Source organism: Castanea sativa, chromosome 5 (genome assembly GCF_040712315.1).
Source record: "Castanea sativa cultivar Marrone di Chiusa Pesio chromosome 5, ASM4071231v1".
Classification (NCBI taxonomy): Eukaryota; Viridiplantae; Streptophyta; class Magnoliopsida; order Fagales; family Fagaceae; genus Castanea; species Castanea sativa.
The window spans coordinates 45,952,600-46,024,688 of NC_134017.1; the positions used below are offsets into that span (position 1 = coordinate 45,952,600).

At 35.9% G+C, this 72,089-nt stretch overlaps 2 protein-coding genes across 3 annotated transcripts; one reads left to right on the top strand and one right to left on the bottom strand.

The window, feature by feature from the left end:
• Positions 1 to 15,061: 15,061 nt before the first annotated feature.
• Positions 15,062 to 17,620, bottom strand: LOC142637332 (zinc finger BED domain-containing protein RICESLEEPER 2-like). The gene is made up of 3 exons (XM_075811604.1): positions 15,645 to 17,620; positions 15,433 to 15,541; positions 15,062 to 15,322 (listed from the first exon to the last, which is right to left on the bottom strand). Exons 1-2 carry the CDS (start codon positions 17,536 to 17,538, stop codon positions 15,444 to 15,446), a joined length of 1,992 nt encoding a protein of 663 aa, XP_075667719.1. The 5' UTR covers positions 17,539 to 17,620; the 3' UTR covers positions 15,062 to 15,322; positions 15,433 to 15,443.
• Positions 17,621 to 32,739: 15,119 nt separating this feature from the next.
• On the top strand, positions 32,740 to 59,255 carry LOC142636678 (putative inactive dual specificity protein phosphatase-like At4g18593). 2 transcript variants are annotated; one of them, XM_075810959.1, is made up of 4 exons: positions 32,740 to 32,782; positions 53,370 to 53,445; positions 58,426 to 58,771; positions 58,859 to 59,255. In XM_075810959.1, exons 3-4 carry the CDS (start codon positions 58,462 to 58,464, stop codon positions 59,011 to 59,013), a joined length of 465 nt encoding a protein of 154 aa, XP_075667074.1. In that variant the 5' UTR covers positions 32,740 to 32,782; positions 53,370 to 53,445; positions 58,426 to 58,461; the 3' UTR covers positions 59,014 to 59,255. The 2 variants fall into 2 exon arrangements, with proteins under 2 accessions (XP_075667074.1, XP_075667073.1); XM_075810958.1 differs by having other exon boundaries at positions 32,740 to 32,778; positions 53,371 to 53,445.
• Positions 59,256 to 72,089: the final 12,834 nt, after the last annotated feature.

The window sequence follows — 72,089 nt, forward strand, 5'->3', positions numbered from 1 at the left end:
ATTTTCACTTTTACCCTCCTTTCTAAATGAAATTCTTATTTACTTAGAACACATTTGGTACACTGAATGTGGATTACAACAAAAATCATAATCTTTATAACTAGAAATAAAATATTTTGTAATGGAATAGCTAAACCTATTAATTCGTTTGGTAGATTCTCAAAAAAATAAAAATAAAAACAGTAGTTTGGTTGTAAGTTGTAATATTGTAATAAATCTCAAGATGTATTTTAGGAAATATCTCACTTATACAATTATACTTCCAAGAAAATAATATATTTTAAATTTGAGAGAGATGAGTTATTTTTTTTATGATTTTTTATTTCCATAATTGTTACATGGATATGGAAAGTTTGTTTATTTGAAAATATATTAATATTAAAAATTATTACAGCTGCTAAAGAATAGATATTACAACTCTTTTAGAGAGGGATACTTATTCCTCATTTTAAATAATAGTTATTCATAAGGAATGATCATTCCTTGCAACAAAATCATAACCAAACGATTGAATAGCTAAACCATAGGAATAAATATTATATTACAGTGTTTATTACACCCACTAGTTGGTAACCTGTTATACCAAGTTACTTTTTTTCTCATATTTGACGGTTCCATTCTCCTATTACGCAGTTCCAACATCACATGTGACAATTCTTTTCTCACATTTGATGCTTTCATCCTCACATTGTGCAGTTCCAACCTCACATTGTGCAATTTTAACATCACATGTGACAGTTCTTTTCTCACATTTAGTGGTTCCCTTACTTTGTTCTCACATTTGACGGTTTCATCATCATATTGTGCATTCCAACATTACATGTAACAGTTCTTTTATCACATTTGGTGGTTCCCTTAACTTTTTCTCACATTTGATAGTTTCATTCTCACATTGTGTAGTTCCAACATCACATGTGACAGTTCTTTTCTCATATTTGGTGGTTCCATTACTTTTTTCTCTTATTTGACTATTACATCATCACATTATACAGTTTCAACATCACATTTGACAATTTTTTTTGTCACATTTAGTGGTTCCCTTATTTTTTTTATCACATTTGATGGTTTCATTATCACATTGTGCAATTCTAATATCATATTTGACAATTCTTTTGTCACATATAGTGGTTCCTTCTTCTTCTTTGTTTCCAAATTTGATTGTTCCATTGTCACAAACATCGGATCTGACTTTACCTTTGTCACATGTGACAGTTCTTTTGTCACATGTGACAGTTCTTTTGTCACATATAGTGGTTTCCTTACTTTTTTCCCACATTTGACAGTTCCATCTTCACATTGTGTAGTTCCAATCCTCACATTATGTAGTTCCAACATTACATGTGACATTTCTTTTGTCACATTCGATGGTTCTTTTACTTTTTTCTCACATTTAACGGTTTCATCCTTACATTGTGCAGTTCCAACATCACATGTGATAGTTCTTTTGTCACATTCGATGGTTCTCTTTTTTTTTTTCTCACGTTTGACGGTTTCATTTTTCACGTTGTGCAGTTCCAACATCACATGTGATAATTCTTTTGTCACATTCAGTGGTTCCCTCACTTTTTTCTTACATTTGACGGTTCTATTCTCACATTGTACAGTTCTAACATCACATCACATGTGTCGATTCTTTTGTCACATTCGGTGGTTCCTTTATTTTTTTTCTCTCATTTGATGGTTTCATCCCCACATTGTGCAGGTCCAACCACACATGTGACAGTTTTTTTTCTCACATTTGGTAGTTCCCTTACTTTTTTTTCACATTTGACAATTCTATTTCACATTGTGCAGTTCCATATCACATTTGACAGTTCTTTTATCACATTTAGTGGTTCCTTTATTTGTTTCTTAAATTCGATGGTTCTATTATCACATTATGCAGTTCTAATATCACATTTGACAGTTCTTCTATCACATATAGTGGTTCCTTTATTTTTTCCTCAAATTTTATGGTTCCATTGCCACATTAAGCAATGCCAACATCACATCTGACTCTACTATTGTCACATTCAGTGGTACCCTATTTTTTATTCTCAAATTTGACAATTTCATTATTACATTAGGCAGTACCAACATCACTTTTTACCATACTTTTGTCACATTTGATGGTACCCTTTTTTTTTTTTCTTACAATTGACAGTTCAATCGTCATAGTGGCAATACCAATATCATATCTAACCATAATTATTTGGGCCCACCACTGAAGTCGCTTTTTTACTTACTAATAACCGCTCATCACAATAGTAATTTTCTTAAGTTATTAAAAAATTTAGATCTAAAATCTAAAACCAAAAAAAAAAAAAAAAAAACATCCCAAGAAATTAGCCTAACCACAATAATTACTTTTTTCACCAAAAAAATAAAAATAGCTAGAATTATCTTGGTTCCTTCCACAAATATTTGAATATACCAATTAACTTCCTACGTATCTCCCTTGGTATCTCCCATCACATTCAGGGGCATACCTCCTTATAAAATAACATAGTTGAGATCACTTTCTTGATGCTTATATTTTTATTATTTATATATACTGTAGAATTGAAGATGTATAACCTTATGTGCTCTCTAATTGTTCTTATGCAACATCTGTAACTTAATCACAGTTATGTGTTTATTGTGGTGTCTAAAGTTGGAAATAGGGTGACTATATAATTAGCAAGTTATGTAAAAAATCCAATCCAAAGATTGTTGACAATTTTAAAATTTTCAATAAACACTTGAATTGAAACTACAGATCCAGTATGAAATAGTCATCAATCATGGCTACTACACCAGGTTTTATGTTTTTTTAGGCATTTTCATTAGATCCATGTGTGCGGAAGTGTCCCAAATGACTGTGTCCTACACAGGTATAACCATCCCAACTAAAGTGTCTATGCAATTTTTTTTCATAAAATTATTATTACATTTAGACTCATCTAAAACAAAAGAAACATCCCAAAAAAATTCCACAATAACAAAAATTACCAATAGAAAAGTTAAAAACAATTAAGCACAATTGACCAATTCTACCAAAAATGAACAACCCAGTCCTTTTAAAAAAAATTATCAAAATAATTTTGTCCTTAAGAGTTTAGCATTTCCACCATTAACTACTACAAGATTATTGTCTTTATGTTTGTGTACATCTTGAATGAGAAAATCCAGAACGAACTTCGCCCAATTCAAGTTTCTAATTTGTTCAACATTACGGCAAATTGTAGAGGGACATAGTAAAGTACCCATTATAAACAGCAAAAAATAACTCACAAATTCATTTCCGGATGATTCCATCTTGTTCAACTCATCCTCTAAGAGCTTAAGTGGTATATCCTCTTCCACATTTAATCCATATTGTTGGCACATATGATTTATCTCTGCTACACTCCCAACAATAGATATATCAACCCCATGTGATTTTATTCCTAAAATATATTCTACATCTTCAATGGAAATCGGTAATTTCTTACCACAATATCCAATGCACATGAATTTTGGTTAAAATGATCAGTTAACTATTTGCATAAATCTCTATCCAAATTTATAAACTATAAATCCAACATACTACCAAACCCTAACTCTTGAATGACAGATTTTTGTTTTAGATTCAATTTGTTAACCATTAACGAATGCGACCAAGGGTACACGAAGTATCTAATGAAACCTAAATTATAAAATGAACAAAAAAAGGTTTTATAATGAAATTTAATACATAGTGATGCATTCTAAAAGTTTCATAGGTAAATACTTACTTTATGTGGTTTGCAAGGAATATTATGTGTTAAATTTGCATAATTTACAAAATTCTCACGTGCTTCCCTCCTATACTCTAAGTTAGAGTCTTCATCAAGATTATTCCAGTTTTTTTGTAATCTCATTCTGAACCTGTAATTTTAGATTTTCATACTCAAGTATGATATCCATGAATATGTGAACTAAACAATAATAATTACCTAAAAAAATATAAGTATTATTCAAATTAGAGTTGTGCTTATCTTATTGACAATGCATTTAGCTTTCATCATTTCCACTTACTTTTTCCTAAAAATCCAAATTGAACAAAACTCACTTTCTTGAATATAACAATAGGAAAAATAAAACAAGTGAATATATAATGAATCGCATGAATCTTACTAATAAATTATAAATGATCCAAGTGGTCTTTTCGGGGGCCTAACTTGGAGAGCATCTTGCTTTTCAACAGCATTTTGCTCTTCAATGTTCTTCACTCTCCCCATACTCTTATCACAATATAGCATGAAATAAAAACAAGGTTAACACTAACATACATTAAAAAGTAAATATGTTTCACAGTTGAAAGATCTTACAAACATTTTTTTTCACTCTAAATGGTTGATAATTCTTAAATACATTTCACGGTTGACTTTGATAATTCATAAATTCATATATTCCAATCAATGAATTATTTACTATATAATATATATATATATATCTTGCATCAACAAAAGCCCAAATGGATGAATAGGGTCCCTAATAATGAGAGAAATGTAAAAAGTAGGCCAGATTATCAATAATCAAAAGAGAGAACAAGATACAATACAAGCAGCAATGCTGCAAACTCCTACACTCACATATCATTAGCTTAACCAAGATACAAACATCAAAAACTTCAACTATCTATTATACAACAATATCACATGTCCTACCATGCATCAAAATATAGATGTTGGTAACCTTGTGAGACCACTCAAAACTTTCTTTCTAGCCAACAATCTGTATCTCATATCATATGCAATAGACTTCAAAATATCAACTTCACACATAGCATCAATGTCCATCCATAAGTGGTGAAGTGTTCCAAATCAAGCTAGCCTGTATATTAGACTCTTTAAACCCCTTAGTTTTAGCTTGGTCGTAGCCCAATTTTACTTGTCATCACAGCTTGCCAATATGCCTCACAAACAAGCATCTCCGTAGCACCTCATGACATATCCTTTTAGTAAAGGAGAAACTGACTAAAATGGTCTCCCTTGCAACCCCATTTTACTAGCCTTTCTCTTGTTGTAACACTGTCCTTTATGGCCAGCTAGCTTATAGATGCATGCTTCGGAATACGACCTGTGAACCAAATTATCTTGCACACCAACTAACAGCTTGTTGGTTGGTTCTTTTTGTTTTTTAAAATCCCCTAATAAAGAAAAAGAAAAAAGAAATATGGATTGTGTAACAATGTTTTATGTTGATCTTTAGGTTGAATTGGATATGTAGGTTGTTGTCTTACCTAGAAGATATGGTCTTGTTATGTAAGTCTAAATTAATGTGGACCACTTTGATACACACAGTTGGGTCAAATAAGATATAAAAAGTAAAAGATAGTGGTGATGTGTTAAGGCTTACACAGGGCGTGACACATAATATTCTGTTTTAGGACTCATTTATGAATTCATGAATCTTGATGTCCTTCATTGAATGAATAAAATTTGATACCTAGAAATTGCAGAATTTTACCCCACTCTAGAATAACCAAATCAAAGAAAAATTAAAATACAAACCTAAATATAATTTTACCCGACTCTAGACATGATGACCCTGTTTCTAGATATAATAGCCTAAAGGGAAAAACTTAGATACAATGTAAAGATTTTTTTTTTTTAAGAAACCAGTCTGTGAGACAAACTGGTGCTTTTATTAAAACATACGAAAACTAATGAACATCAAACAAAGTAAGGGGGATAATGTCCCTAAGTAAGTCTTCAACCCAAACCTGAAGTTCTAGCCCAACCCGAGATTTCTTTGCCAAAGTATCAGCAACATTATTACAATTTCATTTCACATGGCAGTAGTGATCCAGGCAATCAACGGTGAACTGTCAAGCCCTTCAGTGTAAAAATTGATTTGTCAAATATGTAAGAACTGAAACTCAAACAAAACAATAATAGCATAAACCCACAAAGTTTAGAGAAATAATATAAACACATATCAACGTTAATCATATGTGAAGAGAGAATTTGAAGATTGTGGGTGGCACCACCGATTTAGAATAAAAGAGAAGAAGTGCCGCCGAGTTGTACTGGAAGAGATGAAGCCCCGCAGAGTTGGACTGGATATGAGTGCGCCGCCGATTTGAGGATGGATTGGAAAAGAAGAAGCTAAAGAGCGGCGACGAGGAGTTGGATTGGATGAGAAGGAGCGCCACTATCGACGCTGGGCTGCGAGTGGACAGTGAAACCACCGTCGGGCTTCGTTCGACCACCCACCATGGATACGCTCCCACGTGCGCAGGCATTGTTGAAGGCCCCTCTCTCTTGGTAATGGTCTTTGCGTGGTTCGCGAGAAGCTTCGGGAGCTCTCTCTCTCTTTCTCGGCGAAGGAGGGTAGATGTCTACCTTTGGTGGAGCGGCAAGAATCTTGGCCAAGTTTTAAACGAGTACCAAAGGTGAGTGAAGTTGCCACCAATTATTGGGTTTTTCTAAGGTGTGATTGATCACCTGTTTCTAGTTGATTTTATAACAAATCCTAGGCTAAGAAAAATGTCATTTTTCCTAATCTAATGTGGATGGCAAACAATCTTGATTCTTGAGTCCGAAAGTTTGCTTACTTATGGGGAAAGTGTTAGGCACCCCACAACGCCTGTCCAAGGACAGTCTTTTATTTTGATAAAACCTTAATTTTTAGAGATTGGAAGCAAAAACACGATTTTGGCATTGGCATTGGCTTTGCATGCATGGGGGCTTTGAGGTTTGGCTTTTGAATGGGTGTGGTCTCATTCTATGCTTTCCTAAGGCATTCAGCCAAGAAACAAATTTCCACGGCAAAAATCCAGCGACATGTCACCTTACTTTTGCGGTGAAAATTAGGCATCGCTTACCTTAGGTGACATGGACTATGACAATCACATCGGAAGGGACGAGTAGGTAAATATATACATACATCATGCACAATGCAAGCACACAGAGAAGGAAAGTAAATGCCTACATCCCTAGAGCATGGCCCAAAATATAGATGCAGGAAAGTATACAGGGGTCGCCATGCTCTAGAAATGAGGACAAATGGTACACGACATGATATACCTAATACAAACCATCTAAGAGAGAAAGGACAGAGGAAGCAAGGGGGGTTAGAAGAGTACATAACCAAATGGGATACGCTAAATTCCTAAACCTACTTAACACAGCCGCTTGGCTGTACATGCTTGCATTCGTGCACTTTTTGTTTGCGCCTAGGAGACCGCACCCTAGCTTTAAGTGTCCTCGCTCCATGTGTATACATGCAAAGGCAAAGACAAGAAACCAACAGATATGCAGTGGAAGGGAAAAATGCGCGTAGATAATGCTTAGAGGGTACAAAGCAAACAAGCAAGATAGATATGGCAAGCATAACATATGGCGGGAGACATGACAAGCAAGGGTAAACAGACAAGCAAGAAAGCAAGCAAGCAAGAAAGCAAACAAACAAATAAAAAAGAAGACAAACAAGTAAAAGCCACACAAAAGGCGGTGTCCATGGGGGACAAATGTAGGCTTGGATCTAATGTCCATAGCTTCATTGTGTAGCTTCATTGTGTTGAAGTATGGACAACACATTAACAAACAAGACTCATACATGGACATGTAAGCAAGCATGTGAAGATGCATAGAAAGCCAACAAGTGGCACAAACAAGCATAGTAAGCATATCATTACACGGAGTGAAAAAGGGGGAAGGTATGCACGAAGCAACCTGGCATCCAGAGATGCCTCCCAAATGGTTACACCCAAACAAGGCCTCATGGGCGTCTAATGTAACCACACAACCACAAAATCGCTAAGGGTGTCAAGCGTGGCAAAGCCTAGAACTAGAGAAGCTAACACAAGCACAAAGCATATAAGCAAGCAAGCATAAATATGCAAATGGGATGATCCAAACCCTTTAATATGGGCCAAGGTGTACGGATAAGGACCAAGACCATAAGGTCGAGATCGAATCCAAACCAATAGGCCAAAATGCAAGATAAAAGAGATAAAGCGACAAAAGAGCTACAATAGCACATGGCCTGACAAACATAGTCTAGGTGTGGGCACACAAACATGGCATGGAGCGCACAAGCACATGAAAGATGGCATAAAGCGTGTAGAGAACATAATCCAAGCACACAAGCATGTGAAAGCATAGATCAGCCTATAGGCATAGGAACATGCGTGTAAACATGTAGATCCTAGCACACAAGAATGGAAGAGCGTGAATCCAAGCATACAAGCATGTGAAGACAAGGATCTAACCCTGTAATACAGAAACATAGGCATAACACACATGGATCCAAGCAAGGCATGGCCAAAACATCATACAAGCATGTGAGCATGTAACCCTAACATCGACATAGAGCAAAAGATGAAAAAAGCAAGAGAAAGCATGGCATAAAACATAAAAACGTAGATAGAGACAACACTACAACAAAATGTATTTTCAATGAGAAAAAAATTCGTCGTGAATGGGCTCTTATCGGCAACGGTGGGCTCTCAACGGCGACAGTGGGCTCTCAACTGTGATGGTGGGCTCTCAACGGCGACGGTGGGTTGGGGTCTTTTGGGAGCTGCATCGGTTGGGGTCTTTTAGGAGCTATGTTTAGGAGCTGAAGATAAAAATGAAACAGGGGATGGGGTATTTATAGTGAAGTCTTTAGCGACGGATTGTTCCGTCGCTATTGCTTCATTTTCATCGCAAATGGTATTAGGATTTTAAGTTTTTAGCGACAAAGGTTAATTTCGTCACTAAAGAACCTAGATTTTAAAAGATTTTTAGAGATGAAATTCATATTTCGTCGCTATAGAGTACTTTTAGTGACGAAATTTAATTTCGTCGCTAAAACATATAAGTACAAAACTATTATTATTTTTAGTGACGAATATTTTTCGTCGCTAATTCTTCCTTACAGCGACGAAAATATTTTCGTCACTAATACTATCCACAGCAATACCTATAGTGATGAAATATTTCGTCACTAAAAATTTAAACTTTTAGTGAAGAAAAATTTCGTCACTATAGATTAATTAAGCTAGCGCCAAAGGTTCCCTCCGCTGGCGCCCATTTTTCAGATCACAATAACGACGAAATTTATTTTTCATCGCTAAATGTTATAATTTTTTTCATTATTAGCGACGAAATTCATATTTCGTCACTAAAGCTATATTTTTAGCAACGAAAAATATTTCCTCACTAATTTTCGTCACTAAAAGTACATTTTGTTGTAGTGCAACTAGCATGTGAATGAGCATAGAAACATGCAGATCTAGCCAAACAACACATCGAAAAGAAAGATCTAGGCACAAACACATAGCACAATGCATAAAGCACATAGATCGGAACCAATAACATGCGAGCAAATATAGAAATATGGATCTAAGCTAAGAATATGCTAGAAACAAGATAAAGCAAGAAACATGCTAGAAAAACCCATAAATCATGTTATTAAGGCAAAAAGAGCAAGAAACATGCTAGAAAAAGACTCATGCATGGACATGTAAGCAAGCATGTGAGAATGCATAGAAAGCCAACAAGTGGCACAAACAAGCATAGTAAGCATATCATTGCACGGAGCGAAAAAGGGGGAAGGTATGCACGAAGCAACCTGGCATCCAAAGATGCCTCCCAAATGGTTACACCCAAACAACGCCTCATGGGCGTCTGATGTAACCACACAACCACAAATGAGCATAAGGGTGTCAAGCGTGGAAAAGCCTAGAACTAAAGAGGCTAACACAAGCATAAAGCATATTAGCAAGCAAGCATAAATATGCCAATGGGATGATCCAAACCCTTTGATATGGGCCAAGATGTACAGATGAGGGCCAAGACGAGATCGAATCCAAACCAATAGGCCAAAACGCAAGATAAAAGAGATAAAGCGACAAAAGAGCTACAATAGCACATGACATGACAAACATAGACTAGGTGTAGGCACACAAACCTGGCATGGAGCGCACAAGCACATGAAAGATGGCATAAAGCATGTAGAGAACATAATCCAAGCACACAAGCATGTGAAAGCATAGATCAGCCTATAAGCATAGGAACATGCGTGTAAACATGTAGATCCTAGCACACAAGTATGGAAGAGCGTGAATTTAAGCATACAAGCATGTGAAGACAAGGATCTAACCCTATAATACGGAAACATAGGCATAACATATATGGATCCAAGCAAGGCATGGCCAAACCATCATACAAGCATGTGAGCATGTAACCCTAACATCGACATAGAGCAAAAGATGAAAAAAGCATGAGAAAACATGGCATAAAACATAAACACGTAGATAGAGACAACTAGCATGTGAATGAGCATAGAAACATGCAGATCTAGCCAAACAACACATCGAAAAGAAAGATCTAGGCACAAACACATAGCACAAAGCATAAAGCACATAGATCGGAACAAATAACATGCGAGCAAATATAGAAACATGGATCTAAGCTAAGAACATGCTAGAAACAAGATAAAGCAAGAAACATGCTAGAAAAACCCATAAATCATGTTATTAAGGCAAAAAGAGCAAGAAAAATGCTAGAAAAAAGATTTAGAAGGTTAAGGGTGTGGATGGTAGCTAAAAAGCTACATCCACACCCCTAAACCCCAAACCCTAGATGTAGTACCAAGGAAAAGAAGATTGGATGCAAAAACACTACCTTGTATTTTCGGGGAAGAAAGAAAAATCAAGAGCCTTTGTTGTGTTTTTGTGTGTTTGGAAGAGGGAAAAAACATGTAGAAAAACTAGGCAGAGAGCAAAACTCAGAAAAAATTATCCTCCCCCTGTTTGAAGGGCGCCTGGGGCTTTTTATAGCCCCGACATGAATTTCGAGGCAGCAGCTCGTGTAGGGCCACCACCTTGAAATGGCCATGGATGGGGTTAATCTTGACACCCTTGGAAAGATTTTGACTTCCTGTTTCCGAAAAGGTACGAAACTTCAAAATCCAACGGTCGAATCAAAAGTTATGACTCCTGGAAGTTAGTGGTGCATCGATCTATGCGTTATCCCAGCTTTCGTGATATCTCAACCATTCTAACTTTGATTTTGACCCATGAATAGTTGTTAGAATGAGAATTTGATAATCTTCACAATGGCATTAGTTTCAACCCGTTCTGACGGCCAGATCAAAATTAGGGTTTTTAGGCCCACCCGAGGTTAGACGTGGCAAAACGGGCAGGTCGGGTCGAGTTTGGGTCAGGTTAATCAGGTTTGCGGGTCAATTGGGTCGCGAGTCAAAACGGGTCATTTTTAAACGGGTCAATCAGGTCGCTAGTCGGGTTGAGTTGACCCGTATTTTTCAAACAAGTTTTTTTTTTTTTGAAATAGATGCAATCTGTCAATTGTTTATGAGTTCCTTAATTATGATTAGATTGTCACTGGTGATACTGTTACCACTTACCAATTACCACTAAACACTTGATATCCAAATTTGGTGCAACTCTTGTTCCAGCTTTTTAGAAGCTAATCTTGGTATAATTTTCAATCTGTTTAAAGTAGAAATGGAAAATGAAGGTGGCAAGTAAAGAGTGACAAACTATAATGGAGTACATAACATATTAAGTAAAGAAGAATAAGTAAATATTTTATAAGAATTACACCTCAATCTCAATCTACTCAATGTTGGCAGACGTGGTAAAACGGTCGGGTCGGGTCAATCGGGTCACGAGTCATTTTTAAATGGGTCAATCGGGTCGGGTCAGAAAATTTTGACCCGTTTTGCCATGTCTACCCGAGGTCAACTCCGGGTCAAACTTGGTCAAAGTTGCTAAAAGTCTCCGAGAAGCTCGAGTTTGATGTAAAACTATGAGAAATGTTGTTTTGTGGGGATTTCAACCTTATTTGACCTTCGGTCAACCTAGGGCTAACTAAGGGCATTTTGGTCATTTTGGCTGAACAAGGCACTTTGAGTGCTCCGGTGTCCAAACAGGCTGCGCCACGTCATTCTGGATATTCTCGCGGCCCCATGAAGAGAAAATAATATTTTTGGATTTTTCGGGGTCCGACACATAAATTGAGGGTGGACAAAATACGGAGCAAATGTGAGACAGAGTAAGAAGCAAACGAAACAAAGGTAGAGAAGCAAATAGGAGACAGAGGAGAAAAGCGTCGATGAATGTTATTATTTTTTGTTTATATATAAAACCTGTTTGACCGGTAACTAATATCCTTTAAAATTACATGAACGGTCAAGATCAAAACAATATTAAATTAATGGTTCAGATTTAGGTGGGTAGCATACCACCTTGTTTTGGGAGTTTGGTAGAATGACCCAAAATTAAAATGTGAATTTGTTAACGTCATACAAATTCATTAATACAAATATTAAACAAGCATATTTATAGCAAGAAATTTGAAATTAAAGACTAGAAAAATTAATTTTAAGATATATTTAATGAGTCAAGACATTTATTAAGCAATTATTTTTACTTTTTGACATTAAATTCACATAATTATGTGAATTTAATGAATAATAGACATTAAATTCACATAATTATTATATCTTTTGTTAATGAGTGCTGACAACAAAATGTGAAAATTTTGCAATGACCTCTCTAAAGGTTTACTGAAATTACATTTACCTCCCCATTATTTCCAATTGTACAAAAAACCTTTCTTACTCTTCAAGATAACTTACAATCCCTCTCGTGTTGCTTAACACTGTTAAAATACATTAATTGATTTGAAAAAATAATTAAGAAAATTTGTATATTTTCATTTTTTTTCCTCATTTCGTAAATAAAATTCTCATTTTCTTATCTATAATTGATGGGTTAGGAAGTATAAAGATAATTTCTTCTAATCAAAAGTCAATGATAAACAATTTTTTTTTTAAATGTCATGAAATCATTATTGCTAATATTCAAAATTGTCAATCAAAGAAATATAAGATTCCCTGCCATAACACTCCTCTCAAAAATATCATCAAAAACCTCTCGGTGGAGTACTATTTTTTTTCTACACAAAGAAATTGAGCCCAATTGGAGCTACCCATAGAACTGCAGGAAGCATCATTGGTCGTTAAGTTTCAACGATTTGCTTTCCATGCTTACAAAAACTACTGAAGGCCAAAGGTGGAAGGTATTTTGGAGGAAACTGCCTAAATTGTAATCTTTCATCATTGCCAATTATGAATCGCTAGGCATGATATAGTGAGGAAAAAACTCAATGCTATTGTTTGGCTGACGCCGAAGTCATTGGCTAAAAACATCAAAATTCTTCCTATTTTTTCTTGAGGAATCTTTTTTTTTTTTTATGGGCTATTTTGAATCTTGCAAGATTGATTTCTTGAATATTTCTTATTTTTGTTTGTTGAATCTGAATTAATTTTTTTTTTCTTTTCTTCTTTTTAACCAATTAATTATAGGAGAATGAGAATTTTATTTGAAAAGAATGGTAAAAGTGGAAATACACAAAATATGAAAGACAGAAGAGGTTTATATTGAAAAAAAATATGGAAGTTTGTGTACAATATGAAACGCAGAAGAGGTTAGTATATTTCAATAAAACTTAAAGGGGCACAATGCAAAATTTTAATTAAAAGTTAAGATGCATTTAATCTATACATTTTGCAAATTGAATTAAATTTGATATGTATACTACAACTTGGCAACATCTGGCTATAAAAGTAGAAGGAAATAGATACAAGTATAACCAAAAATCTTTGATAAGCACAAGAAACATGAAACAAGAGATAATATCCCATTTTTTTTGCTTTTTGCTAGTACTTCTCGTAGCCTTTGACCTAAGTAGTTCCATTACATTGATACCCTCTCGATTTAGAACTCACTATGTAAGAATCGTCAACAACTTCACTGACGAAACCATTGAGTACCACTGTAAATCTCAAAATGATGATTTAGGCCAAAGAATTCTTCAACCCAAAGAAGAGTGGGAATTTTCCTTCAAAATCAATTTTGCGGGCACAACACGTTTTTATTGCTACTTTTGGTACCAGAACTTCAATGCTTCTTTTGATGTATTTGATGCAGACGTGGATGAGGATTTAGATTGTGGTGGAGACCACTGCATTTGGACCGCACAAGAAGATGGATTCTACTTATTACAAATACAACGTAAAGAAAATGTAAAGAAGTATGATTGGACGGAAGAGAAATAAAGGCAATTAAAAGTTTACCCATCCAAATAAATAAAAATAAAGAATTTGATGAAGCAAAATTTATATGAATTTTGTGGCATACCTAAAGTGTTAGTCTCATGACATCAATATCGGCTCGTCTATTCTCTTTCTTTTTATTTACTTTCTTAAGAAATTTACCCTCTCCTTAAATGAGATGTACCTGTCCACGGGTCGGGCCGGTTCGGATTTGGGCCTGGACCGAACCCGACCCGTTTGAATCGGGTGGCAAAATCTTAGACCCGCATTCGACCGAAAAGTCGGGTCGGACTCGGTGTTTCGGGTCGCGGGTTGAGCGGGTCGAAGTTGTCGGTTAGGCGGGTTTGGGCCATTAATGGGCCCAGATTTTTTTTCCTTCAAATTTTTTAGCTCTTTTAGCCCAAATTAAGGAGTTTGTCAGTTTAAAAAATTATTTGGGTGTCATACTTTCTGAACAAACATTTAATACAAATTGGGCCTCTGTTTTCCTTATTTTTTTTTAAATGGGCCTTCAAACAAACTTAAATTAAGCTACTTCACTTATAATAAATATATTGGGCTTTCAGAACAATAACTTCCTGGAAAAAATATCTCACCACAACACAAAATAAACCTATTTTTACATCTGTTAAGCATGCATACAATGACCACGAAAACTAAACGCATCATATATTGTATAACCTGGTACCTGGTACCTGGACAAAGTGCACAACACCAGTAACACAAAATCCTATTTTCACCACATGTGACTTCTTAAACAGCCAGTCAGCCACATTGACAAACCAAAAATTAACACAACAAATAACCTGAACAAAATAGCAAAACAGTACACAAAACATGTGTATTTCCAAGTTCCAACAACCACACAACAAGTAGAATTTCCAACAACAAATAAGCCAACCATAGCAAGCATAATCCACAGATTTATATTGTAATACACACATCTAGGCTGAGAAGCAAATAGATTAACTAGGCGTAAATCATAAGAAGGCAGTAACCATGCTGGCTATAAAATGTTCCCAGCAATATAATTAATTACAACTATAAAATACCACAAGTATTTCCAAAAAAAAAAAAGCTTTCCCCAAGCATTAAATGACAAATACTCAAAGCTTATATAACTAATAGAAAAGAAAACCTAACTATATGATTCCTAGGATTTCTTTTCTATAAGTATTAAGACTAGTATTGTTAGAAAAGCAATTTACAAAAAAACTTCCAAAATGTTCCCAAAAGGCTGCCTCTACAAAAGAATTGATTCCACCTACAAAAGACAAGAAAATATTTAACAAGTTATACATTACTACCAAATAGAAGACCAAATATAAAGAGCAGCAAGTTTATAACAGTAAGAGGCCAAAGGCAGTAACATACCAAGTCAGTTATCAATCTTCAATACTAGTTAAGGGTCGTTTGCCTAAGCTAGAACCCAAGTTGGAGCTGGTACTTGCTGATGCACTTGATGATGATTGTTGATTTAAAACTAAAAAGAGAAAAGGAAACAAATACAACATATTAAATTTTGTTTGAACATGAGACATTCAATAATAATTAATAGACCAAGTTCCAGAATTTAAACATATTACCTAAATCGTGAAATTCCTCCTCTAATGCCTCAACCTCATCCTTTGATTGGCGATGAGAAATTGGTACTGTGGCTTGAAGCCAATTTTGTGCACATACAAGGTTTTGAACCATGAGAGGAGAGAGAGAACTTCGAAAAGGATCAACAATGCGACCTCCGGTGCTAAATGCTGACTCAGACGCAACAGTTGAAACTGGTACAGCCAGCACATCTTTCGCCACTTTGGACAACATTGGGTACCTACTCCAATTGTCCTTCCACCACCCTAGTACCTCAAAATTCACATCCCTTCTACCCTCACAATTTTCAGCCAAATACTTTTCAACCTCATTACTACAACCTACAGATTGTTCAGCTTCTAAGAAAAGCTCATATCGAGAGTGAACCATCACATATGGATCACTAGCATCACCTACCATTTGGGTCCTCTCACTTCCACTTGGTTCTTGCACATTTGGGGAATTAACAGAGCAGTAAAAAGTATACAACTTCATCAAAAGATCTTTCACCTTATCAACCATCACTTTCCCCACTTCATTCCCATAAATTTCAGAAAAAGAAAACTTCAAGAACCTCAATTTTTTCCGTGGATCAAGAATCACAGCCACATACAAAAGAGGATTAATTTTATCACCTTCCCCCCAATACTTCTCAAATTTAGTTTGCATGTTTGTGGCTGTGTTTTTCAAGAGGGTGTTTTGGGATTTAACTAACTGAGAAATACTTTCCTGAATAACAAAGATCTCGTCAAAAAAAGCATTTGAGGTAACATACAAAGAGCCAGAAAACTTCTTTGTTGCATTGTAAAAAATCCTCAAGAAAGTCACAAATGCCCTACAATTTTGGAAATCACTCATACAAGGAGATCCTAAACCACCACTATCTTCCTTGCTCCTAAAGTATGATGAATAACCATCATCTTCAAAGTCCATCCTAAGTAATACTTTCTCGAATTTTTCAGCAGTTTCTAACATAAGGTAAGTTGAGTTCCATCTAGTAGGTACATCTAGACAAAGAAGACTCTTGGACTCCATACCTAACCTCTCCATAAAATTCCTAAAAGTCTGATTTCTATTGGGTGAGGACTTAACATATCTCACAGCTTCCCGCACCCTAGCAACAGACGCATCAATTTCTTTTAAACCCTCACCAACAATGAGATTTAGGATGTGGGCACAACACCTCATGTGCATGAACTCATTTTCTAAAACTGTCTCATTCCAATCTTTTGTCACCCTTTGCAAAAATTTAATAGTGGTTAAATTAGAGCTAGCATTATCCACTGTCAAAGTGAATATGCCATCAATACCCCACTCACGCAAAGACATCTCAATTTTTCTACCTATAGTCTCCCCCTTATGATCTTCAACTTGACAAAAATTTAAAATTCTCTTATGTAACTTCCAAGCATCATCAATAAAGTGACATGTGAGACACATATAATTCAAATTTTGTATAGAAGTCCATGTGTCCGTAGTAAGACACACCCTACAATCCTTCAAGGATTTCCTTAGCTTCTCTCTCTCACAATTATAAATCCCAATCACATCTCTAGCCACAGTTTGACGAGATGGAATATCCTTTAGACGGAGCTTAGGTTGTAAGGTAGTTACATATTTCTTAAACCCATACCCCTCAACACACCTAAAAGGCAACTCATCAATTATAATCATTTCAGCTAATGCCTTTCTAGAAGCCTCAACAGAAAAAGTTGTTGACACAAGTTTGAACCCTTCATCTCCATCATTTTTGGGTTCAAAAGCTAAGGTTTTCTGCCCTTTATCTTCTCTATTAGGGTTCTTACGACAGATTGTCACATGAGCTAACAAATTACTAGTACCACAACTCTTACTATCAGCATGATATGATTTTTTACAATAATTACATACAGCCATAGTAACACCCTCATCTACCTTTACTTTTTCAAAATGATTCCAAGCTAAAGATTTTTTCCTACCATTACCAGTCTTACTCACTACTCTAGGTGGAATTGGGGGCAACTCACCATCAGTAGCTTGTACTTGCTGCGGCAACCTCTGGGTGGCGTAGCACCATCACTGGGTAGCGGTAGAACCATCAAGTTGGGTAGCGGTAGAACCGTCAGCTTGTGTAGAATCAAAGGGAGCATTAGTGGAGGAATCCATGACCTAAAAAAATCAAATATAGAAGTTAGCAAACAAGAACAACAAAGTAAGATATTCATCAACTCTAACAAAATCCCAACTTTTAACACAAAACACTAAGGGAAAAAAAATCATACCTTAACAAAACCAGGGGCGTTGGAGTTTTGAATTTGAAGCTTGAAAACCCCACTTGGCCAACTATCAATTTCTGAGTAAAATTAAAATAGGAACAGAATTAATCAAACAAATAAACAAAGAAAAAAAAAGTAAAAAAGTTTAGGATTTCAATTTTTTTTAGTAAGTGTTTCAAATTATAAAGCTTATTTGATTTTAACAGTATAAATTTTACTATATAATAAAAGCAAAAACATTGAACACATCCACAGTAGCTTAAGTTACATGCATCAACTCTAAGTCTCTTAACAAAAAAAAAAGAACAAAATCCCAACTTTGAGCACAAAAAAACAAAGGGAAACAGAAATCATACCTTAAAAAACCGTGGGTGTTAATTTCAAGTGACTCAGATGAAAACCTCACTTGTACAACTTTCAATTCCTGAATAAAATTTAAATAGGAACAAAGTTAATCAAACAAATGAACAAAAAACAAAAGTAAATAGTTAAGGTTTCAACTATTTCTAGTTAGGGTTTCAAATTAAAAAATTTTGGGGTTAATCTAAAGGTATAATTCTTAACCTTAACCAAGATTTTGAACGAAAGTCGAAAACAAAAAGGAAGGTGAATTGGTTGGGCATATGAAGCTTTTCTCCCAATCTGCTCTATCTTGGGCCTAATTGTCTTAGTAAAGGACATCATTAAGGACCCAAATTTGTGAATTACTTGATAGCTGTAACAAACAGAACATTTAAGCATGGAGGACTACTTATAGCAACACAAATGCATATCTATGCCAAAACAATGTGTTGAAGTATTTCCCATACATGAGTATCAGAAAACTAGCTGTCCCATTCAAACTAGCTTCAAAATAGGCATCTAAAATTAGACCCTGGTCATCAAATTTTTTTTTTTTTAATTTTTTTTTTTTCATTTGGATCAGTCATCATTTGCCTATATAGAGAAAGAACTGCAGTAGTCTTCCAACTCAGAACCCATCTCCTAAAGAAGCAAAAGGCACACATTCTCTGCAATCATCCCCCTTTTGTGATCATATAACAATCATGGTATGGCATGTTATACTAAACTCTGAGAGTCCATAAATATCATTCCAGAGAAGCCCATAACCAATATCTACCAAGCAGTGAATTAGCACACTTTCATTGGCCCCCCCAAAAAAAAAAAAATCTAATCATACCCTGGGTTCAACCTAGTAGATTTTCATAACATATATAATCAATGAGAGAATGAAAAAAAGAGAGATGAGAAAGGGAGAGCACATACCCTGGGTTCAACCCATATGATCGGTGGCTGAGAGAGGAGTGGCTGGCGGTGGTGGTGGCGGCGGCGGCGGCTAGTTGTGAAGAAGTTGTAGTGAGATGTTAGGGTTTCGACCTTGGAGTAAAAAGGGGCAAAGTGAGAACTGAGAGTTTGAGAGTTTGATCTGTTCATTGGTAAGAAGACTGAAAATAGGTTGCTTTTAAAGAGTGAAAAATGAAGACTGATGAAGCGATGAAGATTTGAGGTTTCGTATGAAATTGGTGAAGAGATTTGAGGATTTGGTGAAAAGATTTGAAGTTTTGAGGATTTGAGACTGAGATAGAGAGACAGAGAGAACGCCTGAGAGAGTGAGAGGGAGAGGAGAAATATGAGATTGAGATTAGAGAGAGTGAGGTCTGAGACTTTGAGCGACTTTGAGCTGACTGTTGAGGCTTTGGACTTGGTGAGTGATTAGGTGAAGACTGAAGAGTGAAGAGAGATTGTGGCCGTTGATGTTAATCTACTTATCATGATCAACTTGATTCGGTGAAGAAGTGTGAGAGAGAGCGAAGATTCCGTGTGACTGTGTCTGTGTGCCTGAAGCCGTTGCCTTGTTGGGATATGAGGTTATATCTTTTATCTCTAATTTTGACCGTTGATCACTTGATTATGATATCAGTTTGATTTCAACGGGTTGATTTCTAAATGCTAGGGCTGTAGAGTTTTAAGTGAGTGACATGATGTGTTAGGGACTTAGGGTGGTAGAGTTTAATCTTTACCGTTGATTTGAAACTAAATTAAATTAAATGGCTGGATTTGCAATTAGGAATTTGTGCCCACTGCCCACTACAGTCTACACTACACGTTACCCCCTGGCCACTACAAGTCTACACCTTTTGCTTCAAGTTGGTCAGATTTTACTCTTACACATTACCCACTAACCAAAGCTGATGATGGGACTTGACTATGTGATCACGTGAGTGCTTGCTTGAGGCTGAGTGGACTGATTTCCTTTACCAAATATTTGGTCGGGTCGGGTTATTCGGATTTTTTATTGTGTAACCCGAAACCCGAACCGATTATTCGGTTCTTCTTTAAACAGCAACCGTGACCGACCCGTAGCTGCACTCGGATTCGCCCGTGGACCTTCGAGTCGGGCGGGTATGGTCGGGCGGGTCGGATGTCACGGGTCACTGGACAGCCCTAGTGCGTACTACTGTTAAATATTCATGTTCTTGTAATTTCAACCGACTACAAAGTCACATCTAGGCATAGTAAGAGTATTTGTGGATTTCATATATGTAGAAGAATCAACTAAAAAGCTGAAAAACGTAGATCTTTATGTACTTTTTCTTAGGGAAGATATCAAGGAGTTGCTTTGGAGGACATAAAATGGTATTTTGTCATCCAACTTTGGGTTTCATAAGTGGACTTGCAAATGGTCAAGGAATAGTTGCAAGCACAAGAGAGCCGATGAGATCATGACATGCTCAATTGCAATAAATCGAATAATCAATACTTTTTTTTTATGTGAAAGTTTCAACCTATGATGTAGGTTCCTGATGATTATTTTTTACCATCAGACCAAGACACCAATCAGTTTTTGGTGTAAGCAGGGACTGAACCTCGGATCTTTTATTCAACCATCAGAGATTTTACCAGTTGAGCTAATTGGAACTCACATTGAACAATAGATACTAATTTCCTTAACTGACATATTTAATAGATTTAAAAGTTACAATTTACCTATAAGAAAAAACAAACCAATTTCATCTAGTTTAACCATATTGTTTATTTGGTGTGAAAATTTAAATAAATAAACTCATTAACCTTGTAGAAAAATAATCTTGTAGCCCTTACGAATCAAGTTCCCATTTTTTTTTTATTAAAAAAAAGGTAATCTCCAAAATTATTATTTTTATAACCCAAAGTATCATGGGACAAATTTGAAATAACCCACAATATTTGTGTGGGAGAGATTATTGTATAAGGGCATTTCCAGTCATCAAATTTTTTATCTCTTCTCTAAATCACTTCGTTCTTTAATTGTTTTACCCCTTTATTCTTCAACACTCCTCTTACTTAAGAGATTTTGACTCAATAAAAATGAGGTGACATAGAGGGAAGACGATTTTTTATGTTATTATCTTGTATTTGAGTCAAGGATTTTATAGTAAATCTGAATGTGGTGTGAAGCTAGTGTTATTTTACTGCTGGAGTAGAAATATGAGGTTTCAAATAAGGTATTAATTTTAAATGCCGATTGGGGAAAAAAAAGAACTCATTTTTCCAAAGATTGAATGGTGATTAAGAAATTTGTCCAATGAAATCTCTATATTGCACTTTGCACCTACTCATCCATAAGTTTACATGGTCACTTGTGACACATCAAGCTCATACATGCCGCTTTTACATGGAATACTAAGACCTGCTATAACAAACCTTTTGCCCTCCAAAGCACAAAACTGAAACTTACCCCCACGAAATTCAAGAGTCCAAATCTTTTATCCCACTCTTCCTGCTGCACTATATACTCTACAAATTAAAATATGACACATGTCCATCTAATTTATTAAATGCTAAATTTATGCTTTATATTATTTCAATTTTCCAAAATAAATAACCCATCATATTTAGAAAATTGAAATAATAGAAGGCATAAATTTAGCATTTAATAAAATAGATGGACATATGACATGTTTTAATTTGTGGAGTATATAGTGGAGCAGGAAGAGTGGGACAGAAGATTTGGACTCCGAAACTCAATGGGTTTAGACCATGAAAAAAACTTGGAGACAAATCATGTTTACTTGCTATTGGTGAAGCCATTTCTTTAGGGAGTGTTTATTTGGAGGTGAAATAGAGTGAATGAAAAACTTTGAAGAAAAAATAGGAAGGAAAAACTTTTTAGAGTGTGTTTGGTTAGATGGAGAGGAAAGAAAATAAAATGGTGGGGCCCGGGTGTTTTCTTTACGAACCCACCAAAAAGTTTTCTTCACAAAATGGAAAGAAAATTGAAAGGAGAAAATGAGTCTGCTTAATGGACGGAAATGCCCATGTGCACTTGCAGTTTTTTTTTTTATTCCTTGGCTAGGCACATTGCCTCTGCCCTTTTTTTTTTCTTTTCCTTTCCTGGGCATGTTGCCTCTCCCAATTTTCTTCTTTTTTTTCTTTTCCTTTCCTGGACGTTGCCATCTTACTTTTTTTTTTAACTAGCATGATTTTTTTGGGACATGATTTTTATTTTCTAATGAATTGGGTGATTGCTTCTTTTTTTTTTTTGGTTGTTGGTCACTTTTTTTTTTAATTATCCATCATTTTTTATCTAGGGTATATAAGTAAATTTATACAAACGTACTTTTTCATCTTTCTACTTTTCCACTCTCAACCAAACAAAAATGAGAAAAATTAAAATATTTTCTATCCTTCTACTTTTCCATCCTCCTATAATTTTCTATCCTCTCTCACTTTTTCACCCCTCCAACCAAACGAACCCATACAGTACTTGTCCTTCATGTTTTTGTCTTAACCAAAATGTTGCTTCTCTTTGGCTTGGTATTCTCGATTAAAGAAAATATTAATAAATTGTCCAATCACTTTTCAAGTGATACTTCATCTTCATCTTCACTGGTCATAATGATGAGAAATTCCTTTCTCTCTCAAGTTCCGGCCATGACTTTTTAGGATTTTAGCCAAATGACAAAATTTAGGTACAGTACTTTAGATGCTGTACTTTAAGTTTCCCTCTTAAGATTTAACCATGCAATTATTTAATTAAAAAATATACTTCCATCTCATAAGAAAAAAACCACATGATAGAATCTTAAGAGAATAACCTATATAATAGCACATAAGTCTTGCCTTTAGCCGAATACCTATATTTTCTTCTTTGTTTGCTAAAGTGGAGAAACCAACATGACGTGGCACGAAAATGAGATGATGGCAAATCTAAATATTTCCCAAAAAAAGAAGGATTTTTTCTCTCTTTCCTTAAATAATTTTTTTTTTAAATTTCGTTAATGGGAAAATTATAAATAAATCATTTCGTTAAAGAATATGTGTAGGCTACATGACCTTGTAGTTTAGAAGCCTAAATAATTCAATTGGCTTATATTTGGGCATTTCCTCCAATTTTGTGTAAGTGTACGTTTGGGTTAGGATTAAAAATTAAAATTATTTCACTATTCAGCTTATTTTTGCTATTATTTATGTGCCCCGCTGCACTTTTTGACACTATTCATAGTCCCCACTACACTATTTCAACTAATTTTTACTTTTATCTACAGTATTTTCAGCAATAATTTTTTAGTTTTAGCAAAATAAGCGGTATCCAAACACACAGTAAATATGAGATGTCATTGGGAAAGCCTATTATGTAAGGAATGAAAGAAATGATGTGGACCATGAGACTTGATTCATTGAAGAAAATATATGGGTTTGAGTCTAAGAGCATCCACAGCAGTGGATCTATTTTGCCTACTCATTTTATCTATTTTGCCTACTCATTTTACAAAATATCCAGCAGCAATGGATCTATTTTAGTTTGCAATACAATAAAATAATACTAGCCTCTAAGCATGCACTCACGCGCGTGCTCAGAGGTTCTTCTATATTTTTGAGTAAAATTTAATAATTTGCATCAATTATAATTTTAATATTTGGTACAAACGCATAATACTCATCACACCCCTAAATTTTTTTGTGATTGAAAAATGTAGTAATCTCAAGTTATAATTGGTGCAAATTATTAAAATTTTACCCAAAAAAATAGTAACTTTTTAACGTGGGTTTCTAAAATTAAAAAAAAAAAAATTACCAGGGGTTTAAAAAAAAAATCGGCCAAATAAAAAAATAAAGAAAGAGAAAAGTTTAGACATGAAGTTTGTTCCTGAATAAGTGGGTTAGTGGGAGAGTGATCATATTTTGTAGGCAATGTTTTAGTGGGAGTGAAAGATATATTTTTACTTTGTTGTCTTTTAATTCTGTCTCTACTCAAATCTAGAAAAATAGAGATATTTTGAAAAAAAAAATCCGATCAAAATAGGAGAAACCCCTTAAATAATAGTATAGATAAACATCACAATAAAATAATATATCTACTATAATAAAATAATACATCCCACTGCCAAAATACATCCACAGCACCAACCACAACCACCTCCACCATTAGCCACAACCACACCCACACCCACAAACACTACCACCACCACCAATCCACAACAAGGGAAAAAAAAAACCACCAACCCAAATCCCCAATCTTTTTCCTCAACTTAGACCAAACAAAATCACCAATCACAAACAAAATAAAAAATCACCAATCACAAAGCTGGACTACGGTGAGGAGGACAATATCGGCATGGGTCGGCGAGCTGGGTCAGCGGAAGCAGTGGGTCGATGAGCTCCATGGGTTTCTCAGTCCAATCCTTTTCTCTCACCATTGATCACTCTCTCTCTCTCTCTCTGCCTCACATGAAACCTCGCATCATGTTCGTTACTCTTCTCTCTCTCTCTCTCTCTCTCTCTCTCTCTCTCTCTCAAATGCATTTGAATTCTCGAGCTTAGTTTTGCCGTTTGGTAGTTAAGAAAGCGTGGGAAAATAAGTAAAAAACGAGATAAATTTTAAAGGATTGGATAGGTTGATGGCGTTGTTTTGAGAAAATGCAACGAAGACAAACCGAGATAAAAACGAGATGTTGTTCTGAGAAAATGCAACGAAGACTAACCGGAGAGAAGGATAAACCCAGAACCCAGATGGGTCAGTGGCGTGGGGAGATGGGTCAGCGGCATGGAGGGAGAGAGAAAAAAATGAGAAGGAAAAAGGAAGAAAGAAGGGAAGCCGGAGAGAGAGAGACAGAGAGAGAGAGAAAAGATAACATATTTTTTTAATGAGAGAAGTATAATAATTTTTTTTAGCTATAGTACCATTGCTGTAGCATGCATTTCAAGTATTAATGGTGCTAAAAATAGCAATATACCTTGAAATGCATGCTACAGCAATGGTACTATAGCTAAAAAAAATTATTATACTTCTCTCATTAAAAATTATTACAGCGACAGGGGGCCCCATGAACCTAACGGAACCAGTCCTGGAGGAGGGTGTGGGTCTTACAAGGAAAAATTATTGGGGGTGTTCCCAAGGGCTTATGAACAAGCATTTGCGCTTGACAACGATATGGAGACTGACATGGAGATTGAGTTCGACGACAAGACCTCAGACCTGTCTGCAGGCATAGCAACAGTCAATCTCTCTACGAAAGAAAAGAAAGGATGCACGGTCCATGGACAAACTCTCTAATAGTGAAAGTCTTCGGTAAGTCAGTGGGATACCAATTTCTTGTATCCAGGCTTGGGAGCATGTGGAAAACATCTGGTATGATGAACTCTATTGATCTTGGGTCTGGATTTCTTCTAGTTAGGTTTACCTTGAAGGAAGATTATATCAAAGTTCTCAGTGGCAGTCTGTGGTTTGTTTCGGGGCACTATTTGTCCATCAGACGCTGGGAACCAAACTTTAAGCCGTCCATAGCTTGTGTGTCTTCAGTCGCGGTTTGGGTTCACTTGCCGGAGTTGCCGATTAAGTATTATGAACCATCAGTTCTACGAGATATTGGAAGTGCAATAGGTCCAGTGTTAAAAATAGATACCCACACGGCTATAGAAGCAAGGGGAGATTTGCAAGAATTTGCGTTCAAGTTAATTTTGACAGGCCATTGATTAAGGTCGTCAAAATTGGGGGATTGCAACATCTGGTCCAATATGAAGGAATAAACACGCTGTGTTTTTCTTGTGGCCGGGTTGGACACAGGTCAGAAAATTGTCCTTACAAAGTCAGGGCGCCGGAGAAGACTGGTGAGAAGGAAGAGGCGGGAACCGAGATGCCTGTTCAAAGTCAAGCTGGTGTGGAGGAAGAATCCTTTGGGCCGTGGGTCCTTGTTTCACAAAATAGGAAAGTGGGTAAATCGAGCAAGAAAGTAGGTGTCCAGGTCTCCCATAATGGTCCCACAATTCAAGGCCTGAGTCCTTTGTCTTCTAGTAGGCCTGCTAGCCCATTTACGAATGGTTTTGAAAATGAAGGCATGGGTCTAAGGGGAGGTCAGAGCAAAGTCATTCCCACCAACCAAGAAAGTGGGTCTATGCCAGTTAACACTAAAGAAGAAATTCCTGGTGAGCTTACAAAAGTAGGTGCAAGGTCTTCCTTTGTTAGAGGAACCATTAGCAGACAAAAATCCAAGCATCGCTCCGGAGGCCAGAAGGGGATCCGACCAAAAAAATTTCACCTAAATGGAAAGTTGTGGGTCTGACCTCGGTGGAAGGATTATCTAAGTCAGCTCTAGAGAAAAGAAAGCAAGTGATGCCATCAACGGGTTCGTCGGATTTCATGGAGTTCAAAGCGGGAGTCACTATTCTCAGTGCGACAATGAGAAGTAAGGAGGAAGATCTGAGATCGGAGTTGATTAGAATCAGCGACCCCACTCCCAACCTACTTCAAAATGAATCAGCCATAGAGTGCGCTCTTATAGGAGCTACTTCAAATGCTCCAACTCCCAGATCTGGCAAAGAGATGGACTGTGCAAAGGATGCAGCGGCGCGCATTGCAGTAGCCCTTTTGAAGCGAATTGATCCTGGTGCAAGGTCTGTGGAGGGGAAGATGCAGGAGGATCTTAATGATTAGGCCATGGGTCAAACCCGCATGCTAGAGGATGATCCAGGAGAGTGCTTGGGTCCTGAAGCAACTTTGCACGCAGATGAGGGAGGTGATGTTCCCAACACTTCTCGTTAAATTCCTTTTTTCCCTTTTCTATTTGTTAAATATGAATCTACTCATATGGAATTGTCGGGGTGCATTGAGCCCCAATTTTAGAAATATTGTTGATGATTATGTGCAGCTCTATTCTCCTGCCATTTTGATTGTGATTGAAACAAAGGTTAGTGGTGAGAGAGCTAAACAAATTACTGATTTGTTGCCCTTTGATGGGGCGATCTGTTCAAACAACATAGGCCTTTCTGGGGGCCTCTGGATCCTCTGGGACTCAACCCAAGTAGATATTTCTGAGCTAGCACACACTGAACAGGAAATTCATGCTATGGTTTCAACCAATGCACTAGTTCAGAATTGGCTGCTTACTGCAGTTTACGCTAGCCCTCGTTATGCTGAGAGGAAGTTGCTCTAGGATAATTTAGCTCATGTGGCATCTCTTCACGATCTCCCTTGGGTTATCGCCGGAGATTTTAATGAAGTTTTGATAGGGGAAGACAAGTTTGGCGAAAGACCGGTCAATGTGAATAGAGCAATCAAATTTCAGGAGTGCCTGGACAAGTGCAAAATGATCAATATCGGGTTCTCAGGGCCTCGGTATACTTGGTCTAATCTCAGACCTCTCACGGGCCTTATCCAGGAAAGAATTGACAGAGTGTTTATTAATTCTTCTTGGATTGCTTTGTATCTAGAAGCTGTTGTTAAGCATCTTGAGAGAGCTCACTCTGATCACTGTCCTATCATCCTCTCCCTTCACCAGGTTGCTGTTCAAAGACTAACCCGTCAGTTCAGATTCCAACCCATGTGGTTATCTCATCCATCCTTTCCGGAGGTGGTGCGGGATTCATGGGGTGATATGGTTCCCTTATCTTCCACCATCTCGAGTTTCACCATGCGTGCAAGAGAATGGAATCGAAGCATCTTTGGCAATCTGTTCCATAGGAAGAATAGGCTTAGAGCTTGGTTAAGAGGTATCCAAGAAAGCTTAGCCATCCAACCAAATGATTATCTCATTAATTTAGAAAAAACCCTGAGAGAAGAATTTATAGTGGTTCAAAATCTGGAGGAGGAGTTTTGGGCTATGAAAGCTCGCATATCTAGACTTGTTGAGGGGGATAGGAACACTACTTTTTATCATACATCAGCGCTTGTCCGCCGGAGAAGGAACCGCATCACAGCGATGAAGGATAGTATTGGGAATTGGATTCATGGAGAAGCTGAGATTGCCGACCATATTAGGTTTGGCTTCTTGGATCTCTTCTCCAACAGTCATTACTCTTCTCAGCTGGCTGAATGGACCCCTCCCTTCTGGTGGGCTAGTCTTCGGGAAGCAGATATTGCTCTCCTCGAAGGTCCTATCTCTGATTCTGAGATCCGATCTGCCTTATGGTCCTTTGAAGCCTTACAAAGCTACCGGGCCCGATGGGCTTCACACGGGTTTCTTCCAACGATTCTGGAATACAGTAGGTGAGTCGATAAGGGAGGAAGTGAAGATGATTTTCCTTTCAGGAAAAATGCCTAGCTACTTGAACAAGACCCTTATTACTCTAATTCCTAAATGCAACAACCCTAAGACCCTTGGAAATTATCGCCCTAAGACCCTAAGACCCTTGCAACTCCATCTATAAGGTGGTTACTAAGATCATAGTGGCAAGAATCCATCCTCTCCTTGCAGACCTTGTGTCGCCTCTGCAGACAGCTTTTGTTCCAGGTAGAAAAGGTGTTGATAATGCCATAATTGTGTAGGAATTGATCCACTCTATGTCTAAAAAGAAAGGTCGGGGTGGAGTAATGGCAATCAAAATCAATTTGGAAAAAGCTTATGACCGGATGGAATGGAGTTTCATAAGACACCCTTCCGATCCGCAAGATTTTAAATTTTATCATTGAGCGAATGCAAAGTCGCCTAGCGGGCTGGAAAGCAAATCTTCTCTCGCTTACTGGTAGATTGGCTCTTACCCAGTCAGTGATCTCTACTATTCCAAACTACTACATGCAGTGTGTAGCGCTTCCTCCAAAAGTTCTCCAAAATGTGGACAGAATTAGCAAGAACTTTCTTTGGGAGTTGTTGGAAAATAAGAGGAGACTTCACTTAATTAGCTGGAGGAAGATTACCAAGCCCAAAAGAGAAGGGGGTCTAGGTTTGCAGGCAGCCAAGGAAAAAAATGTTGCTCTTCTAGCCAAGCTAAATTGGAGATTTCCAAAGGAAAAAGATGCCTTGTGGGCTAAAGTTCTGTCTAAAAAATACTGTATGCGTAGTCAGACCCCTAACAACCTTTTTAAGACTAGAATCTGCTCTCCCACTTGGGCGGCAATGAAAAAAGGAGCGGCTGTGTTTTTGGAGGGATCTAAGTGGACTGCTGGGAAGGACAGTAACCTTTCTTTTTGGACTGATAAATGGCTATCTAAGGAACCTTAAAGAGTCTAATTGAGGGGCCATTGAAGCGCAGGGAAGATCTTTTGCTGCTTAGGGATTTGGTGGGTTTTAATGGTTGGAATTGGCATGCTCTCTCCTTCCCCATTCCTAAGCATCTGGCTCTTGAAATTAAAGCTACTCCTCTCCCTTTCTCTTCTTCCTGTGAAGATAGGATCTCTTGGATTTCCTCCACCAACGGAGATTTTGATCTCAAAGAAGCTTATAAGATCGCATGTATGGAGAAGGCAGTGAGTAACCATACTCCTTTTCAAGGTTATTGGGTGTGGAATGTTTTATCGCTTCCTAAGGTGCAGGTTTTTCTTTGGCAATGCTGCCATCAAAGCATTCCAACCAGAGTAGTGCTGGCTGCTAGGGGCGTTGACATTGAACCCCTTTGCCCGTTATGTAGGTCAGCCCCTGAAACCATTATACATCTTCTTGGAGACTGCCTTTCCTCCAAAGAGTTCTGGAATTGTTTCCCCCCCCCCCTTCCCCCGGTGGAGCCTGACTGTTTCTATGGGAGTAATCTCTTGGATTGGCTGGAGCTAAATTGTCGTTCTTCCCTTTGCTCTCCTATACATAATATTGACTGGAAAATTTTCTTTCCCCTTGGGGTCTGGAATCTTTGGCTCCACTAGAATGCAGTGGTGTTCAATAATAGAAGAACCCGTGGCGCTGTGAGGACAAACACCATTTCCCAAGCGATGGAATTTGCTTTCACTGGTCTTAATGTGAAGCATCAAGCCAACCGCCATATTACCCTTGTGAAGTGGACCAAACCACCCCTCAACTAGTATAAGGTGAACTCTGATGGGTCTTCTCTTGACAATCCGGGCCTTGCTGGGGGTGGTGGTCTAATTAGAGATGCCATGGGTAAGTGGATTAAAGGTTATGCTAGGGCTATTGGCGTAACCACAAGCATAACAGCAAAGCTTTGGGCTCTGCGATATGGTATCCGGTTGTGTATAGCCTTAAAGCTCTAAGCAATGGTTTTTGAACTTGATGCCAAACTGGTTGTTGACATGCTAAAGAAGGAGGATCGGTCCAGCAATAGCAATGATAATATAGTGGAGGACTGCAGGAAAGGTTTAAAGGAGATTCCTATGGTTTTGGTCCAGCACTATTACAGAGAGTCAAATAGGTGTGTGGATACTTTAGCAAGGCTAGGAGCACATCTTACACAAGAATTTGTTGTTTTTCTTGATCCTCCACCGAAGGTGTCTCTTCTTTTAAATGCTAATTCAGTAGATACTTTGTATAACCACAGCATTGTTGTTGTAGGTTCAGTTTAGTTTTTCTTAATGAATATCCAGTTTACCAAAAAAAAAAAAACTATTTAGCACCACTATTACTAATGCTCTAACGTGTGATACAAGAGAGACATGAGCTACAAGCCAATTTCATGAAATAGATTTCCTACTTGCTTCATTTTCGGAGTTGTTTGTCTGCTTCATTCTTTTTTCCCGTATTTTTTTAATTCTTTGAATAGATTGTCTCTTTTTCATAAGGTAGGTAGTCCACATAATGTTGGTAAAAATCTGGTTTTGTATCTCATAAAAAACACACAGCGGAAGCAACAAACAAGGATCTATTTCATTTATGATTGACAACATGCACTATGTAAATTTCAGAATTTAAGAACAAGATAGCGTACCTTGGTGTGGAGAAATTCAAAACAAAGATTAGAAGCACTTGAGAACTCTTTTAATCTTCACTCCAATTCCACTTTACGCCCAAGAAGTGTGGTCTCTCAATCAGTTTCCAAAGGGAGAATGAAAATGTGTCTCACACTCTCTTTCTTTTTCTTTTTCTCTTATCTAATAAAAAATTCTGTATGTTTCTCCTTTTATAACTAACTGATTATCTAATTGGGCTGGCCTATTAGGCCTTTCCAATTGGGCTTTAGTGTGTGGCTTGGAGTGGGACCAAAAAGGACCAATAAGACACTAGCTCCAATGGGCCTTGGGCTTTTCCGTCAACTCTTGACAAGTCCAAAGTTACCATTAATTATATTTAATACCACTATATAAATATAATTGCACTCTAGACCTTATTAATAAATTATATCCCAAGACTTTATTATACATGCAACCCCTTCATAAAATATTCATAATAATACAAAGTCATAAAATATAGACTGCCATTTTGAAAATTACTACATCTTATCCTTGAGTACCCGGTTTAATCTTTTAAAGTTATTCATCATATATTTATGAAATCCAATTTCATAAATATATACTTTAGTAATTTCTTACCAAAATGGTTAGGCCTAACACTCTGAATAATCAAACCCATTAAACTTATCTCAAGGGAATATTTTGTATCTCCGTTAAGAGATTATGAATCCCATCTTGAGAATATATGTTCCATCAACACTAAATGTGGCTGCCCAACATACTGAGGTTTTGACCGTTACTTTAGATTTCACTCCTGATATATTAAAGCAACCTACACGTCATGATTAGGTCCATTATTCTTTCAGGATTAAGAGTTCATGCAAATAGAAGTCGTGAGATTTATTATTCATTTGACAGTCGTTAGAAGAATAATAAATCTCATAACGGTCCAATTCAATATGTCTTAACTCTTAAAACATATCAACATATCAACTAGAAGTCTCCACTTCCATGATCAAGACAAATCATCTTAGTTGATACGTTATAGTCTTCGCAGATGAAATGCCCAATTTCATCACTGACTACGAACTATAAATTTTGAGTTTATAACGAACTTGTGACTTATATCTTCTGTGACTAAATCACATACTATGCATCTCATGGACTATATGATAATGTCCCCTATTCATGTTACCATTATTTTAGATAAAAATAAAACAACATCATTAATCATAACATTAAGTCATACATAATGTCATACATAGCATCATACAATAGGATTTAATGGCACACATCCTAACACATAATTCATATATTCGAGAAATTATAAGGTCTACATGGTGGACAAGTGACGTGGTCTACCATTCCACTAAAAAATTTACATCTGTTTAAAATTGCTGAGTTAGAAATTTTTTTTAAACAGAAACTGATTACCGAGTCAGCAATTTTAAACAAGTGTGAGTCTTTTAGTGGAATGGTGGACAAGTGACGTGGTCCACCAGAGGACTATATAATTTCTCCATATATTCCTTGTGCAAGCTGTGACTTCTTTTTATTCTTTGCCTAGCACATCAGTTTAACGTTCTTTTTTTTCAGCTGAATAAGCACATCATTTTAATTGGGTGCCAAGAGACCTAGAAAAACAATATTAGCCCAAGCCCAAGTAACACCCGCAAAACAAGCACATGCAAGACACACACAAGAAAAAAAAAATCCTTAGCCGATTTTAACTAGTCTAGGAGGCTAGGAGCAGCAGAACACCCACACAAATCTCACATCACGCAGCAAGACACAAATAATAGAGAAAAAAAAAACTAGGAGTGGGCGGGGTTGGGCAGACGGCAGCGGAAGCAAACCAAACCAAAGCAGACCAGATCAACACCACGCCACCACTACCACTCCACCGCTGCACCACCCATATTTGGTATTTATATTTAATCTCTCTTTTTTTGGATGATAATATAATATTTTATCCCTCTCATATATGAATGAATCTCTAGAGACTAGTGCTTGGTTGATTTGATGATATGAGTTGTGAAAATAGAAAGAGGGGCAATGAGGTAGAGGTGAGATTGAGAGCTCCACATTCTTCGAAAATAGAATAGAGAAACTGAGAAAGAGAGCTTCTGACTCTACGTTTCTCTTTCTCTTTTTAATATAGCTAATAGTAATAATTTTTTAATAGATAATAAATGTGAGTATCGAGTCTTGTTACCCTTGTACTGTTTGATAGATAATAGCTTCTGCCATGGCCTATGTAATAATTTTATTTTTATTTTTATTTTTTGTAAATAATTAAAGAGATTATTTGTAATTTTGAAATTTATTAGTTAGTTGTTGAGTGCTTGTGTGTATTTGTCTTTGTTGATGGTTTATTAATACTACTAGTTAGGGTTGCATGTGCAAGCCTCGTGCTGCTCCTTTGTTTTACTAAAAATATTATATTTTTCATTAGATAACACAAAACCACAAGGTTTTGTACTAAAAAATGCATAGATAATACTAATTTCTTAATCTTAACAAATTTTTCTACATGATTAAAATAATTACATATAAGATACGGATTTACCTATATAATTAAGTTATCTTTTTAGAGCTATACAATGTAAAAGTATAACCTAATCATTAATCACCCTCCAAAAACTTCAAAAGTTATAACAAAAACTTCCCCAAGAGCTTTTCTAAGAGCTACAATGAATATCTCCTTCTCTATTGTTGTTGTAGCACCATAACAGCAAAGCACTATAGTTCTCTCCAAGTTGTCCTTGCATTCTAAAGTTGATCCAATCTTTTCTTCTTAAAGGGATTAATTTTGAATGTTTGATCTTGAAGTTCAGCAGAAAACTTGTCACCACCATAAATCTATTATCTTACCAAGTGATATTGTCATGCCACCTGAATTGAACACAACAATCATAATCATAGTTGGTTTTATGATGGCATAACAAAAACTTAACCAACCAAAAGTCCAACATGAGGGCAATATCAAATTTAAAAAATAAGGTAAAAACCAGTGATTTAAAACACTAAAACATGAACCCAATTAAAGATTGTTCTTTTTACCCCTCTTAGTTAACAATCCCACCAAACTCTTTCTCAATGCATCCTAGAACTATTACAATCCACATATCAATAATCCACAACAAAACCTTTAGTCAAGAAAACAAAAAATAAACATTATATCTAGGACCCAAGTACTAGATAACTTATTATTATCATAAAAATATTTCATTTTGTAGTTGATTCTTATGCATGCAGCCGCATCCGGTTGGGCCTTTTCAACAGTCACAGGAATAGAAGGGTTACTCCATAACGTAACTGGCAAATTGGTCGAATTGTCTGTGCAAAAACTAATTGACTGTGCAGTAACTGACTATACTTTTGGCTGCAATGGTGGTTTGGCGGCTCGTGCCTATACTTATGTATGAGATAATAAAGGAATAACCCTTGAAGAAGATTACCCATTTCATGGGTTTCAAGGACCTTGTAACCAGCAAAAGGCAACCCAATTTCAAATCTTCCAAATAAGTGGTTGTTATAGCGAATTTGGAAGTGAGGCGGATTTACTTAAAGCAGTGGCCGGCCAGCCAGTTTCAATTGACATTAATGCTTCTAGTCGTGAATTTCAATTATATGAAAGCGGAGTTTTCACAGGACCATGTGGGGTTGAGCCAAACCATGTGGTCACTGCAGTTGGGTATGGAACGAGTGAAGATGGTATCAAGTACTGGATATTGAAGAATTCAAGGGGCACTGGTTGGGGTGAGGATGGCTATATAAGGATTCTGAAAGACAATAGTTCTTCAGGAGGTCTTTGTGGCCTCAAGCAACAAATTGTCTAGCCATTTGTTAACTGACTCAATTGATGTTAACTGACTCAATTGATGGCAAAGAAAATGCATGTACTGCTACTTGTAATGTCGACATATGAACATTGTAAAAAATAACCTGGCAGATACTGCTAGTGTTAAGTAATATAATGATTGCAAATGAAAATATTCAGATCTCTTTCACTATATGTACGTTTAATTTGTCATGGCTGTGAAAATGCATGTATTGCTACTTGTAACGTCATAATATGAATGTTCTAATAAATAAACTTTCCAACTACAGATATTATTAATTAATGTATTGATAGCTGATAAAAATCTTCAGAATTTGGCATATTATATTGGTTGTGAGACCTAAGTTAGGTCTTTTGACAAGATGACAATCTATTTGATAATTCAATAATTGGCTTTGGTGGGATTTGAAATCTAGATGTTTCTATTTGAAACACTAAAATTAATACAAGATGACCCAATTTAAAATTGATAACCCAAAAATAAAACTTAAGTACAATTTCCTACTACCTTAATCATTATACCTTAAATTCCCCAATTAAATTCAATCACTTTGTTGTAGTGACCAATGAAATATAAATAATGTCATCATTTTTCAAAGACAATAAACTCAACCATGTGGTTCATTGATCAATGCAATCACCTTATTGAACTTATTTAGGAAATCAAGAGTACCTAAAGAGCTAAACGGATGTACATAAGTTTTGCTCAAAATAGAAATGTAATAATTAATCAAATAGCAAGAGTTAACGGATAATCAAGAAAAGACAAAACCCTAATACAAATCCTATCAAAAAAAAAAAAATCCTTTCAAAGATTTGAAGCAATTAATCTATGAGAAATGTTAACGAATGCTCTTAGGGTATTGGTTAATAATCCATTTAAAGAACATTTTTAGGAGAAAAAAACAATTAATGTTTTGACAACTTTCTTCGTTTCCCATAAAAGTAATATCTAAACTTTCCTAAAATGAATTATTAACCAATGCCCTAAAGGCACTCATTAATATGACCCATTGATTAATTCAATCAAAAAAGAAATAAATGAATCAAAACAACCAGCATAAATCTTTTGGTGATTGGCGACACATAAATCTCATTGAACTAAGCATAAACCTTTGAATTAAATGAATAAAAGACTTTTACATTAATATATATATATATATATATACACCCAAAAAAAAATCTTTGAACATAAACATCGGAGCATGTGCGACAAGGTTAGTGTATATCAATACTAAGGGTATGCATGGATCAGGTTATGCTGGGCTTGAGGGGTTTTTTCAATCCAACCCACCATGGTCAATTTGAAAAATATCCAACTCAAAGCGCGTGAATTAGGTTGGACGCATGGGTTGGACAGTTTTATATATATATATATATATATATTTATATAATTGAGCATTCGAACAATATCAACAAAAATAAGAGCAAATTCATAACCTAAGAAACTTGAACAAAGCACTAAACCAACGCAAACTATTTTATTAATGCTTTAAATTTCAAACAACAACAAATTTATAATCTTATAAATTTTTTTGTAGTGCATTAAACCAACACAAATAATCAAATCAAATAGATTTTATTTGCTACCCTGCCATTTGAAAATTCTAAGTAATTGCACCATCATATACAAATTATCAAACCAAATAACATTTCATTTAATTAGTAAGATATCAAATAGTTCTATCTCAATTCAGGGCATGAGAAAAAAACTAAAAATGAACAAGTTTATTATTCTATAAAGGGTAGGATATTATATAGTTCTATCCCAATTTAGTTGATAAGCAAATGAATAAATAATAAAATCATATAATATATTTTTAAAATATATATTAAATATAGGTGGATCAAGTCAAGTTAGGTGAAATTGTGAATTTGTTGACTCACACCTAACCCGACCTACTATAAAAATAAATAAATAAACTTGACAATCCAACCCAACTCACTAACCCTTAAAAACCAACCTGATCCAATAAACAGACCTAATTTGGCACATTGGATTAGATCAAGTTGGATTTATCAGATTTTTAGGCTGGCTGCACACCCCTAATCAAGACTTTTCTAAGCAAGTATATTTTATGCTAAAAAATTTACTGTGTGTATGTATTAATGTAAGATGAAATATTTAATGCAAATATTAATCAAGCATATTTATAGCAAGAAATTTAAAATCTAAGTCTAGAAAAGTTAATTTCCAAATACATTTAATGAGGCAAGATATTTAATGAGCAATTATGTATAATTATTGACATTAGTTTCACATATTTATTATATCTTTTGTTAATGAATGCTGAAAAAAAATTGACCTTTCCTGAAATTTAATGAAATTACATTCACCTCACCTTTATTTCCAATTGTACCAACTACAAAGATCTTCCTTGATTTTCAAAATAAATTATAATAACTCTCCTGCCACTTAACAATATTAAAATCCATTAATTGAATTAAAAACATAACTCTGATATTTTTTATATTTCCACTTTTATCCTCCTTTCTAAATGAAATTCTTATTTACTTAGAACACGTTTGGTACACTGAATGTGGATTACAACAAAAATCGTAATCTTTATAACTAGAAATAAAATATGTTGTAATGGAATAACTAAACCTATTAATTCGTTTGGTAGATTCTTAAAAAATAAAAAAAATAAAAAATCCGTAGTTTGGTTATAAGTTGTAATATTGTAATAAAACTCAAGATGTATTTTAGGAAATATCTCACTTATACAATTATACTTCCTAGAAAATAATATATTTTAAATTTGAGAGAGATGAGTTATTTTTTATGATTTTTTATTTCCATAATTTTTACGTGGATATGGAAAGTTTGTTTATTTGAAAATATATTTGTAGGGGTATTGGGCCCAATAGTATATGAAGGATGGCCCAACGAAGTATTTTGGGCTGGAAACCCAAAATCCGAAGACATCAAAATGGTCGTGGACTATTTAAATATCCAAATACGTCCGAGGAGTAGATTTGTCCTCGGATTACAAAGCCGAGGACATAGGAAGAGAAGTTTAGTATCCTTGGGTTATATTATAAAGAGTCCTACAATTATGGGGATGCACAGTATACGTGGAGGGCGATAGAAAGAACGGTGGAATGTCTAAAAATAAAGCTGCTACCACCGCCCATACATTAAAAGCTCTGTAAATTGATACGCTGACTGTATAGATGGAAAGATGGGACCTGAACATCGAGCTTGGAACTTGGTCCCTAATCCCAGCGGGCTTTAGGGAAGAATGGATGGGACAAGTATCCAAAAATGAGGATTGCAACCAGGAAAGTGGAAGGTGATGAAGGGAAAGAAAAATATATAAATAGGAGGAAAGGCATACGAAGATGAGGAGGACTTTTTGAGTAGAAGAGATAGAGTCAATATTAAATGATAATCAACACTTGTATCCAAACTTGAGAAATATTATTATAAACCATCCTCGGACATTATCCGAGGACGACTTCTCAGTCTTACTCTTTGCAAACGATTCTTTGTTTTGTTCCATTGGGCCCAAAGCCCGTTCTTTTTGTAATTGTCTAAACCATCCTTGAAATCTAAATTACAAACCCATCCTCTACAAATTCATTGTGAAGAAAGGTCTTTCAAGCCCATTTTTCTCCCAGTCGTTGTTTGGGAACTTGAATTGTGTCCTTACAATATTAATATTAAAAATTATTACACCTGCTAAGGAATAGATATTACTACTCTTTTAGAGGGGGATAATTATTCCTCATTTTAAAGAATAGTTATTCATAAGGAATGACTATTCCCTACGACAAAATCATAACCAAACGATTGAATAGCTAAACCATAGGAATAAATATTATATTACAGTGTTTATTACAGTCTACCAAACATGCCCTTATATATAATTAATGGGTTAAAAAACATATATACGAAGGCATTTTTAAGCAAGTATATTGCATGATATAAATTTAAAGTTAATTCTACCATACCCCCCCCCCCTCCCAAAAAAAAAAGGGTACGATACTCACAAGTAGGTAACCTGTTATACCAAGTGGAAATACTTATATCATATCTAACCTTAATTATTTGGGCCCACTACTGAAGTCGCTTTTTTACTTACTTATAACTGCTCATAACAATAGTAATTTTTTTAAGTTATTAAAAAATTTAGATAAATCTAAAACCAAAAAAAAAATAGCATCCCAAGAAATTAGCCCAATCACAATAATTACTTTTTTCACCAAAAAAAAAAAAAAAATCAGCTTGAATTATCTTGGTTTCTTCCACAAATATTTGAATATACTAATTAACTTCCTACGTATCTCCCTTGGTAGCTCCCATCACATCCAGGGGCATAGCTCCTTATAAAATAACATAGTTGAGGTCACTTTCTTGATGCTTATATTTTTATTATTTATATATATTGTAGAACTGAAGATGTATAACCTTATGTGCTCTCTAATTGTTCTTATGCAACATCTGCAACTTAATCACAGTTATGTGTTTATTGTGGTGTCTAAGGTTGGAAATAGGGTGACTATACAATTAGCAAGTTATGCAAAAAATCCAATCCAAAGATTGTTGACAATTTTAAAATTTTCAATAAACGCTTGAATTGAAACTACAGATCTAGCATGAAATAGTCATCAATCAAGGCTACTACACCAGGTTTTATGTTTTTTAGGCATTTTCATTAGATCCACTTGTGCGAAAGTCTCCCAAATGACTGTGTCTGACACGGATATAACCACCCCAACTAAAGTGTCTGTGCAATTTTGTTTCATAAAATTATTATTACATTTGGACTCGTTTAAAACAAAAGAAACATCCCAAAAAATTTCCACAATAACGAAAATTACCAATAGAAAAGCTAAAAACAATTAAGCACAATTAACCAATTCTACCAAATTTTGAACAACCCAATCCTTTAAAAAAAAATTATCAAAATAATTTTGTCCTTAAGAGTTTGGCATTTCAACCATTAACTGCTACAAGATTATTGTCTTTATGTTTGCGTACACCTTGAATGAGAAAATCCATAACGAACTTCGCCCAATTCAAGTTTCTAATCTCTTCAACATTACGGCAAATTGAAATAAAAGACCGTTTGACATAAGGTTTTGTAGTGGGACATAATAAAGTACCCACTATAAACAGCAAAAAATAACTCACAAATTCATTTCCGGATGATTTCATCTTGTTCAACTCATCCTCTAAGAGCTTAATTGGTATATCCCCTTCCACATTTAATCCATATTGTTGGCACATATGATTTATCTTAGCTACGCTCCCAACAATAGATATATCAATCCCGTTTGATTTTATTCCTAAAATATATTCTACATCTTCAGTGGAAATCGGTAATTTCTTACCACAAATATCCAATGCACATGAATTTTGGTCAAAATGATCAATTAACCATTTGCATAAATCTCTATCCAAATTTATAAACTATAAATCCAACATGCTACCAAACCCTAACTCTTGAACGAGAGATTTTTGTCTTAGATTCAATTTGTTAACCATTAAACCAACGCAACCAAGGGTACACCGAGTATCTAATGAAACCTAAATTATAAAATGAATAAAAAAAAGGTTTTATAATGAAATTTAATACATAGTGATGCATTCTAAAAGTTTCATAGGTAAATACTTACTTTATGCGGTTTGCAAGGAATATTATGTGTTAAATTTACATAATTTTCAAAATTCTCACGTGCTTCCCTCCTGTACTCTAAGTTAGAGTCTTCATCAAGATTATTCCATTTTTTTTTGTAATCTCATTCTGAACTTGTAATTTTAGATTTTCATACTCAAGTATGATGTCCATGGATATGTGAACTAAACAATAATAATAACCTAAAAAAATATAAGTATTATTCAAATTACAGTTGTGCTTATCTTATTGACAATGCATTTAGCTTTCATCATTTCTACTTACATTTTACTAAAAATCCAAATTGAACAAAACTCACTTTCTTAAATATAACAATAGGAAAAATAAAACAAGTGAATATATAATGAATCGCATGAATCTTACTAATAAGTTATAAATGATCCAAGTGGTCTTTTCGGGGGCCTAACTTGGAGAGCATCTTGCTTTTCAACAGCATTTTGCTCTTCAATGTTCTTCACTCTCCCCATACTCCTATCACAATATAGCATGAAATAAAAACAAGGTAAACAATAACATACATTAAAAAGTAAATACGTTTCACAGTTGAAAGATCGTACAAACATTTTTTTTCACTCTAAATGGTTGATAATTCTTAAATACATTTCACGGTTGACTTTGATAATTCATAAATTCATATATTCCAATCAATGAAGTATTTACTATATAAGATATATATATATATATATATATATATATATCTTGAATCAACAAAAGCCCAAATGGATGAATAGGGTCCCTAGTAATGAGAGAAATGTAAATAGAAGGTCAGATTATCAATAATCAGAGGAGAGAACAAGATACAATACAAGCAACAATGCTGCAAACTCCTACACTCACAAATCATTAGCTTAACCTAGATACAAACATCAAAAACTTTAGCTATCTATTATACAACAATATCAAATGTCCTACCATACATCAAAATATAGATGTTGGTAACCTTGTGAGACCACTCAAAACTTTCTTTCTAGCCAACAATCTGCATCTCATATCATATGTAATAGACTTCAAAATATCAACTTCACACTTAGCATCAATGTCCATCCATAAGTGGTGAAGTGTTCCAAATCAAGCTAGCCTGTATATTAGACTCTTTAAACCCCTTGGACGTAGCCCAACTTCACCTGTCATCACAGCTTGCCAATATGCCTCACAAACAAGCATCTCCTTAGCACCTCATGACATATCCTTTTAGTAAAAGAGAAACTGACTAAAATGGTCTCCCTTGCAACCCCATTTTACTAGCCTTTCTCTTGTTGTAATTCTGGCCTTTATGGCCAGCTAGCTTATAGATGCATGCTTGGCAATATGACCTGTGAACCAAATTAGCTTGCACACCAACTAATAGCTTGTTGGTTAGTTCTTTTTGTTTTTTGAAATCTCCTAATAAAGAAAAATAAAAAAGAAATATGGATTGTGTAACAATGTTGTGTGTTGATCTTTAGGTTGAATTTGATATGTAGGTTGTTGTCTTACCTAGAAGATATGGTCTTGTTATGTAAGTCTAAATTAATGTGGACCACTTTGATACACACAATTAGGTCAAATAAGATATAAAAAGTAAAAGATAGTGATGATGTGTTAAGGCTTACACAGGGCGTGACACATAATATTCTGTTTGAGGACTCATTGATGAATTCATGAATCTTGATGTCCTTCATTGAGTGAATAAAATTTGATACCTAGCAATATTATTTTACCCGACTCTAGACATGATGGCCTTGTTTCTAGATATAATAGCCTAAAGGGCAAAACTTAGATATAGTGTAAAGATTTTTTTTTTGTTTTTTTTGTTTGAGAAACTGATGCTTTTATTAAAACATAAGAAAACTAATGAACATCAAATAGAGTAAGGGGGATAATGTCACTAAGTAAGTCTTCAACCCAAACCTGAAGTTCTAGCCCAACCCGAGATTTCTTTGCCAAAGCATCAGCAACCTTATTACAATTTCGTTTTACATGGCAGTAGTGATCCAGACAATCAACGGTGAACTGTCAAGCCCTTCGGTGTAAAAATTGATTTGTCAAATATATAAGAACTAAAACTCAAACAAGACAATAATAGCATAAACCCACAATGTTTAGAGAAATAATATAAACCCATATCAGTGTTAATCATATGTGAAAAGAGAACTTGAAGATTGTGGGTGGCACCACTGATTTCGAATGGAAGAGAAGAAGCACTGCCAAGTTGTACAGGAAGAGATGAAGCGCCGCCAAGTTGGATTGGATATGAGTGCGCCACCGATTTGAGGATGGATTGGAAGAGAAGAAGTTAGAGAGCGGTGACGATGAATTGGATTGGATGAGAAGAAGCGCCACTATCGACGCTGGGCCGCGAGCGGACGGTGATACCGCCGCCGGGCCTTCGTTCAACCACTCATCATGGCAACGCTCCCACGTGCGCAAGGGTTGTTGGAGGCCCCTCTCTCTCAGTAATGGCCTTTGCATGGTTCACGCAGAGCTTCAGGTGCTCTCTCTCTCTCTCTCTCTCTCTCTCTCAACGGAGGAGGGTAGGTATCTAAATTTGGTGGTGCGGCAACAATCTTGGCCAAGTTTTAAACGATTACCAAAGGTGAGTGAAGTTGCCACCAATCATTGGGTTTTTCTAAGGTGTGATTAGTCACCTGTTTCTAGTTGATTTTATTACCAATCCTTGGCTAAGAAAATCTCATTTTTCTTAATCTAATGTGGATGGCAAAAAATCTTGATTCTTGAGTCTGGAAGTTTGGTTACTTGTGGGGAACGTGTTAGGCACCCCTCAATGCTTGTCCAATGACAGTCCTTTGTTTTGATAAAACCTTAATTTTCAAAGATTAGCAGCAAAAAAACGATTTTGGCATTGGCTTTGCATGCATGGGGGCTTTGAGGTTTGGCTTTTGAATGGGTGTGGTCTCATTCTATGCTTTCCTAAGGCATTCCGCAAAAAAAACGGATTTCCACAACGAAAATCCGGCGACGTGTCACCTTACTTTCATGGCGAAAATTAGGCATCGCTTGCCTTAGGTGACATAAACTGTGACAATCACACCAGAAGGGACAAGCAGGTATATATATACATACATCATGCACAATGCAAGTACACAGAGCAAGAAAGTAAATGCCTACATCCCTAAAGCATGGCCCAAAATATAGATGCAGGAAAGTAAATAGGGGTCGCCATGCTCTAGAGATGAGGACAAATGGTACACGACATGATATACCTAATACAAACCATCTAAGAGAGAAAAGACGAAGGAAGAAAGGGGGGTTAGAAGAGTACATAACCAAATGGGATAAGCTAAATTCCTAAACCTACTGAACACAGCCGCTTGGTTTACATGCTTGCATTCGTACCCTTTTTGTTTGGGCCTAGGAGACCGCGCCCTAGCTCCAAGCGTCCTGCTCCATGTGTGTACATGCAAAGGCAAAGATAAGAAACCAACAGACATGCAATGGAAGGGAAAAAGGTGCGTAGATAATGCTTAAAGGGTACAAAGCAAACAAGCATGATAGATATGGCAAGCATAGCATGTGACGGGAGACATGACAAGCAAGGGTAAACAGACAAGCAAGCAAGCAAGAAAGCAAACAAACAAACAAGAAAGAAGACAAACAAGCAAAAGCCACACAAAAGGTGGTGTCCACGAGGGACAAATGTAGGTCTGGATCGAATGTCCATAGCTTCATTGTGTTGAAGTATGGACGACACACTAATAAACAAGACTCATGCATGGACATGTAAGCAAGCGTGTGAAGATGCATAGAAAGCCAACAAGTGGCACAAACAAGCATGGTAAGCATATCATTGCACGGAACGGAAAATGGGGAAGGTATGCACGAAGCAACCCGGCATCCGGATATGCCTCCCAAATGGTTACACCCAAACAAGGCCTCATGGGCGTCGGATGTAACCACACAACCACGAACTCGCTAAGGGTGTCAAGCATGGCAAAGCCTAAAACTAGAGAAGCTAACACAAGCATGAAGCATATAAGCAAGCAAGCATAAATATGCAAATGGGATGATCCAAACCCTTCGATATGGGCCAAGGTGTATGGATGAGGACCAAGACCATAAGGTTGAGATCAAATCCAAACCAATTGGCCAAAACACAAGATAAAAGAGATAAAGCGACAAAATGGCTACAATAGCACGTGGCATGACAAACATAGCCTAGGTGTAGGCACACAAACATGGCATGAAGTGCACAAGCACATGGAAGATGGCATAAAGCATGTAGAGAATATAATCCAAGCACATAAGCATGTGAAAGCATAGATCAGCCTATAGGCATAGGAACATGCGTGTAAACATGTGGATCCTAGCACACAAGTATGGAAGAGCGTGAATCTAAGCATACAAGCATGTGAAGACAAGGATCTAGCCCTGTGATACGGAAACATAGGCATAACACACATGGATCCAAGCAAAGCATAGCCAAAACATCATACAAGCATGTGAGCATGTAACCCTAACATTAACATAGAGCAAAAGATGAAAAAAGCATGCGAAAACATGGCATAAAACATAAACACGTAGATAGAGACAACTAGCATATGAATGAGCATGCGGATCTAGCCAAACAACACATCGAAAAGAAAGATCTAGGCACAAACACATAGCACAAAGCATAAATACATAGATCGGAACAAATAACATGTGAGCAAATATAGAAAAATGGATCTAAGTTAAGAACATGCTAGAAACAAGATAAAGCAAGAAACATACTAGAAAAACCCATAAATCATGTTATTAAGGCAAAAAGAGCAAGAAACATGCTAGAAAAAAGATTTGGAAGGTTAAGGGTGTGGATGGCTACCATCCACACCCCTAAACCCCAAACCATAGGTGTAGTACCAAGGAAAAGAAGATTGGATGCAAGAACACTACCTTGTATTTTTGGGGAAGAGAGAAGAATCAAGAGTCTTTGATGTGTTTTTTGTGTTTGGAAGGGGGAAAAATGTAGAAAAACCAGGCAGAGAGCAAAACTCAGAAAAAATGATCCTCCCCCTATCTGAAGGGCGCCTAGGGCTTTTTATAGCCCCAGCATGAATTTCAAGATGGCAGCCCTTGTAGGGCCGCCACCTTGAAATGGCCATGGATGGGGTTGATCTTGACACCCCTGGAAAGATTTTGACTTCCTGTTTCCGAAAAGATATGGAACTTGAAAATCTAACAGTCAAATCAAAAGTTATGGCTCCTGGAAGTTAGTGGTACATCGATCGGTGCGTTATCCCAGCTTTCGTGATATCTCGGTTGTTCTAACTCCGATTTCAACCTATGAATAGTCGTTAGAATGAGAATTTTATAATCTTCACAATGGTATTGGTTTCAACTCGTTCTGACGGCCAGATCATAATTAGGGTTTTTAGGCCCACCCGAGGTCAACTTCGAGTCAAACTTGGTCAAAGTTACTAAAAGTCTCCAAGAAGCTCAGGTTTGATGTAAAACTATGAGAAATGTTGTTTTGTGGGGATTTTGATCTTCGGTCAACCTATGGCTAACTATGGGCATTTTGGTCATTTTAGCTTAACAAGGCACTTTGAGTGCTTTGGTGTTCGAACGGGTTGCGCCATGTCATTCTGGATATTCTCACGACCCCATGGAGAGAAAATAATATTTTTAGATTTTTTGGGGTCCGGCACGTAAATTAAGGGTGGACAAAATACGGTATCAACAGCCACCGATTTGAGGTTGTAGGTGCGCCACTGCCTGGCTCTTCTATTATGGGTGTGGTTTTGTTTAGCAGCTATCTAGTTCTTGTGGTTGGATTGGAGGAGAAGAATCTAGAGAGGCAAACGTGAGACAGAGTAAGGAGCAAACGAAACTAAGGTAGAGAAGCAAACGGGAGACAGAGGAAAAAAGCGTCGATGAATGTTATTATTTTTTGTTTATATATAAAACCTATTTAACCTATAACTAATATCCTTTTAAATTACATGAACGGTCAAGATCAAAACAATATTAAATTAATGGTTCAGATTTAGGTGGATAGCATAATAGACATTATGTGAATTTAATGAATAATAGACATTAAATTCACATAATTATTATATCTTTTGTTAATGAGTGCTGACAACAAAATGTGAAAATTTTGCAATGACCTCTCTAAAGGTTTACTGAAATTACATTAACCTCCCCATTATTTCCAATTGTACAAAAACATTTCTTACTCTTCAAGATAACTTACAATCACTCTCGTGTTACTTAACACTGTTAAAATACATTAATTGATTTGAAAAAATAATTAAGAGAATTTGTATATTTTCATTTTTATCCTCATTCGTAAATAAAATTCTCATTTTCTTATCTATAATTGATGGGTTAGGAAGTATAAAGATAATTTCTTCTAATCAAAAGCCAATGACAAACAAATATATATATATATATATATATATATATATATATTTCTAAATGTCTTGAAATCATTATTGTTAATATTCAAAATTGTCAATCAAAGAAATATAAGATTCCCTGCCATAACACTCCTCTCAAAAATATCATCAAAAACCTCTCGGTGGAGTACTATTTTTTTCTACATAAAAAAATTGAGCCCAATTGGAGCTACCCACAGAACTGCAGGAAGCATCATTGGTCGTTAAGTTTCAACGATTTGCTTTCCTTGCTTACAAAAACTACTGAAGGCCAAAGGAGGAAGGTATTTTGGAGGAAACTGCCTAAATTGTAATCTTTCATCATTGCCAATTATGAATCGCTAGGCATGATACAGTGAGGAAAAAACTCAATGCTATTGTTTGGCTGACGCCAAAGTCATTGGCTAAAAACATCAAAATTCTTCCTATTTTTTTTGAGGAATCTTAAATTTTTTTTATGGGCTATTTTGAATCTTGCAAGATTGATTTCTTGAAAATTTCTTATTTTTGTTTGTTAAATCTAAATTAAAATTTTTTTTTATATCTTTTCTTCTTTTTAACCAATTAATTATAGGAGAATGAGAATTTTATTTGAAAAGAATGGTAAAAGTGGAAATACACAAAATTTTCTTCTTCTTTTTTTCAAATTTTGTTAGTGCATTCAACGTTCCTAACCTATCAGGAGGTGAGTATAGTTTATATTGAAAAAAATATGGAAGTTTGTGTACAATATGAAACACAAAAGAGGTTAGTATATTTCAATAAAACTTAAAGGGGCACATTCAACGTTCCAGAACTTCAATGCTTCTTTTGATGTATTTGATGCAGACGTGGATGAGGATTTAGATTGTGGTGGAGACCACTGCATTTGGACCGCACAAGAAGATGGATTCTACTTATTACAAATACACCGCAATGAAAATGTAAAGAAATAAAGGCAATTAAAAGTTTACCTATCCAAATAAATAAATAAAATTAAGAATAAGCAAAATTTATATGAATTTTGTGACATACCTAAAGTGTTTGTCTCATGACATCAATATCGGCTCGTCTATTCTCTTTCTTTTTATTTACTTTCTTAAGAAATTTACCCTCTCCTTAAATGAGATCTGCATACTACTGTTCGATATTCATGTTCTTGTAATTTCAATCGACAACAAAGTCACATCTAAGCATAGTAAGAGTATTTGTGGATTTCATATATGTAGAAGAATCAACTATAAAGCTGAAAAACGTAGATCTTTATGTACTTTTTCTTAGGGAAGATGTCAAGGAGTTGCTTTGGAGGACATAAAACGGTATTTTGTCATCCAACTTTGGGTTTCATAAGTGGACTTGCAAATGGTCAAGGAATAGTTGCAAGCACAAGAGAGCCGATGAGATCATGACATGTTCAATTGCAATAAATCGAATAATCGATACTTTTTTTTGTTTTTTTTTTGTTTTTGTGAAAGTTTCAACCTATGATGTAGGTTCCTAATGATAATTTTTTATCATCAAACCAAGACACCAATCGGTTTTTGGTGTAAGCAGGGATTGAATCTCGGATCTCTTATTCAACCATCAGAGATTTTACGAGTTGAGCTAACTGGAACTCACATTGAACAATAGATACTAATTTCCTTGACTGTCATATTTAATAGATTTAAAAGTTACAATTTACCTATAAGAAGAAGAAGAAAAAAAAAAAACCCAATTTCATCTAGTTTAACCATATTTTTTATTTGGTGCGAAAATTATAATAAATAAACTCATTAACCTTGTAGAAAAATCATCTTGTAGCCCTTACAAATCAAGTTCCCATTTTTAAAAAAAAAAAAAAAAGGTAATCTCCAAAATTATTATTTTTATAACCCAAAGTATCATGGGACAAATTTGCTGCCCACAATATTTGTGTGGGAGAGATTATTGTATAAGGGCATTTCCAGCAATCAAATTTTTTATCTGTTCTCTAAATAACTTCATTCTTTTATTGTTTTACCCCTTTATTCTTTAACACTCCTCTTACTTAAGAGATTTTGACTCAATAAAAATGAGGTGACATAGAGGGAAGACGATTTTTTATGTTATTATCTTGTATTTGAGTCAAGGATTTTATAGTAAACCTGAGTGTGGTGCGAAGCTAGTGTTATTTTACTGCTGGAGTAGAAATATGGGGTTTCAAATAAGGTATTGAATTTAAATGCCGATTGGGAAAAAAAAAAAAGAACTCATTTTTCCAAAGATTGAATGGTGATTAAGAAATTTGACCAATGAAAATCTCTATATTGCACTTTGCACCTACTTATCCATAAGTTCACATGGTCACTTGTGACATGTCAAGCTCATATATGCAGCTTTTACATGGAATACTAAGACCTGCTATAACAAACGTTTTGCCCTCCAAAGCACAAAACTGAAACTTACCCCCACTAAATTCAAGAGTCCAAATCTTCTATCCCACTCTTCCTGCTCCACTATATACTCCACACAAAAAAATATGCCACATGTGCATCTATTTTATTAAATGCTAAATTTATGCCTTCTATTATTTCAATTTTCTAAATATGATGGATTATTTATTTATTTATTTTAGAAAATTGAAATAATAGAAGGCATAAATTTAGTATTTAATAAAATAAATGGACATGTGGCATATTTTAATTTGTGGAGTATATAGTGGAGCAAGAAGAGTGGGATAGAAGATTTGGACTCCGAAATTCAATGGGTTTAGACCATGAAAAAAACTTGGAGACAAATCATGTTTACTTGGTATTGGTGAATCCATTTCTTTAGGGAGTGTTTATTTGGAGATGAAATAGGGTGGATGGAAAACTTTGGAGAAAAAATGGGAAGGAAAACCTTTTTAGAGTATGTTTGGTTGGGTGGAGAGAAAAGAAAATAAAATGGTAGGGCCCAGGTGTTTTCTTTCCGAACCCACCAAAAAGTTTTCTCTACAAAATGGAGAGAAAATTGAAGGGAGAAAATGAGTCTGCTTAATGGATGAAAATGCCCATGTGCACTTGCAGTCTTTTTTTTTTTAGTTCCTTGCCTGGGCACATTGCCTCTGCCAATTTTCTTTCTTTTTTGTTTTTTCTTTTCCTTTCCTGGGCACGTTGCCTCTCCCAATTTTTTTTTCTTTTCCTTTCCTGGACATTGCCATCTTACTTTCTTTTTTAACTAGACATAATTTTTATTTTCTAATAAATTGGGTGATTGCTTCTTCTTTTTTGTCACTTTTTTTTTAATTATCCATCATTTTTTAACTAGGGTATATAAGTAACTTTATACAAACTCACTTTTTTCATCTTTCTACTTTTCCACTCTCAACCAAATAAAAATGAGAAAAATTAAAATATTTTCTATCCTTCCACTTTTCCATCCTCCTATAATTTTCTATCCTCTCACTTTTTCACCCCTCCAACCAAACAAACCCTTAGAGTACTTGTCCTTGATGTTTTTGTCTTTATCAAAATGTTGCTTCTCTTTGGCTTGGTGTTCTCGATTAAAGAAAATATTAATAAATTGTCCAACCCCTTTTCAAGTGATACTTCATCTTCATCTCCACTGGTCATAATGATGAGAAATTCCTTTCTCTCTCAAGTTCCAGCCATGACTTTTCAGGATTTTAGCCAAATGACAAAACTTAGGTACAGTACTTTAGGTACAGTACTTTAGGTACTGTACTTTAAGTTCCCCTTTTAAGATTCAACCATGCGGTTATTTAACTAAAAAATACACTTTCATCTTATAAGAAAAAAATCACATGACAGAATCTTAAGGGAAGAAACTAAATAACAGCACCTAAGTCTGCCTTTAGCCAAATACCTATATTTTCTTCTTTGTTTGCTAAAGAGGAGAAACCAATATGACATGGCACGAAAATGAGATGATGGCAAATCTAAATATTTCCAAAAGAAAAGAAGGATTTTTTCTCTCTTTCCTTAAATAATTTTTAAAAAAAATTTCATTAATGGGAAAATTATAAATAAATCATTTTAGAAAAGTTTTGACACCATTTTTATGAAAAATATAAATAAAAAAATTGTAAAAAAATTAATTATTTTTTTCTTTTCTCATAAAATTTTTTTAAAAATAACCCTTAGGATATTCATTAACTTTTCCAAAATTTAGATATATATATAAAGTGAGCCTAGCTGTTTCCATTTAATGTTTTTATTTTAAAAAGCTTGGTTCTTTAAAGAATATGTGTAGGCTACATGACCTTGTAGTTTAGAAGCCTAAATAATTCGATTGGCTTATATTTGGGCATTTCCTCCAATTTTGTTTGAGTATGCGTTTAGGTTATGATTAAAAATTAAAATTATTTCACTATTCAGCTTATTTTTGCTACTATTTATGGCCCCCACTGCACTTTTTGACATTATTCATGGGCTCATTATACTATTTCAATTAACTTCTACTTTTATTTACAGTATTTTCAACAATAATTTTTCAGTTTCAGCAAAATAAGCGGTATCCAAACACACAATAAATATGAGATGTTATTGGGAAAGCCTATTATTTGAGGAATAAAAGAAATGATGTGGGCCATGAGACTTGATTCATTGAAGTAAATATATGGGTTTGAGTCTAAGAGCATCCACAGCAGTGAATCTATTTTGCCTACTCATTTTATCTATTTTGTCTATTCATTTTACAAAACATCCAGCAGCAATAGATCTATTTTAGCTTTCAACACAATAAAATAATACTATCCTCTAAGCATGCGCTCACACGCGTGCTCAGAGATTCTTTTTTTTTTTTTAGTAAAATTTAATAATTTGAATCAATTATAATTTTGATATTTAGTACAAACGCATAATACTCATCACAACCCTAAGTTTTTTTTATGATTGGAAAATGTAGTAATCTCAAATTATAATTGATGCAAATTATTAAAATTTTACCCAAAAAATAGTAAACGTGGGTTTCTAAAAATTTTTTTTTTTAAAAAAAAAAGACTTTTTACCGTGGGTTTAAAAAAAAAAATCTGATAATTAAAAAAATAAAGAAAGAGAAAAGTTTAAACATGAAGTTTGTTTCTAAATAAGTGGGTTAGTGGGAAAGTGATCCTATTTTGTAGGCAATGTTTTAATGGGAGTTAAAGATGTATTTTTACTTTGTTGTCCTTTAATTCTGTCTTTACTTAAATCTAGGGAAATAGAGATATTTTGGGAAAAAAAATCCGGTCCAAATAGGGGAAACCCCTTAAATAATAGTATAGATAAACATCACAATAAAATAATACATCTACTACAATAAAATAATACATCGCACTACCAAAATACATCCATAGCACCAACCACGACCACCTCCACCATCAGCCACAACCACACCCACAACTACCACCACCACCAGTCCACAGCAAGGAAAAAAAAAACCACCAACCCAAATCCCCAATCTTTTTCCTCAACCTAGACCAAACAAAATCACCAATCACAAACAAAATCAAAAATCACCAATCACAGACCTGGACTTCGGTGGGGAGGACGGTGTCGGCATGGGTCGGCGAGCTGGGTCAGCGAAAGGAGTGGGTCGACGAGCTCCATGGGTTTCCCAGTCCAATCCTCTTCCCTCACCATTGATCACTCACTCTCTCACATGAACCTCGCATCATTTTCGTTACTCTTCTCTCTCTCTCAAATGCATTTGAATTCCCGAGCTTAGTTTTGCCTTTTGGTAGCTGAGAAAGCGAGAGGGAAAATAAGTAAAAAACGAGATAATTTTAAAGGATTGGATGGGCCGGCAGCGTTGTTTTGAGCAAATGCAACGAAGACAAACCGAGATAAAAATGAGATGTTGTTCTGAGCAAATGCAATGAAGACAAACCGGAGAGAAAGAAAAACCTAGAACCCAGATGGGTCAGGTGGCGTGGGGAGATGGGTCGGCGGTGTGGAGGGAGAGAGAAAAAAATGAGAAGGAAAAAGGAAGAAAGAAGGGAAGCCGGAGAGAGAGAGAGAGAGAGAGAGAAAAAAGATAAAATATTTTTTTAATGAGAGAAGAGAGAGAAGTATAATAATTTTTTTTTTAACTATAGCATCATTGCTGTAGCATGCATTTCAAATATTAGTGGTGCTAAAAATAGCAATATAGCTATTTAGCACCACTATTACTAATGCTCTAATGTGTGATACAAAAGAGAGACATGAGCTACAAGCATATTTCATGAAATAGATTTCCTACTTGCTTCATTTTCGGAGTTGTTTGTCTGCTTCATTCTTTTTTCCCGTATTTTTTTAATTCTTTGAATAGATTGTCTCTTTGTCATAAGGTAGGTAGTCCACATAATTCATATATTCCTCGTGCAAGCTGTGACTTCTTTTTATTCTTTGCCTGGCACATCAGTTTAACTTTCTGTTTTTTTCGGCTGAATAAGCACATCAGTTTAACTGGGTGCCAAGAGACCCATGAAAACAATATTAGCCCAAGCCCAAGTAACACCCGCAAAACAAGCACATGCAAGACACACACAAGAAAAAGAAAAGGAAAAAAAAAAAAAAAATCCTTAGCCGATTCTAACTAGCCTAGGAGGCTAGGAGCAGCAGAACACCCGCACAAATCTCACAACACGCAGCGGGCGGGGTTGGATGATAATATAATATAATCTCCACCACTCCAAACCAAACCAAAGCAGACCAGAGCAGAAGCAGAGTAGCACTCCACCACTCCACCGCAGCACCACCCAAATTTGGTATTTATATCTAATCTCTCTTTTTTTGGATGATAATATAATATTTTATCCCTCTCATATATGAATGAATCTCTAGAGACTAGTGCTTGGTAGATTTGATGATATGAGTTGTGAAAATAGAAAGAGGGGCAATGAGGTAGAGATCAGATTGAGAGCTCCACATTCTCCGAAAATAGAATAGAGAAACTGAGAAAGAGTGCTTCTGACTCTAATAGTAATAATTTTTTAATAGATAATAAATGTGAGTATCGAGTCTTGTTACCCTTGTACTGTTTGATAGATAATAGCTTCTGCCATGGCCTATGTAATAATTTTATTTTTATTTTTTGTAAATAATTAAAGAGATTATTTGTAATTTTGAAATTTATTAGTTAGTTGTTGAGTGCTTGTGTGAATTTGTGTTTGTTGATGGTTTATTAATACTACTAGTTAAGGCTGCACGTGCAAGGCTCGTGCTGCTCCTTTGTTTTACTAAAAATATTATATTTTTCATTAGATAACACAAAACCACATGGTTTTGTACTAAAAAATGCATAGATAATACTAGTTTCTTAATGCTAACAAATTTTTCTACATGATTAGAATAATTACATATAAGATACAGATTTATCTATATAATTAAGTTATCTTTTTAGAGCTGTACAATGTAAAAGTATAATTTAATCATTAATCACTCTCTAAAAACTTCCAAAAGTTATAACAAAAGCTTCCCCAAGAGCTTTTCCTAGAGCTACAATGAATATCTCTTTCTCTATTGTTGCTGTAGCACCATAACAGCAAAGCACTATAGTTCTCTCAGGTTGTCCTTGCATTCTGAAGTTGATCCAATCTTTTCTTCTTAAAGGGATTAATTTTGAATGTTTGATCTTGAAGTTCAGCAGAAAACTTGTCACCACCATAAATCTCTTATCTTACCAAGTGATATTGTCATGCCACCTAAATTGAACACAACAATCATAATCATAGTTGGTTTTATGGTGGTATAACAAAAACTTAACCAACCGAAAGTCCAACATGAGGGCAATATCAAATTTAAAAAATAAGGTAAAAACCAATGATTTAAAACACTAAAACATGAACCCAATTAAAGGTTGTTCTTTTTGCCCCTCTTAGTTAACAATTCCACCAAACTCTTTCTCAATGCATCCTAAAACTATTACAATCCACATATCAATAATCCACAACAAAACCTTTAGTCAAGAAAACAAAAAATAAACATTATATCTAGGACCCAAGTACAAAAACACAGCACTAGAGCTAGTTTGGTTATTTAAATAGAAGTTTTCATTTTTCAAAAATCAAATCAACAAATTAAGCCACAACCCAACTCAAGTTAATAAAACCAACATCAAGCTAATTGGAATAGCTATATAATTTAACACTAACAGTACACGGTAATAGTTCCAAAAAGCTATTTACAGAGCCTACACAAACAGCAGAAAGCTATCACACACAAGTCACATATCAGACAATTTTCCTAGACTCAAGCAACAGACCTTGCATGGACTACTCACTAACAACTCTCCAAAATCAATAATCTCTAAGAAAAATTCAGCAAAAAAATGATGACATGATTAGGTTAATTGACTTCTATAATGCTAGAAAATATGCATGTTTTTCTTATAGTTCTCGCAAATGAGTAAGATTTTTAAATTCAACAGGCTAAACTCCCATTAGATTGAGATCCTTGAGCTGGCTGTCATACCAAAGAAAAGAATGAAAGCAGTACAAAAATTTAAGGAGTGTATGAAAGAAGCATGCAATCACTAATCTATAAGTATCGGTACATACAAGAACTACCAATTTCATTAACATTTCAAACTCTGTTTTAAATTGTTCAAGGTGTAGTCTAAACATTTCAAACTCTGTTTTAAAAGTACCTGTCTCAATCCGTCTGCATCCATGAATGTTCTTCTAACTACATTCAAAGTTCCAAATACCATTAGAATTCTACTAAGGCCTCAAAAACAAAGAAAAAAACCAAGAACTGTTCAGAGCTTGGCACTTGAATATGTTATACACATCAAGAATTAAAGTTCCTACAAATCCATTAAGAAAAAAAAAAAAAAAAACCGAATCATACAAAGATAAAAAACGAACCAGTAAATGATACAAAGCATAAAAATTGAACACCTGGCAAAATTGTATTTCTAAAAAAAAAAAATTTGAAAATCCAAATCAGAATTGAACAATTTAACTTCATAACCTCTGAAAACTCCAAGAAATTCACAATAACAATAGAAGAAAAAAAAAAAAAACATTTAAGGGTCTCATCATTTGCAGTCAGATCTTCCTATGTTGATACGGTACTCTTTCTATGTATATACAACCACAGGGAGAGAGACCTTTATTCAGAAATCATGCCCCCAAAACAATACACCAAAAGCAAAAAACAACAACCGCTACATCTTCTTCATCCGAACATTTAGTAGTTAAAATTTTAAGAAATGAAACCAAAGAGAATAGAAAGAAGAAAAGAAGCAAACCAGAGACAAAGATAATTTTTTTAGAGAGAAAAATACCTGAAGTGTGATTTGAGTAAAAACACCAAACCCGCCCCACTCTCCATCTCTCAGATTTGTCTAAAGAAAAGAGTGAGATCATTCTTTCTGTATTTTCTCACCAAGCCTCTCTCTCTCTGCTGGCCTCTCTCTTCTTCAAGCAGTACGTAGCCCACTCCCTGAGGCAGAAGATATTTTATTTCTCTCCCAGTTTTGTCTTTGTTTGGTTTCCCACTAAAACCTCACCCAAATGCACCATTTTACTCACCAAAACTTGAATAAACCAAAATACTATAGATAGAGCTATTCACTCTTTTTATATAGTTAGTAGAAATGTTTGGAGTTTCATAATTTTTTTTTTTTGTTTATACTTTTGCCCCCTTAATTCCAAGTCTTGGCTTCGTCCTTGCAAGGAAGGATAAGAAAATGAGGGTAAAAAGTTTCAAATACTTGTGTCACATTGAAATAAGATTTTGCAAATGTTTTGCACTATCCAATTGATTGAATGGAGGTAAGTTCTATGATGGATGCCAATGAACTGTGGAACTTCAGTACATAAGAATGGGTGGAGGGTGAGGTTCTAGGGTTAAAAATAAAAATTTCTAGGGTGAATGTGTAACTTACCAATTATATAAAGAAAAAAGAAGTTGATTTGGTCTCGCCTCTTCCTCGTAGAAAGACAATTAAACAATTCCCAATCATGGGCCTTATATGAATAGGTGTTTCTAATGCAAAGAAAGAGGAGATGTTAGCATATCTAAATTAACCATGGCAAGTAGGAAATCTTTCATCCAATTTCCTTCATTGTATGTTAGGTCTTTGGTTCTCACCAAATAGAAATCTTTGCTTATGAAAGTTCTTCGGACATCTCTAGCGTTATGGTGTAGTTGATATCTAAGATTAGATGTCCTTCATTTCTAATTTTTAATAAGCATGCCAGCATCAATTTATCACCATATATTTTGTTCACAGTTTGTCCCAATCTTAGAAAAGGAGGAGGGATGTGATAGGTTGATGGCTAGCATAAAATTTAGTCCCTATTATAATGAATGGATTTTTTTAAGGCTTTGTTGTTACTGTATAAGGACTGATTTCATTGGAAGATGTGGACAAAGGATTTATCATTGAAAGATCAAGCCTATATAGATAATCCATTTAGCAGCTACCTTTTCATGGCATGGAATCTTTTGAAGGATGAGAGTTTAATGTCTTTTATGAATTGGATGCATGATTGCTCCTAATTTACCTGGTTCATTGGGATTAGAAGGTTGCCTGGGGAAAAGTTGCATTCGTCCGACAAAGGCAATTAAATTTTCCGTCTACTTGGACCCAAATTTTGAGTTTTGATAAAGGAGTTAAGACATTGTAACATCCATGAGTAGTAGGTAGCGCCAATTGATGTATTATGAGGGGAAATAATCTAAGATAGTTGGCAATGTACAAAAAATGCAACACACAAAAGGAATGCGTGAATTTGTTGAAGTGAATAGCTGCTAGGTGTAAAGCTGATAAAGGACAAAATGAATATGAGTTGAAGTTGTCTAAAGGTAAAAAGGAAGCTCAAAATGAATGTGGGTTAGGCCATGACCAAACATGATTGCCGAGGATCAGATCAAGGTCATGGCCTTAGATAGGATTAGCCAATCCTAAGTGGTTAGAATGAAAGCTTTGTTAAGCATTTTGAAGTTTCCTTCGAAAATTAAGCTTCCTTAAAGATATAATCTTGGGTGTGAAGTTTACCTGTATTTCCGTATTTGATTTCCTACATTTTGTTTCTGTTTCTCTGTGATTTTTTATTTGTATTTGTTTTAAGTATAGTCTGTTCATCATTGTGAACATGATGTACTTTTTCATTAATGAAAATATCTATTACCTATAAAAATAAAAATCAAATGTAGCAAATAACAAGTGCGGGAGGTTTATTTGTTTTTTTCACTTTGTTTTGGGTGGCTAGGGAAGGGGAGATGCAACGTCTTGTGCATGGATGATTTTCCGTGTTTCATGTGGACATGCTTCTGAGCTTGAGTCTATTTCCTTGCATTATTTTCTTATTGAATCAGCTGTGTATTTTGTTATGGTTACCTTTCAAAATAAACTTGCATTTTGCCTCTGTAATAGTTTTATGCATGGGACTACAACTGCTATCTACATGAACTGGTATCTACTTAAGAAGTAGTGATCTACGAACATACAAGACTCACTTCACTAGCATAAGTTCTTAACAGTTGAATTTAATGTCTCAAGTTCCATAATTTGAGATATTTCTTACTGTATGAATTTCATAATACCCCATCTTATGGTTAAATTGGTGAATTATCTATGGTTTTAAACTTAAAAATGAGCATCAGGTCAAAATCTCCAAGCATGAATTTTGTATATGATCCTATCTATTTTGCTCTTAGTATACAGTCTTAACTAATTAAGAAGTCTTAGGAACGGTTTTCTAAACATGTTTATATCTCTCTTTGGGTATTGACAGTGCATAGGGCAAGGAACATCTGATAAGCATTAGCAAATGGCTACTTTTAGTTACTGCAATTTGGAATCCATCCAAAAACCTCAAGAAACATCTGATGATAATCATATGCCAATGGATGCTGCTGGTAACTCTAATTTGGAACCCGTCCAAAAGCCTCAAGTCATATACCGCTGTAAGAAATGTCGGAGAATAGTTGCTGTACAGGAGAACTTAGTTCCTCATGAGCGTGGTAAGGGAGAATCATGCTTTAAATGGCAAAAGGGAAGCGGTGATGCCTTGAAAAAGGAAAAGGAACCTGTTGAGTGCACCTCCATTTTTGTAGAGCCAATGAAATGGATGGAAACAGGTGATTTTTAAGTTCTTATACTAATTTATTTCTGGACATATACATGTTCATAAAATAATAGCATAACACGGTTTTGGAATTGGCCAGTACAAGAAGGTAATGTGCAAGAGAGACTTCTGTGCATGGGTTGCAATGCCCGCTTGGGTTACTTCAACTGGGCAGGTATGCAATGCAGCTGTGGAGCTTGGGTTAATCCTGCATTTCAACTTCACAAAAGCCGACTAGATGAGTGCTATCTATGAAACAAGCCACTCTTATGACTTAACAGCATAGTGAAAATTCTAGTTAAGAAAGTGAGAGATTTGAGCTTTTGTTTTGTTGGTAGTTGTATATAGTTCATGGAAATAACTTCTTTTTTTCTTCTTTTTGTCTGCAATAGTTTATGAAAGCTTCATATGTCGATTTCTCGGTAAATACTTGCCACTTGAGTGGAAATATGCTATAATTGGTGATTAAATTGTTAAGAGTAATTACTTTTTAGTAATTCTCCTTTGTAAATTATTTATCATTTTATGATTTATAGTGGAGCCCTATTGGATGTGCCTTACAAAGAGAGAGGGCTTAAAAAGGTTTTTTTTTTTTTTTTTAAATAACTATAAAAGCCAAACAATTTTGTTAGTTAGCAACATTTCCAAACTATATAGGAAAGTAACAACTCGAGTTTGTTTGACTCTATTTCACTGTAGCAAATCAAGTCTCAAATACTCGATTTCCATGAGGTGCGTGGTTGAGGTGGATTAAGAAAATTCACGTGGAAAGAGACTCGAGTTCCCTCCAAAACAAATGGCCAAATGAACTTATAAGTACACAATTGTACAAGGACCCAAAAACAAGTGATGGGCTTAGGCCCAATAAGCCTTATATAATGAAATTTGTAGAGTATGGGTTTAAAACCTATGATTAGGATGTTAGAAGTTGATTAACAGGCTAAGGTGCCACAATCTATGCGAATGATAAGTAAATATGACAAAGAAACCTCCTCGGACGTAAGCCGAGGACGAGTTGTATAGTACTTCTCTTTCTATGCCAAAGATTACAATTCTTTGTTCTTTTTTTTTTAGCTCAAAAGAAGGTCTTTTTTTCTTTCCTCTCTCGTCTTCTTATATACTTCTTCTTCTTCCCTTTTTTCATCCACGTGTCATACAAACCTTCCCCTTAAATACTTGTCCCATCTACCTCCTTCTTGAAGTCTTCAAATAATAGCAGGAAGGCTAAATTCTAATGTTCAAGGATCATTTCCCCATTAATGCGGCCAGAGAGATAGATGCAGGGCCTTTAATGTGGTGGTAGCAGTTTTTTCCTCAGATATTTTTCACACGTTTTTGCTTCTAAAAGGTACTTGGATCACACTTTTACCCACCAATTCTTCCAGAATTTCTGCCTCCAATCCGTCTAGCAAGTCTTAGGGCCATTGCTGGGCCTGTCTGAGGATATACTTCTCCTCGGACAACTCCTCGGACCATTATAGTGCGGACTAACCTGTGGGCCTATGGCCCCTGACTAAACAGACTTGTATTAACCAATCAGGCCCAAAGCCCAAACGTTTATTCGAACATTTTTACCCCCCCACAGAACTCTCACAATTTCACAACCTCTCTCCCCTTATGCCACCTTTTTTTGTCAGCCAGAAAGTTTCAATGGGGGTTTTTGACGTTTAGTGAGGTGGGGTGGGTACTGGGCAATGAGTAGAGGAAAGGACCCACAAGCAGAAGAAGAAAGTGTTAGAACTTAGAATTCAACACAAAATCCACAAGGGGCTGCAAGATTCCATCTTTTTGGTGGGTTTTTGAGGAGGGTAAGATTGAACGGTTTGATCCAGTTCCCAGAAACCACTTCAAAGTTTCCGACTTTTGGCTTTTTTCCCTATTAGCCTTTTAGCATGTATTTGTGTAGGATCCAAATAGTTTCCAAAACACTTTGAAGAAGGAAGAACTGTCTTGGGTTTTAGGGGGCTTGGAAGAAGGGAGTGGGACGGCAGATGAAAAAAAAACAAAAAAAACAAACAAACAAAGGAAGAAGATGGTGAACAGAAAATCGAGTCTAAAAGACTCGAGTTCCACGTGGATCTTTTAGTCCACCTCAGCTTTGCCAGCACACAGAAATCAAGTCTCTTAAACTCGATTTGCTACAAGAAATTGAGTCTAAAAGACTTGAGTTACTAATTTCCTACATAGTTTGGAAACGTTGCGAACTAACAAAATTGTTTGACTTTTATAATTATTTCAAATAAATAAATAAAAAACCCTTAAAAAGGGTCTGTTTGTTGAGAGTTTTTAAGACATGTTATAAAAAATTTCTAAGAAATTCTTTTTTAAGATTAGAACAAAATTTTATCTTCTGATATTTTTCAAATAATAATGCTTTTGGAAATTATTATTTTAAAACTTTTTTTAGAAATAAAACAAGATGGTTTACTATGTTGAACTATCTTCTATGCTTTTCTAAAGAGAAGTGGTACATCCACAATATTTTCACAACAAATAATACAGGACAAATTGTTATTCATTCTAATTTGAACCCATTACTAAAATTATTTGTTGGCCTACTAGTAACAACCAATAAAAACTTTTCATATTTGATTTGTTGTGAAAGTGTCATGAAAATGTTGTGAACATAACACTTTTTTTTCTAAATGATTTTAAATGTCTAATAATATCTAATTTTTAATTATTTTGAATGTTTGTGAACTAGTAAATGTGTATTCAAAAAAATCAATAATAATGATTTCTAGTTGTTCTACATATTCATGTTGTGAAGGAAAGTTTGGTTCATATAACTATTTCGAATTATAAGCAGTAATGATTTTCCATCATATCCAAACAATATAAAAGATTTTCTTGTTTATTTTCAAAGTCACTACTGTTTAGACCTCAATTTTGTCACCTTGACTAGTAACTTGAAAATTATTGTTTTATCCTTAGTGATGTTTAGGTGGTTAAAATTCAAGTTGACCAAGGTCATTCACATTGATTGGATGTGGAATGTAAAAGTTTCACCAAAATAATAAAGAAATTAAAAAAAAAAATTGTCACATTTTACTAGGTTTGACCAATGTTTATAGAAAATAACACTATCATATAGAAGTAAATGTAGCTCAAGGTGGAAAAAGAAATGGAAGTTGAGTACTCCTCCGACCCACCTCGCTCAAGAGAAGAAGAAGACAAGTTAGGACACAATGTTAAAAGATTCAAAGAAAGCTCAGGTGTAAGACAAGCTTCTCAAATTTGTGTACCCATTAGCTACAGAGATACATTAGTGGGGGGGAAATCCCAAGTGCATATGAGCATGCTTTTAAGTTTGATATAGCAAGAGAAGATAAGGAAGAGTCAGAACTTGATTTGGAGCCCCTTATTGAAGGTATGGTTGATGTGAAACTGTCTAAAGAGACTATTAAGCGCATCAGAGAGCCTTGGTCCAAGGCATTGATTGTAAAAGTTTTTGGTAGGACTGTTGGCTTTAACTACCTTGCTTTTAAAATCAACGCCTTGTGGAAACTAGCAGAAAAATTGGACTATGTGGATTTGGGGAGGGATTTTTCCTGATAAGATTCAGCTCCAGTGATGATTTGGATAAGGCGTTGAAAGGGGGCCCTTGGTTTATTGGGGGACACTTTCTTGCCATTAGACCATGGGAGTCATACTTTAAAGCTTTTGAAGCTAGGCTGACCTCTGTAGCAGTTTGGGTCAGGTTCCCTGAACTCCCCATAGAGTTCTATGGCAGATCGGTCCTTAAAGAAATTGGCAGCGCCATAGGTCCTGTGCTGCGCATAGATTCTTACACGGCTTCAAGGTCAAGGGGTAGCTATGCCAGGCTATGTCCAGGTGGATTTAGAAAAACCTCTCATTAACATGGCTAGAATAGGGAAGCAATCAGTGTTGTATGAGGGTATTTCGACTTTATGCTTTAGTTGTGGTTGTCTTGGGCATACATAAGACAAATGTTGCTACAATAGTAAGCAAGGTGAGAAGTGTGGTGAGGGTAGAGAAGCTTCCAAAGTCCAGGAAGCTAGTTAAGATGCCTAGTCAAGTCGCAACTATGGGCCTTGGATGTTAGTCACGAGGAAACAAAATTTTGTCCGTAATGGACGAGGCATCACATCAGCCAAAAGTAACCCAGGTTCAAAAGGGCAGAAAGGGAAAATTAAGTATCAACGAGTGGATGACGATGTGACATCCAAATCTTCCTTTGAGGCTTTAGAAGAAACTCTACCTAGCCTGGCACGTGAGGAAATGACTTTTCAGGCGTAGGAAAAGAGTGTAGTTAATGTGGATCATGACATGCTAAACTCCCAAGCGTTCCAAGCGGATTCTCTACTAGATATGCAGACCAAACAAATGGAGGTGCCTCAAATAAAGGTACATCAGAGCTCTAAATCACGTACACTCAAGAGCCTTGGGATTAAAAGTCCCAAAAACTTGAAGCGCCAAGCTGCGTATTCAGGAAACAAAAATTTGAACAATGAAGCTTTGTCTTGTCTAGTAAGTGCTCAAGCTGAGTCGAATGGAAACAAACTTCCTAGGTTTGATGCCTCTTCCTCGGTCAGGATGGGCAATTTGGCACAGGAACAGGGTGGTGGTTATCTCCAACAAAATGATAGCTCAGATAAGAGCTGCACCAACGGAGACGCTAGGTTGGTTCGACCTAACGTTATGCAATGCTTGGAAGCATCTATTTCCCATAACCCCCACCAGCATCAAAACTGGGGATCTTGCTCTGAATCACCTAGCATGGGCTCAAACACCCAGTCCTTGGTCGAGGTTCATCATCGACACACCACTGATATCCTGGGAGGAGGCCTCACTTCGACGAATCAGGATGGATCATACAAGAGAGGAGGATTGTGGACTTCAGAGGGTCGGCTTCAGCTCACGTGGGGAATCATCCTATGCTGAAACTGATTCAAATTCTGGTCCCAATCAAGAGGTGCAATTTGTTGATCTGTTGCAGAGACGATACAAAGAGGATCCTCAAGTACATGATGATATGGAAACCGGAGTGGAATTCATCCAAGGACCTTCTGAGGAGGCTCAAGTGGACCATGGTGGATGCTACAATGTTGAATCCTAACCTAGTTAAATATCCTTTAGGCCAACTTGCTCAAATGAATATCTTAATGTGGAATTGCAGGGGTGCCTTAAACCCCGATTTCAAGAGGCAAATTTATGAAATGACTGTGAATCATAATCCAACAATTATGATGATTACGAAAACTAAAGTGGGTGGGGATAGAGTTAAGAGGATCATAGTGGACCTTTCTTTTGAAGGTTTTATTATAATAGAGACAATTGACTATGCTGGAGGCCTTTGGGTGCTCTGGAAAAAGGATGAAGCAGATATTGATCCTCTTGCAGTCACGAAGCAGGAAATTCATGCCACTATCAAGGTATGTTGTTCTAACCTTACTTGGTTTATTTCAGCTATTTATGCTAGTCCTCGTTTGGCGGAGAGGAGGTTAGTTTGGTATAATTTGTCGGAAATTGCTAAACTCCACAACCACCCATGACTGATGGTTGGTGTTTTTAACGAAATTCTGAGTAGTGAGGATAAGTTTGGAGGGAACCAAATAAATTTAAACAGGGCTCTAGAGTTCAAGGAGTGCATAGATAATTGTAATTTTTTGGATTTAGGTTTTGCTGGCCCAAAGTATACATGGACCAACAAAAGGCCTGTCACAAGCCTTATCCTTGATAGGTTAGATAGATGCTTTGCCAACCCCAGCTGGAGAATGTTAAACCTTGAAGCTACTATTACTCATCTTCCAAGGACTTTCTTGGATCATTGTCCTATCCTAATTGAGCTGATGGGAAGTAGAACTTGTGTCACCAACAAACCTTTTCGTTTTCACACCATGTGGTTGCTACACCCCCAATTCCCAAAGGTGGTTGAGGAAGCTTAGGCTGGAGACAGACCTCTCCCCTCAGCTATCTCTAAATTTACCACTAGAGTGAAGAAGTGGAATTATGAAGTCTTTGGAAATCTGTTTGCAAGGAAAAGGAGGCTGTTAGCTAGGCTCAATGGAGTTCAAAAAGCCTTAGCTTGCAACCCGAGTTACTCTCTTGAGAATCTTTTGATTAAGGAGCATGCCATGATCAGGCTTCAAGAAGAGGAATTTTGGGCACTGAAGTCTAGGTTGAATGCAGCTACTTTTAGGGACCAAAAAGAGGCAGAGGAATAAAATTAGATGTATTATGGATGGAACTAGTGAATGGATTTATGATAAGGCTAAGATCAAGGACCATATACAGGATGGGTTCTCCAAACTATATACTTCTGAGATGAGTATGGCTAGCATTGATTCTCCTATTGCCAATTTTTCTTGTTGTATGCTTTCTAAGAAGGAAAGGAGATGGATGGGTAGAGAGGTGGATGATGAGGAGATTAGGATTGCCTTATGGTCTCTTAAGCCTTTTAAGGCCCCTGGACCCGATGGTTTGCAAGCTGGGTTCTTCTAGTATTTTTGGCATGATGTGCAAGACTCAATTTGTCAAGAAGTTAAAAAGGCTTTCACCTTTGGTTCTATCCCAGAGTTCTTGAACACTACCTTCATCACTCTCATTCCTAAGTGTGATAACCCCGAATCTTTGGCCAACTACAGGCCTATCAGCTTGTGCAATTCAGTGTACAAAATTATTTTAAAGGTGTTGGTCGCCAGGATTAGACCTTTTCCCTCTAACCTTATCTCCCCAATTCAAACTGCTTTTGTTTCGGGGAGAAGAGGGGTTGACAATGTGGTGATTGCCCAAGAGTTAATCTACACAATGGACAAAATGAAAGGGAGGGAAGGTTATATGGCAGTTAAGGTAGACCTAGAAAAAGCTTATGACAAGTTGGAGTGGAGTTTTATTCACAAAGTGCTCCAAGCTTTCCGATTTCCTCACAATCTAATTAAGGTAATCATGAGTTGTATCTCGACCTCGTCCATATCGGTTTTGGTAAATGGTTGTGCTCTTGAATATTTTAAACCTTTAAGAGGCATAAGGCAAGGAGACCCATTGTCGCCATATTTGTTTATCATGTGCATGGAGTATTTAGGAAATCTTATTGAAGAAAAGTGCTCTAAAGGTTTGTGGGCTCCTCTTAAGGCTTCGTGTGGGAATATTAAATTTCCCATATTTTTTTCGCAGATGACCTTATTCTCTTTGCTAAGGTAACTAATGAGGTTTGTGAAGCTATTCCAGATGTGCTACGGACTTTATGCTTGGAGTCTGGTCAGAAAATTAGTTGTGCAAAATCTAGAATTTTTTTCTCCCCAAATGTTGGAGCTGATTTGAAGGAGAAAATGTGTGAAAGGTTGGGTATGTTTGAAACCAGCAACTTTGGGAAGTACTTGGGGTTCCCTCTCAAGCATAAAGGAGCTCCGAGGAGGCAATTCAATTTCGTGGTTGACCGGGTTATGAATAAGCTTGCTGGATGGAAGGCTAAATTTGTGTCCTTTGCTGGAAGGGCTATGTTGGTGAAGTTTGTTATGTCAACTATCCCGACCTACATCATGCAAAGAGCTGCCCTCCCAGTTCAATTGTGTGACTAGTTGGATAAAATAAACAGAGATTTTATATGGGGTTATACCAATGAGAAGCGTAAAATGCATCTTGTGGGGTGGGAAAAAGTCATAAAACCCAAGGAAGAGGGTGGTCTGGGGATTCAAGCAGCAAGAACAAAGAATATTGCTCTGCTAGCTAGGCTGAATTGATGTATGTACCATGAAAAAGAGGAGTTATGGGCAAGAGTGCTTTTGAATAAATATTGTTCCAATGCTAGAAGGAACTCCAATAACCCGGATGCCCTCCCGCCTTCTTCAAATTGGAATGCTATAAAGGTTGGTTTTCCTCTCTTCTCTAAAGGTATTTGGTGGAGGATTGGGAATGGTTGTAGTAAGAGTGTGTGGAGGGATTGCTAGATTAAAGGGCAGTCCTTAAGGGAGCTGATTGAGGGGTCGTTGACAATGGAGGATATGAATCTCACTATAGCAGACTTTCGGGTTAATAATGAATGAAAGTGGGAGAGCTTGTCATTTGTTTTGCCTCCTTCCATTAAAGATAGAATCTGAGCCATCCCTGTTCAAGAGTTTGGAAGTGGGAAGGATGTATTAATGTGGAAATTCACAAAAGATGGAGAATTTTCAACAAACTCGGCTTATCTTAATATAAAGACTGAAACTGGGGAAGTTAATAGCTTTAAGGGTGCATGGATATGGAAATTAGATACCCTCCCAAAGATAATTAGCTACCTATGGCTATGCATGCACAATAGTGTTCTTGTAAGGGAGATTCTGGTGGGCAAGGGCATTAATTGCAACTCTCTCTGTCCTGTCTGCAAGAATCAAGAAGAAACTATAGAGCATTTGTTGAGGGATTGCTTATTTACTTGTCAGTTTTGGTCTAAGATATAGGCTCCCCACATCATTTTGCCCTTACATAGTCAAAGTTTGTATGACTGTATGAGAATTGTCACAGTAAATGGATTCATCATAGCAACATTCCTTGGAATATCATCTTCCCATTTGCTATTTGGAACCTTTGGAAGCATCGCAATAGAGTGGTATTTGATAATGCCCCTTTTAACCTTCAACTGCATGGTTTCCGCATAAGTCAGGCTGTGGAATTTTTCTTTTGTGTTGGAAATATGAGGAGAGTCAAACAGTGAGTTATAATCCAAGTGCAATGGTCTAAGCCACTTGAAGGCTGGTTTAAGCTCAATACGGATGGGGCTTCTTATGGAAATTTAGGCAAGGCGCGGGGGGTGGGGGCGGCCTAATTAGAGATTGTAATGTTAACTGGGTTAAAGGATTCGCGAGGTCTATTGGATTTGCTACTAGTTTTATTGCTGAAATACGGGCTTTGAGGGATGGTTTGAAGCTTACCTTGAGTGTTGGAATCTAGAGTTTGGTTGTGGAGTTAGATGCGAAAGTGGTGGTTGATGTTTTAACTACCAATGGGGTCACTAACAAACCCTATTCTCCTCTCCTACATGATTGCAAGTGCTTACTAAGAAGATTCATCTGGGTCCAAGTGGTTCATGTGTATAGGGAAGGCAACAGGTGCACAGATGCGCTTGCAAGATGGGGCAGTACCATGAATGAAGATTTTGTTGTGTTTGATTCCCCGCCAAGCCCTGAGATTTTGTATTTTGTTAATATGGACATTGCTAGGATGTATATTGATAGAATATCTGAATCTGGTGTCACCACTAGTGTGGGATAGTTTGCTGTTTTGTATTTCCCCTTAACCAAAAAAAAAAAATGTAGCTCAAGGCAAGCGGCATGTCTTTTCCGTTGCAAAGGTCACCATCCACATGTGGAAAATGTTAGAAATACAATTTGTCACAACTCGCTCACATGGCTAATTGTGAGTGGTTAAATAAAAGTGGTGATTTCATGTAGGTCCTCAATTCCACTACTTATGAATTGCCACGTGAGTAAGTTATGGTAAAAGTTGTGATTCTAGCACTACTCTCGACATGTGCCTTTGGGAGCCAAAAGGTTCTTACTACATGTTTGCAATCAAGGGTCGGGGGCAAACACATAACAATAGGGTAAAAGGATGATAATCTAGCACATGATAAAATGGAGAAATTGCTTTTGATTTGACTATTCATTTGTCACAATATAGTATGAATTGGATATAATTTCAAAAAATTAAATCGGGTTTTTTGTTGATTGATTGAATCTGAACTTCTTTTCCAAAGCAGCTATCTAATATCTTTATTGCTCGAGTGAGGTTTCAACTATGCTAGAAGAGACTGGGGGGTCTAGGTCATAATACGAGCCAAATCTTCTTCATATAAAACCTACTTTATTTAGATCGGGAAAATCAGGCGGTTTAATGAAACTAAGTGTTATGGCTCGAATCTGTAGTCAATCCTGTTTTTAATAGGAATAGTTGACAATTGAATCTAATTTTTCTCATTATTTTTTTTATCCATAATAGTGCAAAAAGAATGAAAGTCCGACGCCAAGTTGTTCAAGAATAATAGAATAGTAGCTTTGAGTTTCTCAACCCTTTGACTTAGGATTAGTCAGTTTTATTTCTTGATTGGGGGGGGGGGGGGCAAGGGATGCAACTCGGTGGTAGAGTGTCACCTTGACTTGGTGGAAGTCATCAATTCGAACCTGATTATTCCTAAACCCAATGTAAGTTTTTCTATTTTGACTTGCTCTCCCATCGTAATTGAATGAGAATGGATAAAAGGCTAGTGGGATTAACGTGAGGGAGTAGGGATGACTATATTTTTGGGAACGAATTCTAGGCGAATCTGAAGCACATGGACACAAGTTATGCCTTGGAATGAAATACAATTCTAAATCCACTTTGTTTACGAATAAGGAAGCTATAAGTAATGCAATTATAAATCTCATGGAGAGTTCGATCCTAGTTCAAGATGAACACTGGCGGCGTGCTTAACACATGCAAGTCAAACGAGAAGTTGTGTTTCCACTTTCTAGGGGCGGACGGGTGAGTGACGTGTAAGAATCTACCCTTGAGAGGGGAACAACAACTGGAAACGGCTACTAATACCCTATAGGTTGAGGAGCAAAAGTTATAATATATAATAATAGCGTATCTTAGTTAACTCCTTCATGCCTACTATAGCTAGTTACTTTGGTTTTCTACTAGTGGCTTCAACTATAAGCCAAGCTCTATTTATTGATTTGAGCAAGGTATGACTTATTCAAAATTCATTGAATGAACAATTCATAAAAATTAAAGTTTATGTGAGATTCCAAGTATGGAAAACTTCCTTCCCACGTCAATTTCTAATTCATGGGTGATTCGGATGTTTATTTAGGTTTGGAACTCTCTTTTTCTCAAATAATTTTTTAAAAACGGTTTTACAAAGGAAAAAAAGAAAAAGAAAAACTAAAATGAGTTTCTTTCAACTAACCTTTTCCCAAAAGATTCAAATGGAGTTTTTTTTTTTAAGAAAAAAATCTTTACTTTTAAATGAATTTTCAAAGGTGTTATCAATTTTTTTTTTTTTAAGGTTGACTCATTTTAAATTTTTAATGGCCTAAGTTGTCTAATGATTCAAGTCTTTCATTTCTAGTTTTGTTAAAGGGTCTTGCAACCATTTTGTTTTCTAGTTTTGTTTGGGACTTAAATCTATATTTACATTGTCTAAGGGAATTAAATCTATTTTCTGTCCTTCATCTAGGTGGTTTTAGGCTTAGCTAGTTCTTTGTTTGGGTCTTAGGCTCATCATTGTTTGTCTTGGAGTGTTAGGTCCATCTTGTTTTGTCATAAGGCCTTACACCTATCTTTATTTTTTTTTATAGGGGAATTAGGCCTATCATTGTTCTATGATTAGGCCTTAGGCCCATCCTTGTCTTTTTAAGTGATTAGGCCCATCTTGTTTTGCCTTAGGCCCATCATTGTTTGTCTAAGGGCCTTTAGGCCCACCTTATTCTCTATTTCGGCCTTGGACCCATCCTCATTTGTCTTGGGCTTTAACTACGTCGTGTCCTTTGTATGGATCCTAGGCTCGTCCTTATTTTGTCTAGAGACTTTAGAGCATTAGCATTTAGGAATGCAAAAAAAGTCTCTATTATAAATCCTTAAAACTTATTTTATCTATTTTACCAACTTATTTTACAACTCACCCAACATCCCAATTTCTATTTTTACATATAACTCATTAAAATAATTTAAACTACACCAACAAATAATACAAACAAACCAAATGTCTCTCTTCTATCCTATCTCTCTTCCTCTCTCACTCCATAAAACCCACACAGCTAGCAATCACCACCAAATCCAACAATCCCACCACTGCCAGAATCCACCTACCATCAAAACTAAGTCCAATCATTAAAAGTCAACCATCACTACCACCATTGAAACACCACCAAAACGGGAAGAAAAAAAAACCACCCTACTGGACCAACCACCCAATTGAAGCACTAAACCAAAATCAACCACCACCACCAAACCAAAACAAACTATAAATCACCAGCCATAACCACCACAACATCACTACACCACAAACCCAGAAAAATGAACAAAATTTTCATCCACCATTGCCAAACACACCGGAATCCATACAGCTGTTGATTCACAGCCATCACCACAACTCAATCAGCATATCATAGCCAAAACCCACCACCACAGGACCCATTAAAACCTAAAACCCACACCCACGGCCCACTAGAAACTAAGCTAACTAATAACCCCCACGCCAAACCCACAACTCGTGAAACCCACCACCCAGACCCACACATCCTACAACCCATGCCCACTAAACCCACGCCCACCACGACCCACGTCTATCAAACCCATGCAAGGCCAATCAAACCCACGCCCACGCCCACAAAACCCAAACCCACCACCTCCACCACTGAAAATGCCAATACAAAGCCACCTACCCCAAGGCCAATCTACAACCAAGCAAGAAAGAGAATCGAGATAGGAAGAGAGGAGAGAGAGTGAGAGAAAGAGAGAAGAGAAAAGGAAGAAGAAAGAGTTTGAAAGTAGAGGATAAGAGGAGAGAGATTCTGATTGGTCACAATAACAAGAAAGAGTGATTAAAACATGTGTTTTTATTTTTACAACCCATGAACTATTTATAGTTGGCAAAAAAATTTAGGTATCCATACCCGGGTAAAGCCCTCTTTTAGTGTCTTGGTTGGTAAAATAGTAATTGGGGGGGTTTTTACACCCCCAATGCTAATGCTTTTATGTCCATGTTCTCTCCATCTAAGTCTTAGATCTATCTTTATTCTATCTAGGTTTTGCCTATTGTTATATTATTTAGGAGCTATAGGCTTATTTGCGTAGGATTGTTTATCACCTATCTTTTTTTTTGTCTTAGTCCTAAAGCCATTTTGACTTATGTAGGGGCATTAGACATATATCTTATCAAGTTGGTAGTGGAGCTTTGGCTGATATAATTAGTTTCTTCCCTTGCCTATTTCACAAATGCAAAACCTTCATCATAGTTTCGTTGAAAATCCTATGTAATTCGCATACCACCGAGAGTTTTACAATGTCAAATTTGTATGTTCCCACCGAGAGAGATGTGGCGTATAACAATGGAAATTGCACAAAATCAACATGAATCCTTTCTTTTAAAAAAGAATTCCCTTTATGGCATAAATACACGATCCATGTATTAATCTTACCCGTTAACTTCTTTAGTTCCACCCTACATTGTATTTAGGTAATTAAGTTTGGTTTAAGAAGCATTGACACAGATATTGATACAAACATGCAACTATATATTACAATTCTAAATAATTTAGACCACCACCAAGTGTGGATATCCCGATTAATTAAATATGTTTTAGGTATGTTTTTATTTAGTTATTGCATATTTTATAATTATT

Bases quoted from the DNA above. Each gene is read 5' to 3' on its own strand.
- LOC142637332 (XM_075811604.1), bottom strand. From the start codon at position 17,538: ATGGCTGTATGTAATTATTGTAAAAAATCATATCATGCTGATAGTAAG. The intron at 15,542-15,644 runs GTAATATGTTTA...TTCTCTTTTTAG, and splicing joins GGAGGAATTTCACGATTTAG to TTTTAAATCAACAATCATCA.
- LOC142636678 (XM_075810959.1), top strand. From the start codon at position 58,462: ATGGCTACTTTTAGTTACTGCAATTTGGAATCCATCCAAAAACCTCAA. The intron at 58,772-58,858 runs GTGATTTTTAAG...GGAATTGGCCAG, and splicing joins AATGAAATGGATGGAAACAG to TACAAGAAGGTAATGTGCAA.